Raw genomic sequence first — 72089 nt, 5'->3', positions numbered from 1 at the left:
AAAGTAACTTTTTTCCTCATCAATCTACACACAATACTCCATAATAAAGCGAAAACAGGTTTAGACATTTTAGCAAATTTATTACAAATAAAAAACAAATACCCTATTTACATAAGTGTTCAGACCCTTTGCTATGAGACTAGAAATTGAGCTCAGGTGCATCCTGTTTCCATTGATCATCCTTGAGATGTTTCTACAATTTGATTGGAGTCCACCTGTTGTAAATTCAATTGATTGGACATTATTTGTAAAAGGCACACACCTGTCTATATAAGGTCACACAGTTGACAGTGCATTTCAGAGCAAAAAGAAAGCCATGAGGTCGAAGGAATTGTCCGTAGAGCCCTGAGAAAGGATTGTGTCGAGGGACAGGGGTACCAACACATTTCTACAGCATTGAAGGTCCCCAAGAACACAGTTGCCTTCATCATTCTTAAATTGAAGAAGTTTGGAACCACCAAGACTCTTCCTAGAGCTGGCCGCCCGGCCAAACTGAGCAATCGGGGAAGAAGGGCCTTGGTCAGGGAGGTGACCAAGAACCCGATGGTCACTCTGAGAGAGCTCCAGAGTTCCTCTGTGGAGGTGGGAGAACCTTCCAGAAGGGCAACTATCTCAGCAGCACTCCACCAATCAGGCCTTTATGGTAGAGTGGCCAGACGAAAGCCACTCCTCAGTAAAAGGCACATGACAGCCTGCTTGGAGTTTGCCAAAAGGCACCTAAAGGACTCAAACCATGAGAAACAGGATTCTCTGGTCTGATGAAACCAAGATTGAGCTCTTTGGCCTGAATGCCAAGCGTCATGTCCCTACGGTGAAGCATGCTGTGGGGATGTTTTTCAGCAGCAGGGACTGGGAGACAAGTCCGGATCGAGGGAAAGATGAATGGAGCAAAGTACAGCGAGATCCTTGGTGAAAACCTGCTCCAGAGCGCTCAGGACCTCAGACTGGGGTGAAGGTTCACCTTCCAACAGGACAACAACCCTAAACACACAGCCAAGACAACACAGGAGTGGCTTCTGGACAAGTCTCTGAATGTCCTTGAGTGGCCCAGCCAGAGCCCGGACTTGAACTCGATCAAACATCTCTGGAGAGACCTGAAAATAGCTGTGCAGCGACGCTCCCCATCCAACCTGACAGAGCTTGAGAGGATATGCAGAGAAGAATGGGAGAAACTCCCCAAATACAGGTGTGCCAAGCTTCATACCCAAGAAGACTCAAGGCTGTAACCACTGCCAAAGGTGCTTCAACAAAGTACTGAGTAAAGGGTATGAATACTTCTGTAAATGTGATATCCATTCTTTATTTTGAATACATTAGCAACATTTTCTAAAAACCTGTTTTTGCCTTGTCATTATGGGGTATTGTGTGTAGATTGAGGAGAAAAAATAACAATTTAATCAATTTTAGAATAAGGCTGTAACGTAACAAAATGTGGAAAAAGTGAAGGGTCTGAATATTTTCCGAATGCACTGTACACACACACTCCTCACCTTAGTCCCAGGCTTCAGGCCCTCCAGCTGCCATGGCTTGAGGTGGGTCTTGTGATACTGCACCTTGTGCTCCGCCCGGTCCTTGGCAAAGAGGAACTGCAGCCGGCACCGGTCGCATTGAAACACTGTTTTTTTCTGCACACAAACACATAGGAATAAAAACACAAGGAGGCAAATGGGTTTCTGAAAGAAAATGGAGTGGAATAGACTGGCTGACAATGGCCGAAGATGTAGCCTCATTGGGTTTACCTGGTGGCGGCTGTAGTGGTTCTGGTAGTTGCTGCTGGAGCGGAACACCTTGAGGCAGTAGGGGCACAGCAGATTGGCCGTGCCGTTGTGGACCTCACGGAAGTGGGCGAAAACGTCCACATACAGGGACGAACGGTAGTCGCACACCTTCACAAAGAGGAAGAGGAGGGGGGTGCAATGGAGCAATTGAAACCATTTTAAGGGTGAATTGCATTAGGAGACATGTTGATATAGTGAGCTTTCCCCCAGGACAGGACAGGACATTGCGTCTGAATATATGGACTTGGTTTGGACATTTAGGCTTAGCCTTGAAGTTCACACTGAAGTTAAATTGTGTAATAAAACAGCTCTCTCAAGTGATTAACGGAGAGTGAAAGTAAAAGAGAAAAGGGTGCAGAGAGATTCGGTGTGTGAAAGGAGGGTGAGTGGAAGAGACGGTATTAGTAATGACCAAGTGGGCAACGTTTACCTGGCAAATGTAGGGCATCTCTCCCGGTTTGTGGGTGCTCTTCATGTGCTGCAGGAAGACAGGCTCGCTCTCGTATGCCCACTCGCAGATCTTACACTTAGCTGTGATGAACACAGAAAAAAAGCCAGTGTGTCACATAAGTCCTCTTGCTGTATGCACTTACTGAACGTTACGCTGGATAAGAGTGACTGTTTCCTAGAGTGGCAACGAAATGTCTGTATCCCTCTTAAATTCACCCAATTCCCAACAAGGTAATATTTCAGCACCCAGTGCTGATTCAATGTGATTTGACTGTGTGGGTGCGTGGTAGAATGTTGTTGGGATGGCAAGTGCTGATAGATTCACTTTCTTTTAGCGACTATGTGGTATGACACTGACTTGTTGGTGGGCGAGTGGGGAGCGAGCTAGTACTCACCGGTGGACTCCAACTGGCTGTGGACGCTCTCCACGTGGCACTGCAGGCGGAAGGGCGTGGCCAAGTTGCGGAAGCAGTGCTGGCAGGCGGTGTGCGTGTCCACCTCACCGTTCTGCTGCGCCGTCATCTCCACGTGGTGACGCATGTGGTTCATCAGCCTGGAAGAGAGGAGGAGAGGTGGAAGATGAAGGACAAAGAGTGTGAGGGGAAGATTTCAGTCAATTCAACAAAACATAAATCGTTTAAAAACAACATGAATTCCTGTTTCCCACACTCCACCACTCACTTGATGTTAGTCTTCAGTGTCTTTTCGCAGTGGATGCACTTGAAGATGCCCGGCGGCTTCTCCACTGGTGCACCACTCAGGTTGCGGCCCTTGTCCACGCCGTAGTAGAAGTCCTCCACCAGCATAATGAGCTTGCCCTGCTGGTCGGCCTCCAGGATGGGGCTGCCTTCCTCCTCCACATACACCGGTCGCACCGGCGTGGTGAGTGGCTCCTTGGAGGCCTCCTTGGAGGTCTTGGAGAAGGACGAAGAGGAGGAGGGAGAGGAGGCGGTGGCTTTGGATGACTTGGACTTGGATTTGGAAGATCTGGTGGGTTTGGAGGAGAGCTTGGCAACGGCATTGATGGCATCCAGGCTCAGGGCGATCTGCTTGCTGCAGAGCTAGAAGGTAAGAAGGACCAGTTGGGTAAAGATCAATATTCATACATCTATTACCATTATAAGAGTGTAAAATACTTCACAGGAAGCTTTTAGGGTAGATGTCATAATAGCAGAGGATTTTGCCATATCAGGAGAAGCTTTTAACAACAGTCCTTCACGGTCAGGCCTGGGCTAATAATATGAATATGTCACCCAAAAATCCACTAAATAAGTTATATACATTTCCCAAAGAGAGTATAAAGTACACCTAAGGCACACTTACACACATGAAGCCCCGGAGGGCGTTGACCAATTTGTACTCAGATCCACAGCGCTTGCACATCTTAGGCTTGGCGGGGGCTGGTGCAATCACTGCAAAGGGAACACAACAGTACTCTGGATAAGAAAACGATTTAATGTGCCAAATCAAAGAACACAACAGGGGACTTGGTCAGTGGTAAATTACCTTTGACTTCAATAGGATATTCTATTAGTATGGATCATTTCTTGTTTGGAGTGGTGAGAAAAACTACAGGCTACACAGTAGTAATATCTGAAAGATGAATGCAGTACCAACCTATTTCTGTTAGCTATTACAGGAAAGAAAGACTACTAACCTCTGAGGGGTGCACTAGGAGAGGGAGCAGTGCTCGGACCACTGGTAGCAGGGGACCTGGTAATGCTGGGAGCTGGTTGCAGGGTCGGCTGCTGCTGTATTTTGGGTGAGACGGTAAGGGGTGCAGTGCTCACAACATGGCTTCCTGCTGCACCTGAAGAACTGGCTGACACAATCCCTACACACACAAGAAAGTGGGATTAGTGTCCCAAGACAAAGCAATGATTCATCACAGATAACACAAATCAGAAGGTGGGTTTTTTAACAATAAATATGGCCTTTACTCTACGAGACTAGACTTAAATTCATACTGACAATTATTTGCTGAGACTGCAATTTAACTTATAATCCCTGTGTTCAACTTTTGGAGAGACTGATGGCCCACAAGGACTAGAGCCTTCCTTACCTGTGACAGATGGGATGGTGGTGGGGAGGGCCGCGGGGAAGGATGAGAGGGTGACCCCGCCGGAGGCCACAGTGCTGATGGTCTGGACTCCGTTGGTGGTGCGGATGGTGAGGGTGACGGGTATCCGCACTGTGGTGAAGCCGCTGGCGGCCGACCTGCCCCTGGGCTGAGACAGCACCTGCTGGGGCGGTAGCTGCAGCTGGGTTCCCTGGCCTGGAGGAGAGACAGTAGTTAAGAGCCGCTCACAATAGGCAGGTTTTCATTGACAGGTTTATTCGACAAAAGCAACGTTGCAAAAAAATTGCTAAGAGTGTAATGGAAACGGCACCTATAGGAGAAACGTTCTAAAGATCGACAACATTTATCTGTTCGACAGGGGTGGATTTTTCTTTTGTCAAACTGTCTATTTCTACAAATGATGATGGAAACCGGTTTCCCAAATACATTTGTATTGCTGAATAATTTTGATCGTATGTGGGGCACGTGATATCATCACGAAGGCCTATCTATAAAGCTCCACTCCACATTTAAATTCTAAATGCCTACAACTTGCTAAATCTATTTTTTCAACTATAAAAATAATGTTTCTTTGCAGGACAAGGATTGTCCTGACTTTCAAGAATGCCTAAAATTGCTAAGCCTTGCTTTTCTGGTTGGCTGGATGCAAGTTTCACCATCCAATGATTTCAGCTCTACAGGAGTGCAAGTTCCACCATGGCACGGACTGTGGCGATATGTTGGCACATGACAATTACTAGAATATAGCAAATATTCTATTCAACAACAAAAAAATCACTGGAATAATAATGGAATCATACAGTAGCTATTGTCTATTTGCATTTTACAAAACACTTCCCACCGGATAAAATATAAGTTTCCGTTCTATTATGACCCAAAGTTTGCATGACAATTATAGAAAAACACTGTCACATTTCTCTGGATCCCACTAAAGGTGGTTACTTCTAGGTTTTGAGGTGGGCTGTGAAATACTTCATTAGCTATCAGGACATCGATACGATAACAATAGACATGTCTAATGCAGTGGAGGCTGCTGAGGGGAGGACGGCTCATAATAATGGCTGGAACGGCGCGAATGGAATGGCATCAAACACATGGAAACCATGTGTTTGATCTATTTGATATCATTCCACCTATTCCGATCTAGCCATTACCACAAGCCTGTCCTCCCCAATTAAGGTGCCACCAACCTCCAGTGGTCTAATGTTAGCTACTTACCACCAGGCAGCACGGTGATGGGCTGGCCACTCAGGATATATCCTACCGGTTTGGCACTTATAGTCTGTGTCGCCCCTTGAATGTTCTGCACCACAAAAAGAGAAAGATCACAGCAATGACTTGAGGCTCATTATTCCTCTAGAAAAACTCAAGTCCATGAAGCACTGCCTTGTCCACTGTTGTCAACCTAAACGTTCGCTGCTCAGCAGCAATCTAATGACAACAATCAGGGGAGGGTTCAGATAGAAATATATGATGAAGAACAAACATGTCTCTCTCTCGTCTGCGTACCTGTGTGGTGAATATGATGTTCTGGCCAGTGGTGCTGCCTGTGCTAGGCAGCATAGTGGTTGGCATATGCAGCATCTGAGGCATGGCGGTCTGAAGAGGCTGCAGCACTTGAGTCATAGCCTGCGTCAAGACCATTGCTTTGGGTAGTAACGGTGCTGCAGAGATCGGCAAAAGTCAATATCCTCCCTATGAGGCTTACACCGATTGGTTACATGTGTCCATTGAACCATGTTTTATTCTACGGTGACTACACGTCAGTAAGTAAAAAAATAAGCGAAGTCAAAACTGTTGCCAAAAGTATACGTGTAACTGCCAAAATAATGGAAGCACTTGAGTAAATGAGGGATACAAAGTATATTGAAAGCAGGTGCTTCCACACAGGTGTGGTTCCTGGATTAATTAAGCTATTAATATTGCTTCATGCTTAGGGTCATGTATACAAATGCTTGGATGGCCATTATTTAGGCTACCATGGCTATGTCCTCATAGGATGAAAATAGACCCATCCACAGGGCACGAGCATGAAAATGATGTAAACCATATGCCATGGCCGTCTCAGTCACCAGATCCCAACCCAATGTAACACTTATGGGAGATTCTGGAGCGGCTCCTGAGACAACATGTTCCACCACCATCAACAAAACACCAAATTATGGAATTTCTCGTGGAATAATGGTGTCACATCCCTCCAATAGAGTTCCAGACACTTGTAGAATCTATGCCAAGGCGCATTGAAGCGGTTCTGGCTTGTGATGGCCCAACGCCCTATTAAGACATTTTATGTTGGCATTTCCTTTATTTTGGCAGTTACCTCCTATTCCTATATTTGTTTTAATACACTACATGACCAAAGGTATGTGGACACCTGCACGTCGGACATCTCATTCCAAAATCATGGGCATTAATATGGAGTTGGTCCCCCCTTTGCTGCTATAACAGCCTCCACTCTTCTGGGAAGGCTTTCCACTAGATGTTGGAACATCACTGCAGGGACTTGCTTTCATTCAGCCACAAGAGCATTAGTGAGGTCGGGCACTTATGTTGGGCGATTAGGTCTGGCTCGCAGTCTGCGTTCTAATTAATCCCAAAGGTGTTCAACTGGGTTGAGGTCAGGGCTCTGTGCAAGCCAGTCAAGTTCTTCCATACCAATCAACAAACCATTTCTGTATGGACCTCGCTTTGTGCACGGGGGCATTGTCATGCTGAAACAGGAAAGGCCCTTCCCCAAACTTTTGCCACAAAGTTGGAAGCACAGAATAGTCTAGAATGTCATTGTATGCTGTAGCGTTAACATTTCCCTTCACTGGAACTAAGGGACCAAGCCTGAACCGTGAAAAACAGCCCCATACCATTATTCCTCCTCCACCAAACTTTACAGTTGGCACTATGCATTGGGGCAGGTAGCGTTCTCCTGGCATCTGCCAAACCCAGATTAATCTGTCGGACTGCCAGATGGCGAAGCGTGATTCATCACTCCAGAGAACACGTTTCGACCGCTCCGGAGTCCAATGGCGGCGAGCTTTACACCACTCCAGCCGACGCTTGGCATTGGCAATGGTGATCTTAGGCTTGTGTGCGGCTGCTCGGCCATGGAAACCCATTTAATGAAGCTCCCGACGAACAGTTATTGTGCTGACGTTGCTTTCAGAGGCAGTTTGGAACTCGGTAGTGAGTGTTGCAACCAAGGATAGACGATTTTTACATGCTACGCACTTCAGCACTCGGCGGTCCCGTTCTGTGAGCATGTGTGGCCTACCACTTCGCGGCTCAGCTGTTGTTGCTACTAGACTTTTCCACTTCACAATAACAGCACTTACAGTTGACCAGGGCAGCTCTAGTAGGGCAGACATTTGATGGACTGACTTGTTGGAAAGGTTGCATCATCCTATGATGGTGCCACATTGAAAGTCACTGAGCTCTTTAGTAAGGCCATTCTACTGCCAGTGTTTGTCTATGGAGATTGTATGGCTGTGTGCTTGATTTTATACACTTGTCAGCAACGGCTTTGGCTGAAATAGCCAAATCCACTAATTTGAAAGGGTGTCCACATACTTTGATATATATAGTGTACCATGCCAGAGCACTCACCAAGGGCAGGCATGGGTTTGGTTGTGATGCTACTGCCATCGTTGAGGGGTATCACTGAAGTGTTATCTTGAGGTGCTGGTACTGGGAAGGCGATTTAAAGAACCATGAACTGACGATAGAATATGACAATGATACTGATAATACAGACTCACAATTTACAGTTGTCTATTTTGAAACTGTTGCATACGAGAATTGAGTCCCAAAACATACAGAATGACATGACCCAGGGAGGCAGGTTACATTGAGTCTGCACACAGCACACTCACCTTTACTGGGACCCTTGCTTGTTTCTTCCATTTCCTCTTCTGGTTGCTGTTGCCATGGCGTCAGATCCTCCTCCACACACTCCATGTGGAGCTCTGAGTCAGTCACATTGACCTCAGAGTCTGTCATATTGACATCTGAGTCCGCCATGCTCATAACTGTGAAAGTGGAGGATCAACTCTCGCTCCTTGTGTATGTTATTCACTGTTTATGTGTTGTCCAGTTTTAAATGGAAAGCCATTGTGGTTGTAGTTAGAGTGGAAGAGAAAATAAAAGTTATTTGTATTGTCTTTACCAAATTGTATGCATGAACCGTGTATAAATTCCATTAATATAATAATTAAAATATATTAAAACTACAAACATACTAATGATAACAAATAGTGAGGCATTCCACTGAACAGTTTTTATTTATTTAAACATGCCAATTAAATAATAGAATAATGTTTAACAAAATGTACAGTATATTGTAAAATCTGTTATTTGTAATGTCTCATTTAACATTATTATCAAAATGTAATCTCATTAGCATGACGCCACCATGTTCTCTGTAGAGGGCAAACAGCACAGCGTTGATACTTCAACTTGAATTATTCATAAGCAACGATCAAGCTTCAGTTATTAGTCGGCTACATTCGTTGGAAATAAAACATAGCCAGATTTTGAGTTAGCTAAATTTAGCTAGCTGGCTACCAGTAACTCATGCACGCTGGTCTAAGATCAGCTTCCTGTCTTCTAATCTTCACATTCCCTACAACAAGTACTTCAAACTAAATTGTCCTGGATCAGTAGCTTGTGACGTTCGGATTGATTCCTGCAGCCCACTCCGCAACATGACTCCATGCAAGCAGCAAGACGTGAGCTTGAGCTAGCACCACTGCTAGCTAACTAGTTAGCAAGCAAGCTAACTGAGTTCAACAACTAGCAACATCTAAATCTATTAACGAAGCGTGCCATGACTCTTACCTTGTTCACTCTATTGCCAAAGTTAAATAAAACGGATTAAGTACAACAACGTGGAGATATGTTACGTACCTCACCATGAAGTGAAAAACAAAGATCTAGTGGCTGCTACCGTTTTTCCCTTTTCGGCTCGCTTAGGACAGCGCAAGCAAATGGCTACGTCACTTCCAGTTTTTGATGTAGACGCTCTGATTCGCTACGATCTTAAAAACAGGGGCGGGGTGCCCATCTCCATCATGAAAAGCAGACGATTATAACTTTGTTGCCATCTTCCAAAAATCTACTTTGTTCAAATTGGATTTGCAACTCCTAATACACCCGCAGATATATATTTTGATAAATTGGTGTAAGTTGTATGATTATCTCCACATTATGCATATTCAAATTCGATGCGTTTCTTAGTACAAGTTGTCAGACATTTTGTTACAATGTTACAGCCAATGTAAAAGTCTCACCACTTTCGCTTTCAAATAGTCGCACAAACTGCGATTACCAGAAGCAATAGTAGTATGCCAATCTACCTTCTAACTAACGTTAATTTAGTAAATATTGTATTTCTACATGTTTTTAAGAATTATCTGTAAACTATTAAGTTACTTGCACGACCATGTTAACACCAGCACTGCTCTCAAACGCCAACCCGCAATATAGTTAAGGCCCCACAACCAAACTAACGTTTAGCTAGTTTATACTTCTGAATGTCTTTCTTAAAATGTTGGGGGATTTGTGTGTATTGTTAAGTATTACTGCACAGTTGCAGTAAGAAACATAAGCATTTCACTGCACCTGGGATAACATCTGCAAAATATGTGTATGCGACCGATAACGTTTGATTTGAGCTAGGCCAAACCAGAAATTTGACGGAACAATTCGGACAAAAAGTAGCTAGTTCGTGCTTGTCCGTGGGTGCATTGAAATAGACGATGACGTGTCACTAGCTATCATTCGACTGCCCGAACTCTCCCCCTCACGTTTCCAATCTGCATATCTTGCTAGCTAACTAACTTTAGGTACATTTACGTCATTTAGCAGACGCTCTTATCCAGAGCGACTTACAAATAGGTGCATTCACCTTATAGCCAGTGGGATCACCACTTCACAAGGTATCTGGTGTTAGCTAATTTAGCTAGCTAACAATCTGTATGTAGCCTCGCGCACCAGTCCATCTACCCGATAAGACCAGGGTCGAGTGACACCTGGAGGTATTAGCAGTGGCTAGTTAGCTAACAAACTGACAAAGCTGTTTAGCAAACGGATAGCTAGCTAACATCATTGCTAACAATTCACGTATCGAACAGGCTGGATAACGACGGTATAACTAACGTTAGCTAGCTGAGCTATTTATCTAATATTGTTCTGCCTGTGAACATGAACCGTAGCTAGCGATATAGGCAACCGCCTAAAACAAATATAATTTTCCCTGGCTAGGCAAAGCGAAAGCTAGCTAGTAGCTATGTACCTGTAAGCATAGCCTTCCGCAGTAACGTTACGTGGCGGCGCCCGTATACGTACAGGAGCGCCCCCTCTGGTAGACGATGGGTTTAGCTCAGCTAGCTATCTAAACTAAATTACGAAATTCAGTGATTCAATCAAACAATGCTTACGCATATTTCATCAATGTTGCATTTGATTAGATTCTTTCCAAATTCACCACTAGCTCAATATCGATATGAGTGTAGCCTGCCAATCAAACGTCAACAGTACGATTACCAGATTTTTACTTATAGTAAAATAACTTACATTAATAACGAATAATTAGCCAATGCAAAATCTAGCTATAGCTTTTTGTCCTATTTGCCTTGACTATCGCTCTTTTAAAATGGTAGCCCTACAATAGGCCAGTAGGTGGCACACTAGATCCTACCCAAACCTCAGTGGGTCCTACCCATAGACTTGGTCCTACCATGTGTCATCATAGCAAAAGTTGAAGTAGTAGTACACTCAAAAAAAGGGAGAGCATGCTGTTCCCCTGAGAGACAGGGACTATGCCACTACTGCTACCAATGTAGAAATTGAGGGGGAGCAGCTGGACCAGGGTTTAGACAATCTCACGGGACCAGAGCTAGACAAGCTCTGTCATTAAGGTGCCCTCTTGACAAATATAAAGACACCACACCCACTGCAATTAATTTTCAAGGAGGAAAACCATACTGGTGTCATACTAGTGGTGCACCATTGACCACGTTTACATGTGCACAGTATTCCGGATAGTAACTCATATCCCGCTTAAGGTCTTATTCAGGATAAGCTGTTTAAATGCACCTTTGATATCCCGTTCACGAGTATCTCTATATCTGTGAATAAACAGAATCAAATCAAATTGTATTTGCCACATGCGACAAATACAACAGGTGTAGACATTACAGTGAAATGCTTACAAGCTCTTAACCAAAAATGCAGTTTAAAAAAAAGAAAAAGTAAAATAAAAAAGTGTTAAGTAAAAAAATAAAAGCAAATAACTAAAGAGCAGCAGTAGCCATGATTAGCTGTTCATGAGTCTTATGGCTTGGGGGTAGAAGAATATTCCTAATTGAAGTTCATATGGGTTAAATGGTATAGTAACTGAAATATGGAAACTGACTATAGGCCTATAACCTCTCACATGTAGTGTAATATAATATTAACTCCTGCAGAATTATGATTTTTTTTTGCAGTAAAATGATACAACAAATATTAATTTTGTCTCGGGAACAGCAGTGAAGAAATATATTTTTTTTATTTCAGCATCTCTTGAGAAAATGCTAAGGGCGTGTAAATGTGTGTCTTTGACACTGTTATGCAGACAGTGTTTTAAATAATAGTGCCCAAGACGAACTGAAGTCTAATCAGAAACGTGTTTCATTGTTTTCTCAGCTTTTAATTTCCTTAAAACTGGTCAAACTGATTACATTGGACATTTTGCACAGGATCTTTCCACTGTTTTGGAGTTATTGCGTTTTCTCGCAGTCCCTAAATGAAACAGACAACTTTACCGGTGTTAACTAGATTATTCCATTCATTCTATCGATGTAAGACATTATTCTGGTGAGCACTACTTTATTTAGTCTTCTAGGGCAACAAGTAATGACAGAAGTCCTCTGTAGCTCAGCTGGTAGAGCACGGCGCTTGTAACGCCAGGGTAGTGGGTTCGATCCCCGGGACCACTCATACCCAAAAATGTATGCACGCATGACTGTAAGTTGCTTTGGATAAAAGCGTCTGCTAAATGGCATATTATGTTTATTATTATTAGAAGAGAAGCTGCATGTATCTATACTGAACAAAAATATAAACGCAACATGTAAAGTGTTGGTCCCATGTTTCATGAGCTGAAATAAAAGATCCCAGAAACTTTCCATATGCACAAAAAGCTTTTTTCTCTCAAATGTTCTGCACAAATTTGTTTACATCTCTGTTAGTGAGCATTTCTCCCTTGCCACGATAATCCATCCACCAGACAGGTGTGGTATATCAAGAAGCTGATTAAAGGGCATGATCATTGTCCCCTGTAGCTCAGTTGGTAGAGCATGGCGCTTGCAACGCCAGGGTTGTGGGTTTGTTTCCCACGGGGGGCAGTATGAAAATGTATGCCCTCACTAACTGTAAGTCGCTCTGGATAAGAGCGTCTGCTAAATGACTAAAAATGTAAATCATTACACAGGTGTACCTTGTGCTGGGGACAATAAAAGGCCACTCTAAAATGTGCAGTTTTGTCACAACACAATGTCATAGATGTCTCAAGTGTTGAGCGAGCGTGCAATTGGCATGCTGACTGCAGGAATGTCCACCAGAGCTGTTGCTAGAGAATTGAATGTTCATTTCTCTACCATAAGCAGCCTCCAATGTCGTTTTAGAGAATTTGGCAGTACGTCCAGCTGGCCTCACAACCGCAGACCATGTGTAACCACGCCAGCCCAGGACCTCTACATCTGGCTTCTTCACCTACGGGATCGTCTGAGGGATCGTCTGAGACCAGCCACCCAGACAGCTGATGAAACTGAGGAATATTTCTGTCTGTAATAAAGCCCTTTTGTGGGGAAAAACTCATTCTGATTGTCTGGGCCTGGCTACTCCGTGGGTGGGCCTGGCTCCCAAGTGGGTGGACCTATGCCCTCCCAGGCCCACCCATGGCTGCGCCCCTGCCCAGTCATGTGAAGTCCATTGATTAGGGCCTAATGAATTTATTTCAATTGACTGATTTCCTTATATGTACTGTAACTCAGTAAAATCGTTGATATTGTTGCATGTTACGTTTATAATTTTGTTCAGTATAAGTATAGTTGACAAACAAATGGCCTTCAAATGTCGGAAATTATAAGCAGAAACTGGAAAGTAGCCAGTATGCTATATGGTCCAAAATGGAGTATCAGCAAAATAAATGGTTATGGTGGACCAAACTGCGCAGGTAGCTTACTTTTTGGAGTGATTTGTTTGACAATCAGATGAAAACATCATCACACAACACCATAGACTGCACAACACCCATGATATGCGCAACTGAGCCTGCGCAGACCGCGAAAAACAACATTAAACGGGATAAGATGTTTACATGCCACAGTATCCCATCTAACATCAGCGTATCCCAGGCATCTTATCCTGGTTGCACATAACCGGGAAAAAAGCTTTTTCGGGTTATTGTAAACGGGATATGATGTTTATATGCATCAACTCAAAAACAGAATACTTGAGTATTCTGAATAATAACGGGATATTGGTGTGCATGTACACGTGGTCGCTGACTGGTCAAGGGAGTAGTCCTGGTTTAATCTGTCTATAAGACTTTAAACCTCGTATGTAAGATACTTAGACCTATTCATAGCTACTCGATCTGTATCACTGCTTGTGCTATAACAACATTCAAAACAACACAGTTCAAGAAGAAGAGCCAGACTTGATAAGCTCATGATTTACTAGGCTTGTCTGGGATGATCAAATTGTTCTGGCAACAACAGCTGATAAAATGTGGAAAGAGTTGAAGAAAAACCAGCTAGTCAAGTACGGCGCTGTGACCACAGTGTCAACCATCAGTAAGTCACAGCTCTACTGCTTTGCAAGTTATCTTGATCTATTGTAGGTCTCAGACCTCCTTTCAATTACTTTTACAGTTTTCTGTAATGGTAAGATCGTTTCTAACATTTCTACATGGACATATAGTCTAGGGAAATAGTAGCCTAATTTCAACAAAACCAGGTTAACACTACTAAACCACCCGCAGAGAGTATTGTATATCAAAACTGACTGCATGTTGTGACATATGGGATGTAAAATTCTTCAGATTGTATTGTACATTTTTCTTGATTTACATGAAAATCAACAGAATCACTGAAGGATGACTGACCGTGGTATGTGGTAATGCTGTATTGTAGTGTCTATTTAAGGTTTGTGATTTTAAACGTGTTTATTCCCTGTAGCGCTAAGATCCTGATATATACTATTATGTGTGTAAATACTTTACAATTGCACATACAGTATATGCTACCTTTACCATGAAGTATGTTAACAATTCCTACTCCCACAACAAAGGGTCTATTGAATAGACTTGAAAAATGTTAAACCAGGATTAAATCTCATTTGGTTGAGAGATTTTAATTGTGATAGATTAGGGCTTGTGAAATTCCTCCCATGTGGAACCAGTGTCACTGTCTTTTGAACTGTTGTCTCAATAGCACTTATTTAGACATTGTCCCATATCGGCCCTATACTTTTTTACACAATGCCAATAACAAAGGTTATGCCCTCAGTTGCTCTTATCCAGAGCGACTTACAGGAGCAATTAGGGTTAAGTGCCTTGCTCAAGGGCACATCGACAGATTTTTCACCTAGTCGGCTCAGGGATTAGAACCAGCGACCTTTCGGTTACTGGCACAACGCTCTTACCCACTAAGCTACCTGCCGCCCTTCCCTGTCCATGGATCGATCACATTGGTGCGCCAAAATAAGGACGTTTACTTTTCCACATATAGTCCCAGGATTGAAAGTGACGAGTACCAAAAGCATTGTGGGCCAATGTGACCAATGACCATGCTTTCTATTCCCATGAGTGAGGCGGCCGACCTTTCAGTTCTTACACACCCAATCAACAGGCAGGGTGCCTCTAGTGCAAGGTTCATAGGTCAACATAAGAAGAAGTAAGAGTGATATTTTGGCTCAGTGCCGTTTGTCTCCAAACCAGGCTATGTTTTACTGCGAAAGTGGATCGCCGGTGGGATATGCCGCAGTCGTGCCAAGCTGCATGGAAGGACTGTGGTGATCACTGGTGCCAACACTGGTATCGGCAAGGAGACGGCCTGGGATATGGCCATGAGAGGTACAGTAGGCCTATGCCACTTCTCTATTGGACTGTAACTGTGTTGTGATTTACATTACCTTTCATGGGATGTCCCTTTTGAACACAAACAAGTTACAATGCAATCTGAGGAAAATTGGGGTTTAAGGGCAACTGTGGGGGCTTTTCAATGGAAGGCATGAGGATAGGGGTGTGGTAGATTTGTGGATGTTGTTCAGCTGATGATAGGGCTGATCCTATATATTCTATTGGAATGGAAAGTGATGAGGGTGTTCTCAAACAGACCGTACTGTGTGTTCTCAGGAGCCCGGGTGATCATGGCTTGCCGAGACCTCAGCAGGGGAGAGGCAGCTGCAACAGAGATCCGCAGTTCCACAGGAAATACTAACGTGGTGGTGCAACAACTAGACCTGGCCTCCCTCGGGTCAGTACGACAGTTTGCCAGGGAATTCATTGCCACAGAGACCCGTCTGGACATACTTATCAACAACGCAGGTGAGACTGATGGTTTTACCCAACATGCTTTGAGAGCCTGAATTGTGTTGGTGTTGTCATCAAAGATCCTCCTTACTCTGGGTATGCTTCGAACTATAGCATGTTTTTCATTGTCAACGTTGTGGGCTTGATCTTTTTGAACCATCCCTTAAATACTCTCCCTCTACTCCTCACAGGTATAATGCTGTGTCCCAAAAGCTTCACAGTGGACGGTTTTGAGAGTCAATTTGCTGTCAATCACCTAGGACACTTCCTATTGACCAATCTGCTCCTGGACATGCTGAAAGCCTCCACCCCCAGCCGCGTCGTCAATGTGTCTAGCATCGCTCATCAAGGCGGTAAGCCCATCCTGACCAGATATTTTTGTAATAAAACAAATATAATCAATTGAGTTATAGCTTTATCTGGCTCTACCTCATTCTCTTTCAGGGAAAATCCACTTTGATGACCTTAACTTTGATAAGAAGGGGTACAACTCAGTAATCGCCTACAAGCAGAGCAAACTGGCCAACCTCCTCTTCTCCAGGGAGCTGGCACGAAGGACCAAAGGTGATGGGTTGCCTTATTACAGCTGTATTACGTATTACTACTCATAAATACACTACCAGTCAAAAGTTTGGACACACCTACACATTCAAGGGTTTTTCTTTATTTTTACTATTTTTTACATTGTAGAATAATAGTGAAGACATCAAAATTATGAAATAACACATATGGAATCATGTAGTAAACTAAAAAGTGTTAAACAAATCAAAATATATTTTATATTTGATAGTCTTCAAATAGCCACCCTTTGCCTTGATGACAGCTTTGCACACTCTTGGCATTCTTTCAACCAGCTTCATGAGGTAGTCACCTGGAATGCATTTCAATTAACAGGTTAATTTGTTGAATTTCTTTCCTTCTTAATGCGTTTGAGCCAATCAGTTGTGACAAGGTAGGGGGTTATACAGAAGATAGCCCTATTTGGTAAAAGACCAAGTCCATATTATGGCAAGAACAGCTCAAATAAGCAAAGAGAAATGACAGTCCATCATTACTTTAAGACATGAAGGTCAGTCAACACGGAACATCTCAAGAACTTTGAACGTTTCTTCAAGTGCAGTCACAAAAACCATCAAGCGCTCTCATGAGGACCGCCACAGGAATGGAAGACCCAGAGTTACCTCTGCTGCAGAAGATACGTTCATTAGAGTTACCAGCCTCAGAAATTGCAGCCCAAATAAATGCTTCACAGTGTTCAAGTCACAGACACATCTCAGCATCAACTGTTCAGAGGGGACTGTGTGAATCAGGCCTTCATGGTCGAATTGCTGAAAAGAAACCACTAATAAAGGACACCAATAAGAAGAAGAGACCTACTTGGGCCAAGAAACACGAGCAATGGACATTAGACCGGTGGAAATTGTCCTTTGGTCTGGAGTCCAAATTGGAGATTTTTGGTTCCAACCGGCGTGTCTTTGTGAGACGCGGTGTGGGTGAACGGATGATCTCCGCATGTGTAGTTCCCACCGTAAAGCATGGAGGAGGAGGTGTTATGGTGTGGGGATGCTTTGCTGGTGACACTGTCTGTGATTTATTTAGAATTCAAGGCGCACTTAACCATCATGGCTACCACAGTATTCTGCAGTGATACGCCATCCCATCTGGTTTGGGCTTAGTGGGACTATCATTTGTTTTTCAACAGGACAATGACCCAACACACCTCCAGGCTGTGTAAGGGCTATTTTACCAAGAAGAAGAGTGATGGAGTGTTGCATCAGATGACCTGGCCTCCACAATCCCCCGACCTCAACCCAATTGAGATGGTTTGGGATGAGTCAGATGGCAGAGTGAAGGAAAAGCAGCCAACAAGTGCTCAGCATATGTGGGAACTCCTTCAAGACTGTTGGAAAAGCATTCCAGGTGAAGCTGGTTGAGAGATTTGTTTAACACTTTTTTGGTTATTTTATAGTTTTGATGTCTTCACTTATATTCTACAATGTAAAAAATAGTAAAAATAAAGAAAAACCCTTGAATGAGTAGGTGTATCCAAACTTTTGACTGGTACTGTATGTAGTTAGAAATTAGACACATTCAAATGAATTAACCTAGATATGTGTAGGAAATTAGGTAATGTAACTAGGAGGTTTTTCCATTTCCACTGCATATCCTGTTCAATGGCTAAATGTACTGTAATGGTAATGGACCCCAGCTCTTTAAATGGAAATACATTAACAATGGGCCATAACTTTGTGCGCATAAATGCTCCAACACATACACTGTAGTTCTACATTTATTGGTTAACAATCAAGTTGGATTTTAGCGTAGTTATGGATGGATTTTACTATAGTTTATGGTGGTTTAGCAATGCATGGCTAAAGATAAGGTAACTAATGTTTATTAGTGGATTCAAGTCCATACCAGCTGGCTGAGATGGGTGGTGTCAAGGCTTATCTTTTGTTTTTGTAATGTGCATTGGGGTGCACAGTGATTTGAGGCCTTTGTTACAGAGTATTCATCAAGTATCTTGGAGTTAACCGTAAAAATAATCTGACCTTTTCAATTACTGTATTTCACGGTTCTTTACCTATTAATGCTGTTTTCCCCCATTCTCCCCCATCAGTAGCAGTCTTAGTATGTACAGTGAGGGAAAAAAGTATTTGATCCCCTGTTGATTTTGTACGTTTGCCCACTGACAAAGAAATGATCAGTCTATAATTTTAATGGTAGGTTTATTTGAACAGTGAGAGACAGAATAACAACAAAACAATCCAGAAAAACGCATGTCAAAAATGTTATAAATTGATTTGCATTTTAATGAAGGAAATAAGTATTTGACCCCCTCTCAATCAGAAAGATTTCTGGCTCCCAGGTGTCTTTTATACAGGTAACGAGCTGAGATTAGGAGCACACTCTTAAAGGGAGTGCTCCTAATCTCAGTTTGTTACCTGTATAAAAGACACCTGTCCACAGAAGCAATCAATCAATCAGATTCCAAACTCTCCACCATGGCCAAGACCAAAGAGCTCTCCAAGGATGTCAGGGACAAGATTGTAGACCTACACAAGGCTGGAATGGGCTACAAGACCATCGCCAAGCAGCTTGGTGAGAAGGTGACAACAGTGGAAGAAACACAAAATAACTGTCAATCTCCCTCGGCCTGGGGCTCCATGCAAGATCTCACCTCGTGGAGTTGCAATGATCATGAGAACGGTAAGGAATCAGCCCAGAACTACACGGGAGGATCTTGTCAATGATCTCAAGGCAGCTGGGACCATAGTCACCAAGAAAACAATAGGTAACACACTACGCCGTGAAGGACTGAAATCCTGCAGCGCCCGCAAGGTCCCCATGCTCAAGAAAGTACATATACAGGGTCGTCTGAAGTTTGCCAATGAACATCTGAATGATTCAGAGGAGAACTGGGTGAAAGTGTTGTGGTCAGATGAGACCAAAATCGAGCTCTTTGGCATCAACTCAACTCGCTGTGTTTGGAGGAGGAGGAATGCTGCCTATGACCCCAAGAACACCATCCCCACCGTCAAACATGGAGGTGGAAACATTATGCTTTGGGGATGTTTTTCTGCTAAGGGGACAGGACAACTTCACCGCATCAAAGGGACGATGGACGGGGCCATGTACCGTCAAATCTTGGGTGAGAACCTCCTTCCCTCAACCAGGGCATTGAAAATGGGTTCGTGGATGGGTATTCCAGCATGACAATGACCCAAAACACACGGCCAAGGCAACAAAGGAGTGGCTCAAGAAGAAGCACATTAAGGTCCTGGAGTGGCCTAGCCAGTCTCCAGACCTTAATCCCATAGAAAATCTGTGGAGGGAGCTGAAGGTTCGAGTTGCCAAACGTCAGGCTCGAAACCTTAATGACTTGGAAAAGATCTGCAAAGAGCAGTGGGACAAAATCCCTCCTGAGATGTGTGCAAACCTGGTGGCCAACTACAAGAAATGTCTGACCTCTGTGATTGCCAACAAGGGTTTTGCCACCAAGTACTAAGTCATGTTTTGCAGAGGGGTCAAATACTTATTTCCCTCATTAACATGCAAATCAATTTATAACATTTTTGACATGCATTTTTCTGGATTTTGTTGTTGTTATTCTGTCTCTCACTGTTCAAATAAACTTACCATTCAAATTATAGACTGATCATGTCTTTGTCAGTGGGCAAACGTACAAAATCAGCAGGGGATCAAATACTTTTCCCCTCACTGTACAACAAACATTATACAAACAAATAATGTTGCTTCAAAATCAGGTTATAACTGGTGTACAGTGCACTGCTCCCTGCCACATGATGTCTCTGAATGTCCACATTCTAAGTTTAGTGGCCCTATCCCTACACTCACCCTATCAGGTACTGGAGTGACGTCGTATTCCCTGCACCCCGGGGTTATTCGGACAGAGCTGTGGCGCCACTCGCAGTCAAAGTACCCCACACTGAGTTCCATGCTGTCAGCCCCCGCCTGGCTCCTGATGAAGACCCCCAGGGAGGGGGCCCAGACCACCATCTACTGTGCCGTCACTGAGGGGCTGGAGGAGAAGAGTGGCTGCTACTTCAGGTACCACTTTGAGTTTAGCATCCCTGTGTGTAGAGTGAATTAGTCTAAATCAATCTCTCTCTGTGTGTGTCTGTTTGTGTGTTAATTGGAGGGGGATGATTTTAATTTGTGTATGTGATGGTTAAGTATCCCATCAAGAGTATGTGTGTACAATGCGGTATACAGTGGGGAGAACAAGTATTTGATACACTGCAGATTTTGCAGGTTTTCCTACTTACAAAGCATGTAGAGGTCTTCAACTGTGAGAGACGTAATCTAAAACAAAAATCCAGAAAATCACATTGTATGATTTTTAAGTAATTAATTTGCATTTTATTGCATGACATAAGTATTTGATCACCTACCAACCAGTAAGAATTCCGGCTCTCACAGACCTGTTAGTTTTTCTTTAAGAAGCCCTCCTGTTCTCCACTCATTACCTGTATTAACTGCACCTGTTTGAACTCATTACCTGTATAAAAGACACCTGTCCACACACTCAATCAAACAGACTCCAACCTCTCCACAATGGCCAAGACCAGAGAGCTGTGTAAGGACATCAGGGATAGAATTGTAGACCTGCACAAGGCTGGGATGGGCTACAGGACAATAGGCAAGCAGCTTGGTGAGGAGGCAACAACTGTTGGCGCAATTATTAGAAAATGGAAGAAGTTCAAGATGAAGGTCAATCACCCTCGGTCTGAGGCTCCATGCAAGATCTCACCTCGTGGGGCATCAATGATCATGAGGAAGGTGAGAGATCAGCCCAGAACTACACGGCAGGACCTGGTCAATGACCTGAAGAGAACTGGGACCACAGTCTCAAAGAAAACCATTAGTAACACACTACTCCGTCATGGATTAAAATCCTGCAGCGCACGCAAGGTCCCCCTGCTCAAGTCAGCGCATGTCCAGGCCTGTCTGAAGTTTGCCAATGACCATCTGGATGATCCAGAGGAGGAATGGGAGAAGGTCATGTGGTCTGATTAGACAAAAATATAGCTTTTTGGTCTGGAGGAAGAAGAAGGATGTGTACAACCCCAAGAACACCATCCCAACCGTGAAGCATAGAGGTGGAAACATCATTCTTTGGGGATGCTTTTCTGCAAAGGGGACAGGACGACTGCACCGTATTGAGGGGAGGATGGATGGGGCCATGTATCGCGAGATCTTGTCCAACAACCTCCTTCCCTCAGTAAGAGCATTGAAGATGGGTCGTGGCTGGGTCTTCCAGCATGACAACGACCCGAAACACACAGCCAGGGCAACTAAGGAGTGGCTCCGTAAGAAGCATCTCAAGGTCCTGGAGTGGCCTAGCCAGTCTCCAGACCTGAACCCAATAGAAAATCTTTGGAGGGAGCTAAAAGTCTGTATTGCCCAGCGAAACCTGAAGGATCTGGAGAAGGTCTGTATGGAGGAGTGGGCCAAAATCCCTGCTGCAGTGCGTGCAAACCTGGTCAAGACCTACAGGAAACGTATGATCTCTGTAATTGCAAACAAAGGTTTCTGTACCAAATATTAAGTTCTGCTTTTCTGATGTATCAAATACTTATGTCATGCAATAAAATGCAAATTAATTACTTAAAAATCATACAATGTGATTTTCTGGATTTTTGTTTTAGATTCCGTCTCTCACAGTTGAAGTGTACCTATGATAAAAATTACAGACTTCTACATGCTTTGTAAGTAGGAAAACCTGCAAAATCGGCAGTGTATCAAATACTTGTTCTCCCCATTGTATATTCTGAGTGTAGACAATATACACTGAACAAAAATATAAACACAACATTTAAAGTGTTGGTCCCATATCATGAGCTGAAATAAAAGATCCCAGAAATGTTCCGTATGTACAAAAAGCGTATTTCTCTCAAATTTTGTGCAAACATTTCTTTACATCCTTGTTAGTGAGCATTTCTCCTTTGCCAAGATAACCCACCCACCTGTCAAGTGCTGATTAAACCGTGACGAGATCCTGAGGCCCATTGTTGTGCCATTCATCCGCCGCCATCACCGTATGTTTCAGCAAAATGTCCCAGTTCTTCCATGGCCACACTCACCAGACATGTCACCCATTGAGCATGTTTGGGATGCTCTGGATCGACGTGTACCAGTTCCCGCCAATATCCAGCAACTTCGCACAGCCATTGAAGAGGAGTGGGACAACATTCCACAGGCCACAATCAACAACCTCATCAACTCTATGCGAAGGAGATGTATCGCGCTGCATGAGGCAAATGGTGGTCACACCAGATACTGACTGGTTTTCTGATCCACGCCCCTACTTTTCTGTGACCAACAGATGCATATCTGTATTCCCAGTCATGTGAAATCCATAGATTATGGCCTAATACATTTATTTAAATTGACTGATTTTCTTATATGAACTGAAACTCAGTAAAATCTTTGAAATTGTTGCATGTTGTGTTTATATTTTTGTTCAGTGTAAATAGCTATGTGTTTAGGTGAGGTTTAAGTTAGAATGTGTTTGTTTCTCAGTGACTGTCAGGTTAAGGAGCCAGCTCCTGAGGGGAGAGATGATCTTGCAGCACTGAGACTATGGGGCGTTAGCGCCGGGCTAGTGGGACTTAATAAGAACAACTGAACAACTCGCCTTGCAACACAGTGACACTCCCAACCCCACCTGCCAGAGACCCCCGGATACTGCCATATTTTTTTTTACGTTGGCTCTTAACTTTCATATCAGAAGAAATCCAGTATTCTATACATTTTCTATATTCTATCTTTTTGGATGTTGTATTATAATACAGTATGTTCTGATCACAAAAAACAATTATGTATTGTATTGTATTGAAGTTTATTCTCGTTACAATGGTCTTCATGCTGTTGAATAGATTGACGAATCTAATAAATTCTGTATTTTTCATGTTTTCATAAATAAATAAAATGTGTTGTTGTTTTGCTTTAGAAGTCTTTGCGTGAGTAATAGTGTCATTTTATGAATAGTAATTTTACACCCCAGTTATTTTATCAATGTTTAGCTAAACTTCCTTTGAAAAGTGTTACTTATTTTAAAGACTTAATAAATGATATGCTATTTGTACATCTCAATATTTAGCAATGTTTTCAGAAGTTGCTTGCATGCATGACATATTTCTCAAAATAACAAAATATCTGTTTCATTTGAATGGTCTGCCCTTACCAGAATGGCGTCCTCGTCGTGCAACTATTAGTGGTGCATTGTGGGATATAACAAACACATGCTGACTTCGGATCAGTGAAATGCATGCTCAGTTTATGCTTTTTCCTGTTCTTTGCTCTACAAACTGGTCGTAGATCATTCGTTACACTCTGCAGTTGACCAATTCTTCACCCGGAAATGTAACTCGAGTTCATTTCGAAGGTGAGCTGAATATTTGTCAACAATAGACTAATTTGACATAAAACGAATTGAAGCGTTGCCTGGTGCAAGAGATCTTTAGTTAATAGAAATCGGCCTTTGGGTATTTTTCAAGCTGTCATCATTAGAATTTCACGACGTTGTCAAAATGAATGTGACACTTGCTGTCAAGCAGTATATCTCCAAAATGATAGAAAACAGCGGGCCAGGGATGAAGGTTCTGCTCATGGATAAAGAGACGGTAAGTCATGTAGCTAGGATGGTTACAATGTAGTGGTTCTAACGATGCACAGTGGTTACAATGTATCAGGTTACTTTTGTAAGTATGTGGACACCTGCTCGTCGGACATCTCATTCAAAAATCATGGGCATTAATATGGAGTTGGTCCCCCCTTTGCTGCTATAACAGCCTCCATGCTGCGGGGGCTTGCTTCCATTCAGCCACAAGTGCATTAGTGAGGTCGGGCAATTAGGCCTGGCTCGTAGTCGGCGTTCAAATTCATCCCAAAGATGTTTGATGGGGTTAAGGTCAGGGCTCTGTGCAGGCCAGTCAAGTTCTTCCACACCGATCTCGACATACCATTTTTGTATGGACCTCACTTTGTGCACAGGGGCATTGTCATGCTGAAACAGGAAAGGGACTTCCCCAAACTGTTGCCACAAAGTTGGAAGCATAGAATCGTCTAGAATGTCATTGTATGCTGTAGCGTTAACATTTCCATTCACTGGAACTAAGGAGCCTGAACCATGAAAAACAGCCCCATACCATTATTCTTCCTCCACCGAACTTTACAGTTAGCACTATTCATTCGGGCAGGTATCATTCTCCTGGCATCCGCCAAAGCCAGATTCATCCGTCGGACTGCCAGATGGTGAAGCATGATTCATTACTCCAGAGAACGCATTTCCACTGCTCCAGAGTCCAATGGCGGCGAGCTTTACACCACTCCAGCTGACGCTTGGCATTGCGCATGGTGATCTTAGGCTTGTGTGCGGCTGCTCAGCCATGGAAACCCATTTCATGAAGCTCCTGACGAACAGATCTTGTGCTGATGTTGCTTCCAGAGGCAGTTTGGAACTCGGTAGTGAGTGTTGCAATCGAGGACAGACCATTTTTACGCACTACAGCACTCGGCGGTCCCGTTCTGTGAGCTTGTGTGGCCTACCACTTCGCTGCTGAGCTGTTGTTGCTCCTAGATGTTTCCACTTCACAATAACAGCACTTACAGTTGACCGGGGAAGCTCTAGCAGGGCAGGAATTTGACGAACAGACTTGCTGGAAAGGTGGCATCCTATGACGGTGCCACGTTGAAAGTCACTGAGCTCTTCAGTACTGGCCATTCTACTGCAAATGTTTGTCTATGGAGATTGCATGGCTGTGTGCTCGATTTTATACACCTGTCAGCAACGGGTGTGGCTGAATTAGCCAAATCCACTCATTTGAATTGGTGTCCACATACTTTTGGCCATTTAGTGTATGTGTTGCCTATCTGAGACAGACACATTGAAGGACAGAACCTTGAATTATTCAACAAATCCTGATTTTATAAAAACATGTGAAATCACAAAAAAAGTGTCTGGACCTGTCTAAAATGCCATTTATATCAAAAATAGAGATTTGGTTGTAAAAAAGGAAACTTATCCTTTAATTATATAGATAGGAGAACCAAGCTTTTGATAATGTCATACTGTCAGCAGCTACTCAGAGAGGTATTCTGATGAGGAGGATACAAAAATGTGCATAGGCCTGAATCATTTGGACTCAATACCATATTCAGGACTGTAACCTTTCAGCTGTAACAAACAGTAATGGAAGCAAAATAATGAATCTCATTCATCTCTCTGCAAAATCTCTGGCTCATGTAGAAACGAATTTACTGCATTACAGTTACGTTTGGTCATCATGCCTATTTGTTTGTGCTTGTCCCATCAGACCAGCATCGTCAGTGTGGTCTACACTCAATCCGAGATCCTACAGAAGGAGGTCTACTTGTTCGAAAGAATCGACTCACAGAATCGAGACAACATGAAGCACCTCAAAGCCATCTGCTTCCTCAGGCCAACCAAGGTGCCCCAGTCACTGTATGCACATTGTAGCCAGCCTTTGCTCTGCATTAAAGGTCCAATGCAGACATTTTTATCTCCATATCAAATCATTTCTGGGTAACAACTGACTACCTTACTGTGATTGTTTTCAATTAAAATAGTCAAAAATAAACAAAATAGCTTCTTAGCAATTTCTAAAGCAGGGCAATTTCTCAAGCATGAATTTTGCTAGGACTGTCTCGGATTGATCTGAATGGAGAGGAGAAAACAACTGAAAATGTGCTGTTATTGGCAGAGAGGTTTGGAACTCTTTCTTATTGGTCTATTAACACATTTACTGCATGGTGATGTCACCATGGAAGGCCAAAACTCCATTCCACCAAAACAGACTGAAATTTCAGGCTGTCTTTTCAAACAGCTGTTACACTAAAAAGGATTATCATTATGTTCACAATTTCACAGTATTATTCCAACCTCATAGTGTGGAAATATAAATAAAACACAGGAAAATCACGTTTTTGACTGCACTGGGCCTTTAAGACTTTGTAGCCTACATGCTCTGTATCTACTGGATTGTGTCCATCCACAACTGTATGAATGCATATGTCAACTTCTTCATTGTACCTATACTGAATGTACACTGCATATTGCATTGCATCCATACACTATGCGCTATTTGGAGGCAAAGTACTTTAGTCGTGCTCAGTTTTGGATTTGCATGACACCCCCGACTTTCTCTCTGCCCTCTTTACAGGAGAATGTGGAAAATCTGATACAGGAGCTCAGGCGACCAAAGTACAGTGTCTACTTCATCTGTAAGGACTTCTGCACTGTTGTTCAAATCATATGGTTCTCTGTTCTGATTCTTGTGCAGGTTTTTAGATAGATCGGATCTACCAAATACAGATAAAGAGGACTAAGATTTTATGTCCCTGGCTCGTTTATATGGTTTAGACCTAAAGACTCAACATTTATTGACATTGCGATTGACCATGCATCAACATTTCATGGTGGCGGCAATTGCCCATACGGAAAAATGATATATTTACATATATTTTAACAACATGTATGTCAATTACAGATATCTAAATATTTAAATATATGGACATATTCCAACATTTTCCGTTTTCAAATACACTCAGTGGTCAGTTCATTAGGTACACCACCCCGTTCACGAGTTTTCTCCTACAGACAGTGAGTCATGTGGCCGTGGCTTGCTATATAAAGCAGGCAGACAGGCATCGAGGCATTCAGTTACGGTTCGATTTATCATTAGAATGGGCAAAACTATTGACCTTTGAGCGTGGTATGATCATCGGTGCCAGGTGCGCCAATTTCACTATCTCAGAAGCGGCCGGCCTCCTGGGCTTTTCACGCATTACAGTGTCTAGGGCAGGGGTCTCCAACCTTTTCTAGCATTAGAGCTACTTTTTAAAAATTAAACATGTCGTGAGCTACACATTTTTTCTAGCTTTCAAATAGGCACATTCTTCTCTTCTTCTCTCCCCTGCAACTCTTCCCCAGGTCCTTAGTGTACAAGAGAAAGTAGTATGTTTTCTGTCATTATATATACCTCATAAAATAAGGGGGGCCTTATAAAATGTTTTTTTTTCTTCTCCAAATTAGGTTCACAGTTACATTTTTCCTGGTTTTAGATTTGTTTAGTTTTTCACTCTTAAAATTACAATTTATCCTAGAGAAAAAGTGAAATTGGATGTTATGAGTCCATGTCAATGCTTAAATCACATCAGAAGACACATTTTATTTAGGTCTGAAAGAAAACATTTCGATTTGAGTGTAATTCCCCTTTAATTGCGCATCTGGCCCTTTAATTGCGCATATAGCGAGTGAGGAATGTGCGTCTAATGTGCCGGTCTAGCGATGGTTCTGTACTGCTGCTGCTCATTTCATGGCAAAGTTAGCAAATAATAGATACAAATTATATACTTACTCATAAGATAAGGTGTCACTAGTAGAGATAGCCTGCAGAGCTCTATCATACTATCCAGGTCTGTGCCCAAACAGTTTGAGCTTCTACTTCTAAAAATCCACCTTTCCAGAAATAAGTCTCTCACTGATGCTGCTTGCTACAGACCCCCCTCAGCCCCCAGTTGTGCCCTGGACACCATATGTGAATTGCTTGCCCCCCATCTATCCTCAGAGTTCGTACTGCTTGGTGACCTAAACTGGGATATGCTTAACACCCCGGCCGTCCTACAATCTAAACTAGATGCCCTCAATCTCACACAAATTATCAAGGAACCTGCCAGGTACAACCCTAAATCCGTAAAAAATGGCCACCCTCATAGATATCATCCTGACTAATTTACCCTCTAAATACACCTCCGCTGTCTTCAACCAGGATCTCAGCGATCACTGCCTCATTGCCTGCGTCCATAATGGGTCCGCGGTCAAACGACCACCCCTCATCACTGTCAAACGCTCCCTAAAACACTTCAGCGAGCAGGCCTTTCTAATTGACCTGGCCCGGATATCCTGGATGGATATTGACTTCATTCCATCAGTAGAGGATGCCTGGATGTTCTTCAAAAGTGCTTTCCTCTCCATCTTAAATAAGCATGCCCCATAAAAAAAAAATGCTGAAATAAGAACAGATATAGCCCCTGGTTCACCCCAGACTTGACTGCCCTTGACCAGCACAAAAACCTCCTGTGATGTACTGCATTAGCATCGAACAGCCCCCGCAATATGCAACTTTTCAGGGAAGTCAGGAACCAATATACACAATCAGTTAGGAAAGCAAAGGCTAGCTTTTTCAAACAGAAATTTGCATCCTGTAGCACTAACTCCAAAAAGTTTTGGGACACTGTAAAGTCCATGGAGAATAAGAGCAGCTACCCACTGCACTGAGGCTAGGAAGCACTGTCACCACCGATAAATCTAAGATAAAAGAGAATTTCAATAAGCATTTTGCTACGGCTGGCCATGCTTTCCACCTGGCTACCCCTACCCCGGCCACCAGCTCTGCACCCTCCGCTGCAACTTGCCCATGCCCCCTCCGCTTCTTCTTCACCCAAATTCAGATAGCTGATGTCCTGAAAGAGCTGCTAAATCTGGACCCCTACAAATCAGCTGGGCTAGACAATCTGGACCCTTTCTTTCTAAACCTAGCCGCCGAAATTGTCACAACCCCTATTACTAGCCAATCACTCTTTCGTATCGTCTGAGATCCCCAGAGATTGGAAAGCTGCCGCGGTCATCCCCCTCTTCAAAGGGGGTGACACTCTAGATCCAAACTGTTACAGACCTATATCCATCCTGCCCTGCCTTTCGAAAGTTTTTGAAAGCCAAGTTAACAAACAGATCACCGACCATTTCGAATCCCACCGTACCTTCTCCGCTATGCAATCTGGTTTCCGAGCTGGTCATGGGTGCACCTCAGCCACGCTCAAGGTCCTAAACGATATAATATCCGCGATCGATAAAAGACAGTACTGTACAGCCGTCTTCATCGACCTGGCCAAGGCTTTTGACTCTGTCAATCACTGCATTCTTATTGGCAGACTAAATAGCCTTGGTTTCTCAAATGACTGCCTCGCCTGGTTCACCAACTACTTCTCAGATAGAGTTCAATGTGTCAAATCGAAGGGCCTGTTGTCTGGACCTCTGGCAGTCTCTATGGGGGTGTCACAGGGTTCAATTCTCGGGCCGACTCTATTCTCTGTGTATATCAATGATGTCGCTCTTGCTGCTGGTGACTCTCAGATCCACCTCTACGCAGACGACACCATTTTGTATACATCTGGCCCTTCATTGGACACTGTGTTAACAAACCTCCAAACGAGTTTCAATGCCATACAACACTCCTTCTGTGGCCTCCAACTGCTCTTAAACGCTAGTAAAACTAAATGCATGCTCTTCAATCGAACGCTGCTTGCACCTGCCCGCCCGACTAGAATCACGACTCTTGGCGGGTTTGGCTTAGAATATGTGGACAACTACAAATACCTAGGTGTCTGGTTAGACCGTAAACTCTCCTTCCAGACTCACATTAAGCATCTCCAATCCAGTTAAATCTAGAATCGGCTTCCTATTTCGCAACAAAGCCTCCTTCACTCATGCTGCTAAACATGCCCTCGTAAAACTGACTATCCTACCGATCCTTGACTTCGGATGTAGTCTCACCCCCATATTGTTATTTACATTGTTATTTACTTTGCTAATTTGCACCCCAGTATCTCTATTTGCACATAATCTTCTGCACATCTATCACTCCAGTGTTAATACTAAATTGTAATTATTTTTGCACTATGGCCTATTTATTGCCTTACCTCCATAACTTACTACATTTGCACACACTGTATATAGATTTTCTATTGTGTTATTGACTGTACGTTTTGTTTATTCCATATGTAATTCTGTGTTGTTGTTTTTATCGCACTGCTTTGCTTTATCTTGGCCAGGTCGCAGTTGTAAATGAGAACTTGTTCTCAACTGGCTTACCTGGTTAAATAAAGGTTAAATAAAAAAATAAAAAAACTAGCTAGCTAGGAGGCGGGGGCGACCAGTAGACTGTGTCCTTAGCCCCCCGCCTGTCGCGCACTGTTTTCCAGCAGTTTTGTTAACAACGGTGAGAGCAGGTGGGAGCGAAAGACACCGTCTACCGCTAGCTAGCAAGGAGGAGTCCTGTAGGCAGGGGCGAAAAAACTAAGTTAATACTTTAAACTAACCTCAGTCTTCAAGTATTGTGGTGGCAGCATCATGTTATGGGTATGCTTGTCATCAGCAGGGACTGATGAGTTTGTCAGGATCCAAATAAATATGAAAGGAGCAAAGCCCAGGAAAAAAGTTAGAGGAAAACCCACCTCAGTCTTCTGAAAACCTTTATTTTTCAGAGAGACAATTCCAAACAATTTAATACCAAATACACACCAGAATGGCTTTCCAAGAGGTGTTGAGTGTTCCTAAATGGTCTAGTCTCAGTCCTGACTTAAATCTGCTTAAAAAATCAGAGACACGGTTTAAATATCACTGTCCATAAATGATCCCCAACCAAATTTACTAAGCCTGAGCAATTTTTACAAAAATGATGGAACATGACAAATTGTGATTGAAAATATATTTGAATTTATTTTCAAATATATTTACAGATATGTTCTACATTCAAGTGTCTTTTCGAAATAAACACCTCATTTATTTTTTACTATGTTTCATAACTGGCAGGTAGGCTATACCTCAATAGCTGGAGAATTTATTTTCAATTACAACTCAATGATCCATCTTTTGCATGCCAAAAAACTATTTTGGAACCTAATGCTCCCGAGTGGCGCAGTGGTCTAAGGCCACTAGAGATCCTGGTTTGAATCCAGGCTCTGTCGTAGCCGGCTGGGACTGGGAGACCCATGGGGCGGCGCACAATTGGCCCAGCATCGTCCAGGGTAGGGGAGGGAATGGCCGGCAGGGATGTAGCAATGCCAGGGTTGTGGGTTCGATTCCCACGGGGGGCCAGTATGAAAAATTTTAAAAATAATGTATGCACTCACTAACTGTAAGTCGCTCTGGATAAGAGCGTCTGCTAAATGACTAAAATGTAAATGTAAAAATGTTCCAGGGGTCAATAGAGACTCAACATTGGGGTAGAGAAGGTTGTGAGGTGTGAGCGTGTATTTATTTATTTATCTATTTATATATTAGAAAAATACATTTCCCCAATATATTTAAATTTTATTTAAATATATTCCAATATATTATTTTTCCCATTTGGGTGACATCCTCCTCATAATCCTTTCTAGACTTCAGCAACGTCATCAGTAAGAGTGAGATAAAAGCCCTGGCCGAGGCGGATGAACAGGAGGTGGTTGCAGAAGTGCAGGTAAGTTAACGCTAAGGGCAGTACTGTAGGACAGTATTCATCAGTTAGGTACCCAACTATTAATATTTGTATTAATTGTTTTACTATTCTGGGATTTTCTTTTTATTGTTGTTTTTGGTGGAATGATGGTCCACCGGTTTTTCCTACTAGTCCTGATTCCACATGTTTATCATTTCTGTTTCTAGTTATAACCACTTTATAGTACACGTAGTCTTGTAATAGCCAGGTAATCCTTTGACATTTAAACTGGAAACGAATAATTCAATTTCTCTCTTATATGACTGCAGGAGTTCTATGGAGACTTCATTGCTGTAAACCCACACCTTTTCTCCCTCAACCTCAGTGGTGTGGCAAGGGTAAGACATGCAAATATGCCATGACGCTTTGGATATGTGACAATTTATATTGTGGTTTATTATTCATCTGCATTGATTTTAGTTTAATGTTTAATATTTGTCTCTGCATATGTCATATTCCCTCTGTATTTTGGATCTATTTACAGAGTGCATTCCCATCTCATACTGTGTGTGTATTGCAGGGTCGAAGCTGGGAGCCCACTCTCCTGCCACGTACCACCCAGGGTCTGACCTCGGTGCTGTTGGCCTTGAAGAAATGTCCCATGATCCGCTACCAGCTGTCCTCAGACATGGCCAAGAGACTGGGAGAGAGCGTGAAGGTGAGTAATATCACATGCACACCTATCACATGCACGCGCGTACACGCCAATCTCACTACCCCTCTCCTCCCCCAGCAAATCATCACCAAGGAGTATGAGCTGTTTGACTTCAGGAAGACAGAAGTGCCTCCTCTCCTGCTCATCCTGGACCGCAGCGATGATGCTATCACCCCACTACTCAACCAGGTCAGAACTAAGAGTCAGGGTGATGACGCCATCACCCCTCTACTCAACCAGGTCAGAACTAAGAGTCAGGGTGATGATGCCATCACCACACTACTCAACCAGGTCAGAACTAAGAGTCAGGGTGATGACGCCATCACCCCTCTACTCAACCAGGTCAGAACTAAGAGTCAGGGTGATGACGCCATCACCTCACTACTCAACCAGGTCAGAACTAAGAGTCAGGGTGATGACGCCATCACCCCACTACTCAACCAGGTCAGAACTAAGAGTCAGGGTGATGACGCCATCACCCCACTACTCAACCGGGTCAGAACTAAGAGTCAGGGTGACGACGCCATCACCCCACTACTCAACCAGGTCAGAACTAAGAGTCAGGGTGATGATGCCATCACCACACTACTCAACCAGGTCAGAACTAAGAGTCAGGGTGATGACGCCATCACCCCTCTACTCAACCAGGTCAGAACTAAGAGTCAGGGTGATGATGCCATCACTCCACTACTCAACCAGGTCAGAACTAAGAGTCAGGGTGATGACGCCATCACCTCACTACTCAACCAGGTCAGAACTAAGAGTCAGGGTGATGACGCCATCACCCCTCTACTCAACCAGGTCAGAACTAAGAGTCAGGGTGATGACGCCATCACCCCACTACTCAACCGGGTCAGAACTAAGAGTCAGGGTGACGACGCCATCACCCCACTACTCAACCAGGTCAGAACTAAGTGTCAGGGTGATGATGCCATCACTCCACTACTCAACCAGGTCAGAACTAAGAGTCAGGGTCGTGTTCAGTATGCACAACAGAAGAAAACTAAGTGTTGTCTGAATATTTCCAATAACAAATGTCCGTTGGAACTAATAGTCAGAAGATACATTTCAAAGATAATCTACCTGTTTTCTAGCTTGGTACCAGACTGAGCATTTTATCAGTCGGAACCCAGGCTACATTTTTACAAAAAGGTAGGCAATGACCAAGTCATATATACTACGTACTTGCAGTATATTCACATCATTCTGATGTGTACTGCAGCCTCTGATCACTTGGGGGCAGCAGAGTCTTATACATACATTTACCAAGCCTGCAACCTGCACAGTGAACTAGCTCATGTACTCAAGGCCCTTTGTGTCACACATAATGTACCAATCTTTAGCGTACATTAGAAAAGCTAATCAACTGGCGAAAACCTCATACACCCTTCATCGCTGAATGGAATTAGTAGAGATTAAGTTAACTTTATTTGAATTGTAGGTTTCATTGTTTTGGTTTCATTGTTTGTTGCCCTGCTTTCTCTAGTGGACGTACCAGGCCATGGTGCATGAGTTGCTTGGCCTCAACAACAACCGTATTGACTTGTCCCGAGTCCCAGGGATCAGCAAGGAGCTGAAGGAGGTGGTGCTGTCTGCAGAGAACGATGAGTTCTATGCCAACGTGAGTCCCAGTCTCTAGGCCTGGTTCCAATTCTACACAAATGTTCCTTTTTGCATTGAAACGGTCCCATTTGGGCAGGCTGGCAGGTAGCCTAGAGCAGGGTTCCCCAACGGGCTGAATTTCAGCGCCAAGTGATTACAATTTTGGAAATCTGTTCCAAAGTATACCCACGCGTAATAGAGAGATGTGATCGTATACAAATGTAAGCAAGATTTGAAATGATTATGTTTGAATCAAATGTTATATCTATTTGGGCTTCTTGCGGTCAATTTGCAGTCTACAAATTATTTGTAATTATGTTCCGGCCCCCTGACCATCCGCTCAAGAAAGGAATCGGCCCGCGGCTGAATCTAGATGATGATCCCTGGCCTAGAGGTTAGGAAGGCAGTTCAGCAACCCTCTGTAAGAAGACTCTGAAGGAAAATATCTGGCGGAATGTGTAGCAGTTGGTCAGTGAGGGAAGGTTAAAGAATTCCGACAGGGCCAGACGTTGGCTGACAACTTCCAATTCACTCACACATTCTCTTATTCAGAATCTGTACCTGAACTTTGGAGAGATCGGCACAAACATCAAGAACCTGATGGAGGACTTTCAGAAGAAGAAGCCCAAGGAGCAACAAAAGCTGGAATCCATCTCTGATATGAAGGTGAGAGCTGGGCACTGTAGTCCCACAGGAACTCAATTTCCCAGCATGTCCTGTAGCAGTTGCTCATTTAGGACCACTAACACATCTCAGCCTCATTAGTTAATAACCAATCGCAATTAGATTAATTATCTCTTAATTACAATAATGATACAAACTTTAAATAATTGCTGCACGTTTGTTTTCTTTCTACTTTTTAATCTTTCCCTCTGTTTTTCTCTGCAGGCGTTTGTGGACAACTACCCCCAGTTCAAAAAGATGTCAGGCACAGTGTCGAAGCATGTGACTGTGGTGGGCGAGCTGTCTCGCATGGTGAGCGAGAGGCACCTGATGGAGGTGTCAGAGGTGGAACAGGAGCTGGCCTGCCAGAATGACCACTCAAGCGCATCACAGGTAAGGGATACTTTGGGATTATGTTAACGAGGCCCTTTATCTACTTCCCCAGAGTCAGATGAACTAGTGGATACCATTTTTATGTCTCGGTGTCCAGTATGTAGGAAGTTAGAGTTAGGTCTGCAAACCAATGCTAACTAGCTTTATTTTTTAATTTACCGGTAGGAAACACATTTCTATTATTCCCAATAGAATTTCCTGAAATTAATCAACACTCCAATCCTGCTCTGCATTGACTTGATGCCAGAGACTGACTAGAAATACACTACTATATATATAGATGTAAACACAAGTCAAATATGAACCAGACAGAGGCTAGACACTGACCAGACACAGTACTGAAATAGACATGACATGTGGTAGACAAAGAGCAGACACTGCCCAATATGTAAATGTAGGGGGTCCTATCACTGTCATGTGACATTACATTTTAGTCATTTAGCAGACGCTCTTATCCAGAGCGACTTACAGGAGCAATTAGGGTTAAGTGCCTTGCTCAAGGGCACATCGACAGATTTTTTACCTAGTTGGCTCGGGGATTAGAACCAGCGACCTTTCGGTTACTGGCACAATGCTCTTAACCACTAAGCTACCTGCCGCCCCCCTAACATCACATGGTTTTTTTTCTGGGGGGGGCCTACAGCTCAATGTTTTATTATACAATAACACCAATAGTTCACATGAAAGCATTCAGAAAGACACACAATATTCTCTGTACTTTGTGTTGGTTGAAGAAGAGGACAGCCCACTGCTGTATCGTGTGTATAGACTTGGCCAATTATAATAGTGACTATCAGAATACACTTAAACACTGCACATAGAAACCATAGTGAAGTATAATTACAAAATAAAGATTTTATTAAACGCTATGTAAAATGTACTCCCTGTTTCTCCACAGAATGTGCGTCGGCTGCTGCAGAACCCGCGGGTGAGTGAGCTGGACGCGGTGCGCCTGGTGATGCTGTACGCACTGCGCTACGAGAGACACAGCAGCAGCATCCTGCCGGGCCTCATGGAGGAGCTCAACAGGAAGGGCGTGTCAGAGAGGCATCGCAGGGTAAGGGATCATTCTATACTGTCCCACTACCTGGCCCTTGGGCCAACATGAGGACTGTACACTGTTGTTGTACTTGTCTTATATTATGTAGAATATGTTATTAATTTGGGAGTTTTCAATGCCCCTGTGGGGATAAATAAATATACATTCAACTCAACAATGTACATACAGTATGTTGGTATGTTTACATTTGACATTTTAGTCATTTAGCAGATGCTCTTATCCAGAGCGACTTACAGTTAGTGAGTGCATACATTTTATTTATTTATTTTTTATTTTTTCATACTGGCCCCCCGTGGGAATCGAAGCCACAACCTTGACGTTGCAAGTGCCATGCTCTACCAACTGAGCTACACAGATGTTTGATGCATCTGTCTTATTAATCTAGACAGGGTTAGAATAATCAAATTATGCCTTTTTATCCTGTTTAACCGGCATCTTTTACCTCAGATGGTAACGTCCATGGTGGAGTATGGAGGGAAGAGGGTGAGAGGAAGTGACCTCATCAACCCCCAAGACGCAGTCGCCATCACCAAACAGTTCTTCAAGGGGCTGAAGGTACACCATTCTCCCCATAATTTAGACAGATACTAGCTGTAGTTTTGTGTCCATCTAGCCATTTTCAACCAGATTCTAATAAAACACCTTTTGTTTTGTGTGCGTGCGTGTCTCCAGGGAGTTGAGAATGTGTACACACAGCATGCACCGTTACTGCAGGAGACCTTGGACCAGCTGATCAAGGGGCGGCTGAAGGACAGTCAGTTCCCCTACTTAGGACCCAGCTCCCTTAGAGACAGGTAGGGTGATACACACACACACACTTACTTAGACACACTTAAAGACACAACCTCAGACCCTACACCTGTATAGCCAAACACACGCAATTCTACACACTATCAATGATACGTAAAAACACACATTCTGTGTGTATGAGCACATAAGCCTACAGTTCATCACCATAATTGGATGACCCCAACCGGATGCTAGCCTATCAGTGATTACCATGTATTTCCTCTTCAGGCCACAGGATATCATAGTGTTCGTCATCGGAGGGGCCACCTATGAGGAGGCGCTGGCGGTCTACAACCTGAACCGCACCATGCCAGGGGTTCGGATCGTACTGGGCGGCACCACCATCCACAACACCAAGAGGTCAGAATCATCAAACACTCCTCGTGACCTAGTCGCCTCAGTCAAATTACATCCAAACATAGCCATTAGACATCCATTATTTTTTACCAGGTCAATACATATGATCAAAATGGCTTAACCCCCTAGAGTCGATGTCCACGCCCCCGCGGAAATCTAATTAGCATAATACAAAAATCCCCATCAAAATCTGTCTGTTTAATCTAGAGATATCTGTTTTTGCATGGGCTACGTCTCAATCCATTGCATACGCCAATGGCGGCCTTCCGCATCTGCGGTGGAAGGTGGCTGAGCTACAGCGGTGTTTGTCAGACCATGAGTCATCCCGAAAATCGGTCTTCTCACGAATATGTCTGTAGCGTCCGAACGGTTTGGCCTAACTAATATGACCACTCCATGGAAAGATGAGACTCTCCCGAACACGATGGTGTTCTCCGTTTTGCTATTCATCTCATTGTACACACGCTCACTCACCAAAGCTCTTCCATTCTTTCCCATGCTTACTATGATAAGGCCATTTCCGAGAGACAAATCTGAATGACATCATCGTTCATTAGTGGTGATACTGTCAGGTCCATGCACATGTTAATATGGCCAAGCTTCTCCAGGACATTTAGGCCTAATACAATGTGCTATGACATAGCCTACTGAAGCTCACAACATGTCAATTTGTCTTGCATTACAAATAGTCCCAGCCATAGCTTCGGGAAGATATTTTGAGGGGGGTGCTGGAGGTGAGGAAGAATGTTTTAGGCCTACCAGATTTAATCTAACGATATAATGCTTATCTTTATTTAAAAAATATTCTTATAGAAAAATTACGAATTAGCCTCTTTCTGTATGCCTATATCTGTAACAGCAGAGGCAGTAGCCTATCTGACAAGCATAAAGAAGTACATGTTGGTGTCGTAGCATGCCACTGGCATATCTCTCTCTCTCTCTGGGGCTAGGCCTAAGCTTCTCTTCCTTTTATTATATTAATTGTTTTAATATTCATATCATACAGCCTATAGGCCTATGTATGCAATGCCCTGGTGCATTTAGTGCTCAAATCTCTGACAGCTAAACCGTGAGGTGGACAATTATTGTTTTAGGAAAGTAAAATCCAATAAAACAATAAGCTATACAATTTTGCAAGGAATAGTGTTTTTGTAATTTGTTATAGGCTGTTTTTAAGGAAATGTAAATGTCTCATTTGGCCAATATCCTTAGTTTATTGATGATGCTGTCTGTGTGGGTGGACGCTCTAATGGGTTATGCACCCAATGCATGGATGACCAGTACATTTCTCAAATGTCCGATGAATTAAAATCTTCCTCAGTCACTTGTCCGGCGCTGAATTTTCCTGACGGAAACTCTTTATATACAGTGTATATATAATATAGGCTACAGTAGGCTAGAAAATAAACTTTCCAGTGACACTATTGGTGGTAGATGGGTAAATAAAAAAAGGCAGACATTGAATATCCCTTTGAGCATGGTGAAGTTACTAATTACACTGGATGGTGTATCAATACACCCAATCACTACAAAAGATACAGGCGTCCTTCCTAACAGTTGCCGGAGAGGAAGGCAACCGCTCAGGGATTTCGCCATGAAGCCAATGGTGACTTTAAAACAGTTACAGAGTTTAATGGCTGTGATAGGAGAACTGAGAATGGATCAACAACATTGTAGTTACTCCACAATACTAACCTAATTGACAGAGTGAAAAGAAGGAAACATGTACAGAAAATATTCCAAAAGATGCATCCTGTTTACCTGCAAAACACCAGTCTCAACGTCAACAGTGAAGAGGTGACTCTGGGATGCTGACCGTCTAGGCAGAGTTGCAAAGAAAAAGTCATATCTCAGACTGCCCATCTTAATCTTTTCTTTTTATTGGCCAGTCTGAGATATGGCTTTTCCTTTGCAACTCTGCCTAGAAGGTCAGCATCCCGGAGTCGCCTCTTTACTGCAGACATTGAGACTGGTGTTTTGCGGGTACTATTTAATGAAGCTGCCAGTTGAGGACCTGTGAGGCGTCTGTTTCTCGAACTAGACACTCTAATGTATTTGTCCTCTTGCTCAGTTGTGCACCGGGGCCTCCCACTCCTCTTTCTATTCTGGTTAGAGACAGTTTGCGCTGTTCTTTGAAGGGAGTTGTACACAGCGTTGTACGAGACCTTCAGTTTCTTGGCAATTTCTCACATGGAATAGCCATAATTTCTCAGAACAAGAATAGACTGACGAGTTTCAGAAGAAAGTTCTTTGTTTCTGGCCATTTTGAGCCTGTAATCGAACCCACAATTGCTGATGCTGCAGATACTCAACTAGTCTCAAGAAGGCCAGTTTTATTGCTTCTTTAATCAGCACAACAGTTTTCAGCTGTGCTAACATAATTGCAAAAGGGTTTTATAATGATCAATTAGGCTTTTAAAATGATAAACTTGGATTAGCAAACACAACGTGCCATTGGAACACAGGACTGATGTTTTCTGATAATGGGCCTCTGTACGCCTAGGTAGATATTCCATTAAAACTTTTGAATGGTAGTGTAAATCAGCATGTAAATCTATGGCAAGACCTGAAAAATGGTTGTCTAGCAATGATCAACAACTTGAGAGCTTGAAGAATTTTGAAAATAATAATGTTGCACAATCCAGGTGTGGAAAGCTCTCGGAGACTTACCCAGAAAGACTCGCAGCTGTAATCGCTGCCAAAGGTGCTTCTACAAAGTATTGACTCAGGGGTGTGAATAATTATGTACATTTGTAAACATTTCAAAAAACATGTTTTCACATTGTCATTATGGGGTATTGTGTGTAGATGGGTGTGAACAATATATTTAATCCATTTTGAATTCAGGCTGTAAACACAACAAAATGTGGAATAAGTCAAGGGGTATGAATACCTTCTGAAGGCACTGTAGCTACCGACAGGAACATTAAGCAAGCCAAGACTAACAACACAAACAAACTGACTATACAGCTACAAATAGTGAGTGAAGTTACAAACTGCCTATATTAAACAAGTTAAATGTCTTAACTGTGAACAAATGTTTTCCACACACATAGCTAAGTGTAGCCTACTTGGACACTTCCCACTCTCCCACGCCAAATAGCCTGAAGCCACAGGGCTCTTCTCGCAGGCTTTATTTCCCTACGTGGGAGCACTGCGAACCGTAGGTCGGGCTTTCTGACCTGGTTACAGGTACATTGAACAACACAGTAGCTTTTTGACATGTTTGTTATTTCTGTATAACAAGAAATTGACAACGAAGTTGGGAAAGAATGTTTGTTTTCCCCAATTTGTTGGCATGGTCGAGGGGAATTCCTTCTTATGACGTGAACATCGACTCAGTCACCTGGGAGTCAGTGTTCTGTTCTGTACATAAAGTTTTTGTTCAATTTACTGAGATGACTTCACTAATTTTAAAGGGGAATTTTACTCGATAACCATTTCACTCATTAAAATCTTTTTTGTTGTTGTTGTAAAATGTCCCTTTGATATGTAACTTTTCTACTCATGGGGGTTCACTGTTCAGGTGATGACTAAGGATATTAGTTGTCTTCGGTATGGTTTACATTTAAGACATTTAGCGTTTACTATGTCCATGTTATCCCTTGCTTGAATGGAGTCGCCTAAAGAGTAATTCAGCTTGCATACCTTCGTCTTTTGAACCTTTAGTTGTTCTTTGTGTTGCATGAAAATGTGGAATCAAGGCCCTTCCTCGGAAAAGCAGTTCTTGCTTGACCAGGCATTTACCGAATCGCGACTCCTCTCTCTTGTTCTCTCTCTCTCTTTCTCTCTGACTGTGTTTGCTGAATGAAGATTCTCTCTACTCACGGCCTCTCTCAGCCTCTCCCCCTCTCCCTCTCTCTTTCCCTCTATTGCTCTCTCTCTTTCTTTCTCTATCTCTCTCTCAGGCTGAGCTGAGCTGAATAGAACATTGTGTGATCACGTAACACAGGGGTGCTCAGGAGATGCGTCAGCGCTCTTTTTGCAGTGCCCCTTCTGACACTCCTGTGTGGGATCGCCACTGTTCTCTTTCATCATGGGGTCTGGAAACACAGAAACACACCCACACACAGACGTCAAACACAGACGTCAAACCAAACATTTATTTCCCGGTTATATGACAACTTAATGCTCCTCATCAACCTTTTATGAGATTCCAACCTGAGCAGGTTGAGATTGACCAGGTCTTACACGAGAAGTGATTTAGGCAAGAGAGACCAACGGTTCCGGTTTGCAGTGCTATTACATTACCTGGGTTGCTAAGCAGCACTTATGTGCTGAGTGATGATGCTCCTTGGCCGTGCCTTTGACATTTTATAGCGGAGCGCTTGCTGATGCAGCTCAAGTGAAGTGTCTCTCGCTCTGGGCTATGCAACACCATCTAACAATTTCTACCTCTTGGAATTGAACTTGCAACCTTGCTCTGATCCTGAGGAGTTTCGTGTTGTACTGCAGCACTCTCTCTTGTGCTGCCAAAGATGATAGGTGCACCTGTGTGTGTTGTGAGGTTTATTTTTAACGTGCCATTGCTGTCCCATGCTAGCGAAATGCTGATGCTCGCTATATATGGCTTGTTTACATTTTTTGTGTCTTGATGTTGTCTCTGTTGTGTCTGTCACAGGCTTGTTTATATAAGCTGACGTTGACATACTGCCACGTTCATATTTCAGTTCTCTGATGCTAGCTGTATTTTAATTGTTACGTTTTCCTTGATTCTAAATTCCGACTGTTTATATTTTAGCTCTTAGGGCAGATTCTAGTGACCCTAGATAGATGCCATCTAGATGCTGTCTCCTGCTGTTGTGACATTGAGTAAGGCACTTAACCCGTAGGTTGCAGAGGGGGGCAGGGCAAGGTGTTGGCTGACCCTGGCTTCCAACTCTTTCAGGGTTTGTGTGTGTTGGTTGGGTTAAAAGCTAAAAAAGCCTATGATCGGAAAATTACAATGCACATTGAAGTACTCTTCTAACATCTACTTGCCCATTATTTATCCTTTTAATGTTGGCTGTGACGGCACGTCCCATGCTTTTTTTTAGCTCATAGCGCAGCGTGGTGCATTTGGACCATGATCTACCCCCTCACCCACAGACGCACTGTAAGCCAATATGAATGGGGCTCTTTAATGCGTCTTTAAGCTTCTCCTCTGTGTCTTTCCACCCTTTTGTACTGCATGAGTCGCTCGCTGCCCATAGGTACTTACTCACAAGTTGTTTTGTGATAATGCTCCCTGCAACCAGCCACACAAAGACACAGTAAACCGCTTTGGGGGATTTGTCCAGGCCACCCTTTACTACTGTGTACCGCCTCAGTGGACCAAAAGCTGCAGATACAGTGCCTTCAGAAAGTATTCATACCCCTTGACTTATTCCACATTTTGTTGTTACAGCCTGAATTCAAAATTGATTAAATATTCTTTATTTTTTACCAATCTACACACAATACCCCATAATGGCAAAGTGAAAACCAGAATTTTTTGCACATTTATTAAAAATGAAATACAGAAATATCTAATATATAAGTATTCACACCCCTGAGTCAATACATGTTATAAGCACCTTTGGCAGCGATTACAGCTTTGAGTCTTTCTGGGTAAGTCTCTTAACAGCTTTGCACACCTGGATTGTACAATATTTTAACATTATTATTTCTGAAGTTCTTCAGGCTCTGTCAAGTTGGTTGTTGATCATTGCTGGACAGCCATGTTCAAATTTTGCCATAGATGTTCAAGCTGATTTAAGTCAAAACTGTAACTCGGCCACTCAGGAACATTCAATGTCGTCTTGGTAAGTGTATATTTGGCCTTGTGTTTTAGGTTATTGTCCTGTTGAAAGGTGAATTTCCCAGTGTCTGTTTGAAAGCAGACTGAACCAGGTTTTCCTCTAAGATTTTGCCTGTGCTTAGCTCTGTTACGTTTCTTTTTATCCCCAAAAAAACTCCCTAGTCGTTGCCGATGACAAGCATACCCATAACATGATGCAGCCACCACAATGCTTGAAAATATGAAGAGTGGTACTCAGTGATGTGTTGTGTTGGATTTGTCCCAATAATAATGCTTTGTATTCAGGACATAAAGTTAATTATTTTGCCACATTTTTTGCAGTTTTACTTATCGCAAACAGGGTGCATGTTTTGGAGTATTTTTTTATTGTATACCGGCTTCCTTCTTTACACTCTGTCATTTAGGTTACTATTGTGGAGTAACCATCCTCAGTTTGGGGGATACTACTAAGCTATATGGAATTGTTTTAAGAAGGTCATCCCAACAATCATTTTGCTATTTGATTTAGAATTTTAAGACCCCTTGAAGTATACATTTATATTTGTAATTTCTTTAGCTGCATTTGTTTTTGGTGGGCCTTACTGCTATTAACCCATTAAAACGCATTGAATAACAGATTCTATAGTCCCCCCAAAAAAATCTAAAGGAAGTTTGTTCTGAAGTGTCTGTCCTATATCTGAGAGATATAAGAAAGATCAGGAAACATTTTTTTATTATTACATTTTTACATGTATTTAACCCCTTCTTTTTGGCACTAAACAGTCTCCATATATACTGTACTTCCATAAATTTTTTCAACTGGTACCGAGGGGACCTTCAGATGAGTCTTGTGAGGCCTATGTGCGTCCTAGAGCAAAACACCAACATATACGTGTTCGTGAGAGTCACCTTTACTCATATTAGTGTGTAGCCCAAACTGTTCGGACACTACAGACAGAAGTTGGCAGATCGGCTGTACCGACTTTAGACGAGTCCCAAGACGCTTGTGGGGGTCGTAGAGCATAACAGAGAATGCCATAGTGTTTGTGAGAGTCTCATCTTCGTTTCTAGGCCAAACCGTTCGGTAGCTACAGACGATTTTATGAGAAGACCAATTTTCGGGATATCTCATGGTCTGACAAACACTGCTCTAGCTCTGTCCCCTTTCACCGATAGATTGAGACGCATCCAATGCTAATGCTAATTCTATTTCCGCAGGGGCGTGGCCATCGACCTTAGGGAGTTTTAAAGTCACCATTGGCCTCATGGTGAAATCCCTAAGCGGTTTCCTTCCTCTCCGGCAACTGAGTTAGGAAGGACGCCTGTATCTTTGTAGTGACTGGGTGTATTGATACACCATCCAAAGTGTAATTAATAACTTCACCATGCTCAAAGGGATATTCAGTGTCTGCTTTTTTTTTTTTACCCATCTACCAATAGGTGCCCTTCTTTGCGAGGCATTGGAAAACCTCCCTGGTCTTTGTGGTTGAATCTGTGTTTGAAATTCACTGCTCGGCTGAGAGACCTTACAAATAATTGTATGTGTGGGGTACAGAGATGAGGTAGTCATAAAAAAATCATGTTAAACACTATTATTGCACACAGAATGAGTCCATGCAACTTATGTGACTTGTTAAGCGAAGTTTTACTCCTGAACTTATTTAGGCTTGCCTTAACAAAGGGCTCGAATACTTATTGAGCTTTTCAAATTTCCACTTTGACATTATGGGGTATTCTGTGTAGGCCAGTGACACAAAATCTCTCAATTTTAATTTTTTTTGATTCAGGCTGTAACACAACAAAATGTGGAAAAAGTCAAGGGGTGTGAATACTTTCTGAATGAACTGTAAATGCCTACCAATACAGTAAATGCCTACCACTACCATCGTCACCGCAGGGGTCGGAATCTGCCTTTTGATAACCAGGACTGATATTGAACTCTGGTTGAATGAGACCCTATCTAGGCAGCTTTGTTTCGAAATAGCCAGGGCATATTTATGACCTCAAGGTTGTAGGTTCAATACCATGTTGCTCACTTGTGCCCTTTGAACTTTAACCTCAGGATTTAAAAAAACTCTGATTACAACACTAGATCACAGGGTTGGTTAATGCTGGAGACTCCACGTGTATCCACAGAGTTGGGTAAATCTGCCTTTTCCTACCAGGCCCCTATCATGTGGAATAATCTCCAAGTAACGTTTCATTTGGATGTGTTGCTGTCTCAGGGTCAGTTTAGGAGAAAGGGATTTTTACATTGATAAATGTGTTTGTTTTGTTTGATTTGTTTATTGTGTGTATAATATTTGCTATTTATTTAATTTTGTGTTTTAAATTGTGTATAATTTTCTTTTCTGTATTGTTCCCAGGGCACATTTGCAAATGAGACCTAGGTCTCAATGTGTTTTCCCCTGGTTAAATAAAAGTTAAATTTTTAAAATGTAAAAATACGAACATGGCAAATTAATTAAAAAGGTGTACAGCAAATGTCCAATTAGAGGATCTGGCCCGCCTTCCTTGTCTCAATTTTATTCTTCTAGATTGGTCTTTTGATTTGCCCGTTAATATTTATTCCACCCAGGAACTTTAACTTGGATATTCTTGATGGACCTTTGGTTTCCAATGTAGCTTGAGACAGACTTGAAAAATATGAAATGGAATAATTGTATAATGTCACTGTACTGTGTAGTGATTTGGCTTCTTTAACCAACACATTTCCAGCTATAACTGGAATATCCTGCATGCAGATTGATACATGTTCCACCACCATGGGATTTTCAACTCAGTGCATTTATATTAGCCGGTTGCCAGTGATGCATCTCCAGCCCAATCCTGGCTGGTTTGAGGGTAATGATGAGAAGCTTGTTGTTTCTGCCCATCTCTACCGCACCGTTCTGGGATGCCATGCTGCTCTGAGCTCCTGATGTGTCATATTAGTCAGGACAATCGTTATTAAGCACATTTCAGGCTCAATTACCAGACAAATGCACAGCCATCAAGGCTCCACCAGATCCCAACAGATGGCTACTGTTTTTTTAGTACTTGGGTGGATGGTAGGCTATCTGACCTAGGTCCCAGACCATGTGTTTAGTCACTCATTGATATAGGCTAGTCACCCAGAGCAGGCTGCATGAATGGAAACCCACTGCGAACAGATGAGCATTAACATCGGCAAATGTCACACTGGTATCGCTGATATATCACTATAGTACTCTGTAATTACTGCTCTATCATAAGTCAAAATTACATTTTTATAAATGAGCGTCTTTCATTGGCAGAGGTCTGTAAGAGAGACAAGATGGCTGCTCTTTAGAACCTTGCCTTTCAGTGACAGGAAGCCTAAATCTCTCGTGTCGTTTGCAATGACACCTTGAAATGTCTTGGGTTGAACAGCTAACAGAAATAGGTATTTTGACATTTCTCTAGAGGGTCTCTTGTTTTTTTTGCCTTGTCTCAGCCCTATCCTTGCTTTACAGACCGAAACCCTAGTGACACACACTGACACAATAATTGTGTGTGTAACACAGGGCTAGGACTGAGGTATTCATGTCTGCATGTATACCACTGTATATGGGCTTCTGTTTTTAGATGAAAACATATTTTGTGAGTCACAGAGATGATGTTGATGTACCGGCAGTACTGCTCATGCTTCTCTCAGCCTCATGAGGAACTAACGGAATGATATCATAATGTCCCTTTTCTACCCTCTCTCACAGCTTCCTGGAGGAAGTGACATTGATGGCGGGTGCGAGCCACGGCGGCGAGAGGGTACAGAGGGCGGGTGGTCATCCCAACAGACGTTGAATGTTTGTTGACACACACACTCTCACTAAATGTTGTGTCTGTTCCTTATTGTTATCACTAGCCCATGCTTTAATTCATGGATGTGTCCCACTAAAAACATTCCAGTGCTCTCAGCTGTCACTGCCACACAGCTGGACTCTTTATCGACCCCTTAAAAACTTCTTGTAACTGGGCCAATTAACTCCAACCAAATGAACATGTGACCCAATTAGACAGCCAGGTTACCTAACCCTGGGTACCAAAGCAATCTGTTCCCCACGTAACTGACTTGTGACTGAACAGAGCACAACACTCTCAATGTTAGTGTCCAATATTTGAACAAATTGCAGTGTAACATTTCCCCTTAAATTGGAGTTAAGTGGAAAACTCCAGTCTATTAGACCTTTATTTAATTCCTGAAAACAGAAGTGGCGCGAAGACTTTAGAGTCTTGTTTATCTTAAAAGTTCATATTTGGGCCCAGAATATTTAAAAATATATATCTCTAAGACAACATTATGTACAGTGTATGTTTTCCTTCCTTGCCTATGTACATTTCCCCATGCTATATACATGTCGTCCAAACCTACTGATTTTGAAATGACTGAATATTTTGTGGAAAATACCAATAAATGTAAAGAGTGAAATGTTGTGTGTTCCTTGTTTATCTTGTACACGTTTCCTGTTATGGTGTAATTATTTCCCATAACCCATTTCTTGTGGCAGTTCATGGAAGTAGCCCTCACTGTTTTGATTTCATTCATGTTATTGTGCACAACTTTCCCCCTTAGATCAATAATGATAACATAATCATCTTCCTCCGTTCAAGTCCATTATGCTAAGCCACACTCTCTCCGAATATCTTTGAGAAATTCCCCTCTGTTGTACTTTCGTTTGGACAGTATTTCCTGCACCATGTTTCTGCTATGACTTGAAAGTACAGTTCGTAAACTGTATCTACTGCTGGCTGTGTTTGGTCTTTGTTTGTGGGCTAGTGTGATTGCTCTGGTTCCACTCAGTGATTTCATGTTTGGGTAAGGAATTGAATGCAGAAAGTCTTTGGGTTTTCCCCCTCACACAACAAACAACCAAAATGTTTGGCAGCCCATGTTTGGCAGTTGATTGATTCTTTGCCAAGTGCCTACCCCCATTGCCAGCCACATGGACCACAGATATTCAGCTTGCCTCTCTATAAAACCTCTCCATACCACCACCCCCAAATCAGATCCTCTAATCCTCCGCAACAACAACATTGCCTGGGTTATGTTCATAAGGAATACAACAAAGTGTTTTCAACAGGAAATGAAAATGAGTGTTTCTTAATGTAGTCTCTCCATGTTTAAGTACATTTTCTTCCGTTTGCTGCCTAAGGAACAAGATGCTGTTCACCATAACACAGCAGCAACTCCACAGTCAGAGTGCATTCCCTGGAGATTCTGGGTGTGTGTTCTGAGAGATCTAGGGATCAGGAAAAGGCTCAGAGTTTGTGCTCTGAGCAGCTTAATGCCGAATACTTACACAACACTGCTTTTTCTTATTTGAGGTCCAAAAAGCGGGGTTCAGTTGTTTCCGTTTATTTAGAGGATAAGGAGATGGGAATATGAGTACTAGGTAAGTTGCCCCAGGATGTCTCTAATTTGCCAACAACCTCCATCTGAACCCAAGAGACATGAGTCATATGACAGGATAATTTGCCCAATTTGTGTTTGTTTGAATGACCAAGGTCAGTCTGACTCTGAGCAGTCATATGTACAGCATTTGTGTCTTCTCACTTGTGGATCTGTATGTTGAGGAGAGGAGAGGGAATCGGCACAGCTGAAAATAGAGTACAAAAATAGATGACGAAAACTACTAGCCTACTGTCTGGGGTTCATGTAACAGTAATTTAAAGATCTCCAACATGAGACAACGTTGTGGTCTCCTAGAAATATCAATTGTGGATTTTAGTTTATAGCCCCCATATGGGCAGGTTATGGATTTTGAGTTTGATTCCTCTCAACTGACCCTTGCTCTTCTATTTCCCTAACATACTGTAAGAGCGCTTTGACTTCCTCCGTATTGGTGACATCACGGCAACAGCGCAATAGATGGAGCTGTCGAGCGCTTTATTAACAGGAATACCCTTTTAGCCCGCTTGTTTGAGATCAGTGTAGCCTACCTACCGAGGTGGAGGGACGATGCCACCGTCTCATAATAACAGACAGTGCACGAACTGACCGCATCATCGAAATTAAGAATATAAACCGTTATTAAGACAGATTGGGGCAATAGAACAGGGGAGAAAAGAAAGGGAAAGACAGTTTATGCAGTTTAAAACATCTCTTCTCCGAAAGAAAGGAAAATACTTGGAACTGTAGGAACTCCCTGGCTCACATCCACAAAAGTGATTCTGTCATTATGAAGAAGAGCAATTTAGCCAAACGGGTAAGATATTGCTTTTCTTTTCAAGTATTGGGTGCAAGTTTTTTGCCATGCATCTTTGCATTAGGCTATACATTTTCTAGGATATACCTGGTAATATGCCCAGAATCGGGCATTACGCGCGCTTTGACACCACAGCACACATTGGCGGCTATATCACACACATTATCTATATCACACATTTGATAGCCTACAATTCCTAAACAATGGTCGTTTGGCACCTCCTTATGCGCGCCACATTCAATGTGTAGCCTATCAGTTTCCTTGTGTGCCATTACACGGATTTCCTCAACATTCCGATTCAATCTTCCAGTGAAGAGTACAAAGTGTTTTATTTACATTAGTGTGCCATTGTTAGATGCCCCTTGCGCTGTATCAGTTGGTAGCTTTCAGATATTTTATTTGCCACACCCTGGATGTTATAAGACCTGCAATTAAATTTTAAGCACAGAAGAGCGCACCATTATCATTTTGGGGAAAAGACGCTTGGAGACTCATAGTTGCCAGAGTGGACTTACTGGGGCTGAGATGGAAAAGGCATTTGCCTTTGAAAGAGCTATTATTCTCTCTGTACTCTCACGAACATCTTGTTACCCAAGATAAACTAGGTTTTAACGGATTTATTCCACTTTAAACATGCAGGGTCCTCAAGATGTCAACCAGCTGTCGTCGCAGCCAGACAAAGTAGGCTGGATCCGCAAGTTCTGTGGCAAAGGGATTTTCAGGGAAATATGGAAAAACCGTTTCGTGATACTGAGAGGAGACCATCTGTACATCTCTGAGAAAGAGGTATGGACTTCTCTTTTACCTCCACAGTGGAGGCTGCTGAGGGGAGGACGGTTCATAATAATGGCTGGAATGGAGCAAATGGAATGGCATCAAACCATGTGTTTGATGTATTTGATACATTTTACATTTATGTCATTTAGCAGAAGCTCTTATCCAGAGCGACTTACAGAGTGCATTTTTTTTTTCATGATACCATTCCACTAATTCTGCTCCAGCCATTACCACGAGCCCGTCCTCCCCAATTAAGGTGTCACCAACCTCCTGTGCTCCAATATTATGTGGAGGCCAGTGGAGGCTGCTGAGGATAGGACGGCTCATAATAATGGCTGGAATAGAGACAATAGAATGGCATCAAACACATCAAATACGTGGTTTCCATGTGGTTGATACCACTCCATTGACTCCATTCCAGCCATTATTATGAGTCGTCCTCTCCTCAGCAGCCTCCACTGGTGTAGGCTATAATTGTGTCTACATTGAGCGCACCTGTACTTGAAATTGTTAAACGGCCAACCTGGCTGCCTTTGTTTGTGTGTGTGTGCATGACTGACTGTGCTCTTGTGTGTGTGTGTGTGTGTGTATGTGTGTGTACTTATGAACATTTGATTTAGTTTGCCTGTACTGCCATAGACATTTCAGGTTTCCTTTGTTGCAGGCTCGCTCCCCTTGCTCAGTAGAGATGTTTGTGTGTGTGTCTGTGTATGTGGCTGACTGTGCACTACACAGTTGAAAACCAGTTAACCACAAATACCACACAGCCTGTTAAAGATGCACCATTAAGATTACAGCATTGACGGCAAACATGGATGTCACTTTTTGGCCTGTGGAAGGACATCTTGGGTTTCTCTGAGGAACTTGTTTTGTGAAAATATCCTTTAATGTAAGCTACACATGAGCTCTCAGCTCTTGGTCTGTTGTTTCCAGCAGATGTTGTTAGAAGTCTAGAAATCAAGGCTAGGGTCGCCATGGAAAGGGCACTGTTGAAAATAAATAGGCTAAATTGTCAAATCTAAGCACAAATCACCATGCAAGCGCAAAAAAAATGATGTGCTGAATTCGGATTACTTTCACTGACGCAAACGTGCCCAACTTCTGAGGTCAATAAAATACCCACTGGGCACAGACATCAATTCAACGTCTATTCCACATTGGTTCAACATAATTGAAATGTGCCTAGTGGGTACTACTATGGGCATTGGTGGCAGATGGTGACTCAGTATCATTGTTGGGCAAATTTAGAACACTGTCCATTACAATACAACAGGTTTTGGCCATGGCATAGAGACATAGCTATTTTGTTTGACTGAAAGTAATGGCTTATGTCCAAGTGCTTTTATCACATGAAAGGTTCTAGTGAACAGCTTCATTATCAGTACAAGTTTCGAGATCATATGGCCTAGGTGTTAAACCTTTAGCTGTAGCGAATTCATTCTGTCGAAAGGCACTGAAGCATCATATCTGGGGAGTAGCACTGGTATCTATTTTTGTTGATAACGACCACACTATAGGGCATGGACAGAATCAGCCATCCATCTCTGTATTCTTTATTATTTTCTGTGTTCTTTGTTTTTGAGGTCAGATTCTGTTTAATATCACTGTTTCAATACTCCCCCCCCCCTCCCCCCAGCAGTAACCATGGAGATAAACGCTACTGACAACTGAGAGGGCACAGGTCTTTCTGAAAGCAGAATAATGCCCTTTAAATTATTCCTATAAGGGATTCTCAGAACAGCAAATTAAAGTTCCACAAAAGGGTCTGCATCGCTCTATTGCTCTAATGAAAGACAAACATTTGAAGATAATAACTCGTAGACATGCACTGGGTTCAGTTCAGGTTCAGTTAAGGCTAACCTTGTTAGTCATTTATCTCTGGTTCAGTTGTGGATGTAGGTGTTACGCTTGCTAATGAAACAAACAAACCTATGACAACATTACTGGTTCACTTGATGATTCAGTCACATGCAATGCCTCTCTTGCCTTATCTTCAAGCCCCAAAGGCCTGACTGAGTTTTGAGTGCTTCGCTGTCCGTTTCTGAACCCTGAACAAGACCCTGAACAAGGCTCCAACAGGGTACCCACAGGCTTCCCTTGAAGGGAGAGAGTGGGACTGAGGGCTCCAGCTGCATGCAATGCCAGTTTCCCCAATAATTTTAGAACCAAAGTTTAAAAAGTGTTTTTTCTTCTGTGCCCTGCTCCCTTACAGCTTGCTGGATGAGCAACAAACACGTGTCAGAAACTCATAAGACCATGGCTGACGCAGCTGCGCCTCTCACTGCCTGAGGATCCCTAAGCACCCAATGCCCCCACCCCTCAACCCTACCCCACACACACACACACACACACACTCAGCTGAGGTTCAGTTGCTTTGTAATGCCATTACCATCCTCACCTGTGGTACAGAACGCATCAATTCAGCATAGTTAACTTTAGTTCTCTTTCTTTCTCTCACACATGCTCTTTAATTTCTTGGATGTTATAGTTCTGTTATGTAATGCACCTATGGCTCCTTTCACACTTAATACAATTCTATTTTTGTTAAGGAGATATTTTCATATTATGTATATTGGTATGTGGCATGCTAGCTATTTGTCAGGTGAAGGTAACTGCTCCCCCAGTGCTGTTTGACCAGCGTGTCATGTGCTCCGCTGCAACTTCTTAACCACGATTAATGGGGGTGCATTATTCAAATGTGAACTTTGAAAAGACAAGCACGCTGTTCATGAAGTAGGCCAGAAGGCTAAGATGAACACTGAGGCTTTTGTAACTCCAACGCTCAGCGTAACTACAGCTGAACGGCCTCTTGGGGCCCGGGATAATCTTTTCATTTTCCTATAGAGTGCCCTCTTTGAGTTTGATTTAATGGCTTATAGACCTTGAGTGCTATCATGTCGTTAGTGAGTTACAGCACAATTTACGCTTTTGAACCATATTCACTGAATTAATTGCCTCTATCATTTCTATTAATCACAGGCGAAGGACAATCATAATGTGGGTTTACTCCAACATTTTATACTGTATTTCAAGGCAGGTGTGGTTTTGAATCAACATAATCAAGCATCCGCAAAATATACAACCTGCGGGAGTATTTGTTTAAATGTGTTAAACACTTGCGTTAAAACGTGACCAACATTGCGCTTGAACTTTATCTGCAATTGATTGAATTGTGGCATGAGTGTGCAAGCTGGACAATTGCCTGCTGCCTCATAAGATTAGCTACATAAGCTCGGGGATGCACAGTAAGCAGGTATACTGTTCTATTACCTCGAAGCATCCTCACATGGGGCACCAGTTCGATGTGTGAGAGATTCTCATAAGAGGATTTGCAACCATGCAACTGGGACTCTGAGACGTTAACTGCTGGTGACGTTACTCTGTACTACCCCAGATTCAAACTTACTTCATAATTTGACCACTAATAAGAGTGCAAATATCTATCTATCTATCTGTTCTCCTGTCTTTTATGTTTGATTGTGAAGGAGAAAAGGGGGGTGATACTGTATTTAGAGGAAAATTCACAAAGAGAAGTAAGGCGTAAACTGGGATGAACTCCTGCCGCAGGAGGGCATATAGTCTGGAGGTCAGCAACTCTACCACCAGACCCGACCCCGGCACAGAACACAAATATACACTGAGTGTACAAAACATTAGGAACACGACATGAAATAGACTGACCAGGTGAATCCAGTTGAAAGCATTATCCCTTATTGATGTCACTTGTTAATTCCAGTTCAATCAGTGTTGATGAAGGGGAGGAGACAGGTTAAAGAAGGATGTTTAAACCTTGAGACAATTGAGACATGGATTGTGCCATTCAGAGGGTGAATGGACAAGACAAAAGATTTAAGTGCTTTTGAATGGGGTATGGTAGTAGGTACCAGGCGCACCGGTTTGTGTATGTCAAGAACTGGGTTTTTCACGCTTAACAGTTTCCCGTGTGTATCAAGAATGGTCCACCACCCAAAGGACATCCAGCCAACTTGACACAACTGTGGGAAGCGTTGGAGTCAACATGTGCCAGCATCCCTATGGAACGCTTTTCGACACCTTGTAGAGTCCATGTCCAGACGAATTGAGGCTGTTCTGAGGGAAAAATGGGGTGTAACTCAATATTAGGAAGGTGTTTCTAATGTTTTGTACACTCAGTGTATTTTAAGACTATTGAATTTCATCACCTCCCAGTTACTTTGCAGTGTCAGGGGAAACTATTCAGGGAACAGCTCCAGTATTCTAGTGTTGAACATTTCAAGATATCGTTAAAGATTTCATCATCTCAAAGAGCCTGTTAACTGCGGTGTATTTTTCATATTATGCCCGCTCAGCTACTGCTCAATGCAAGATTTTGAATTATTTTTTATCATCCTCAGCTCAAGCTTCCCATAATAGGCTACAGAGCCATAGCTCTGAGAGCCTCAATTTGCCAGACAGGCATGATGCTACAAGAACGTGGATTACACAACACAGGAACTGCATAGATGCGTGTGTTACAGTGAGGTCTGTTCGTCCATAAAAGGCTGTTGTTGTGTGTGAAGTGTACACTAACGTATGTTGTCATAGTTGAGAATAAGATGTGTGTCTGTGTGCTGAGAGTGTATGTTATGGAGGTGTGTGCTCCTGTCTCTGCTCCCACAATATCAACCCTGTATATTGCTCTGCTCTTATCTTATAGCTGTGCTATTGACTGCAGGTTACGCACATCATACAACTTTCATAAGAGCACTCTCTGTTCTCTTCTCTAGTCTTTACACGTGCAGACAGAGATGCTCCTGTAGAATGCTCAAAGTGCTTCCACTGAAGCACTCAATCTTTGATCTATGTGAATAATTTATTGGATTTCCGCCTATGTTTCTGTACTGTGTATATATAGAGTCTTTATGGTTTTCAATGGTGACGTGCATGGCATATGAAAGAGGACACTAAAACAAAACAGGATTTAGCGCGAGAGAGTGAGGGAAGCTTGTTTTCATCAGATACTGTATGACCTAGGCCAGGAGGTTCTTGAGGGAAGATTTTAGGCCATGCATTGAAGAAATGTGGTGACGCAGTTGGACAAGTGTTTTGTAGTTGGTCAAGATCTTTGTGATTGATGTAGCTTACAGATACTGTTGCAATGTGATTGACTCAACATCTGTGACAGAAAGCGAATGTGTGACAAAGTTTTGTGGTTGATAGAGAAACCCTGTGACTGGAGGAGCTTAGCATAAAATTGGACTAACACACCTCTGAAATTGGTCAAGGACCACACAAGTGTTGTTACTGGTCCAACAGATCAGTGGAGTTATTGGTGAAAACTGTATGTAATTGGAAATAGTGCAAGATGACTGGTCATTAAGCATATCATATGGTCAATGTAACAAAGCTATATGATTGGTGCAGGAAGGCCATGGTGGTTTAGCTTTCCATTCTTGTTATGCTAGTTATTTCAGGAAAGCCTACTGAAATATAGTATTACATTATAAATAAACCAGCCTCTTTAAACTCCCCAGCTCTAAACTGCATTACATTTTCCGCAGTGATTGAAAAGATGCTTTTAATCCATTTCACCTCTTAATTCCAACCTGGTTTATATAAAAATCAAATCCTCTAGGGCTTGATTACAGGGTATTACCGGCATGTCGACCAGATTTTGGAGTGTGACCAATCGGACATCGCCTTTCCATTCACTCTAGGGTTTCCCCCTGCATTTTACTGTTGGATGGGCTGCCACCGGCTAGTATAGACTTTATGTATCTTTGCGTTACAGGGCTGTATGTTACTGGGTCATTCTCAGTGGTGGGCATTTAACCCCCACTACCACCCCCCAACTCTGCTTTTCCATATACGTAGCAGGAGGGGAGTGAAATATTGATGGGATGGTGAGGTTCCAGAATGGGTCCTCAGGGCTTCTTTTGCCCCATATTAGAGTTGCGAGCCTCTCTCTCTCTCACACACCCACACACACACATACAGCTCATGCTTATCTTTTACATTTTAAATGCAGTTTGGGTGGCTAACGAAGAGGTAGCAGCATGCGGTGGGACACAGTTTGGATCTGTGTTTTATCAGGAAGAAATTGGACTACACTTTTGACGTATTTATTGTCCTCATACAGTATACTGTATATCGCTAGGCATAATAAAGTTCCTCACTGAAATTAAAAGACACAAATGGTCAAATGTAGCCCTAACAAGTGCATTTCAGGCTGCTAGTGGTTTAATAGTGGTTGATACTAGGCTGCAACACATTATTAAATGATACCGTATGTGGTGGTTTCTTTGATCACAGAAACTCTCAGAGTTGCACCGCGTCTCGTTCTAACGTTGGCAGATTCCTCTGATGCAGGGCTCTGTTGCTGTGGAAAATCTCTATGCATCAAGATGAAAGTGTAACACCCTTCCCAACACACACTCACATCCACCCACATTGCTATGTGTACCAATGATGTTCAACCTTATCTCTCTGCGTCTCCTTAGGTTCTCACAACAGACCTACACATAGGCTTGTACCCATGTCAATAACCAACCCCCAACACCTCCAAATACACACACACCGCACCATGACCCCCATTGACCCCGTTGATGTGTAGAATCTAATGGGGCCCTCTGGGAGGTCCCACCACCCTTGAGGTTGTATGTAATCACCTGTCAGTCAGGCTGAATGAAGGGGTCGATGTCTCTGCCCCAGCGCTGTTGATTACAATTGATCTGCGATTAAATGAGACACTTTGCTGCGGGGCCACGAGACCAATAATGGGAGGCAGGGGAGTAATACAGGAACACCCGCTCCAAGACTAAATTTCTCAACCAATTTGTCTGGCTATTGCTTTTGGGCGGCATTGGGAAGCAGGTTTTGAAAATAAACACATATTTCAATGCTCTGTGTAAAAGTATGATCATAACTTGGTAACATTCTGATGTCAGGCCTGTAATGGAATTTTTAAAGACATTTGGACTTGTCCTAAAAAGGCAGTCAGTACACCTACAGAAGTGCTTCTGTATGGGCATTTAAGGCCTGATATTCCAGAGAATTTCATTTGAAACCTCAATAACATAATGGATGATACGAATGTGAGAAACTGATGATTTTTACCCAGGCACTGTGGTGTGTCTCTGTGCTGTTGAAAGCTGCTGGATAACAGAGAGTGGTAATTAAGCAATAATTACCACTCTCTGTTACCACGGCTAAGGGCTGTTCTTAGGCACGACGCATCGCGGAGGGCCTGGATACAGCCATTAGTCGTGGTATATTGGCCATATACCACAAACCCCTGAGGTGCTTTATTGCTATTATAAACTGGTTACCAACGTAGTTAGAACAGTAAAAATAAATGTTTTGTCATACCCATCGTATACGAGCTTATATACCACGGCTGTCAGCCAATCAGCATTCAGGACTGGAACCACCCAGTTTATAATTAGTATTTTCCCTTTGGTTAAACTCAAGATGACTTGCTGTAATGCACAGTAGGTTGTTCTGTGTGTGTGTGTGTGTGTGAGGGAGTTTGAGCGTGTGAGTGTGTGTATGTGTGTGTGTGTGTGTGTGTGTGCATATGTGTGTTTTTGTGGTAGACAGATAGTTTAAGGTTCAAAACAAATTGACAAAGCTCATTTGCCAGTGCCATCTTGCACATCTGTATAGACCTGAGTTGTAACTACTTCCTGTTTTCTCTGTGTGTTTCCAGGTGAAGGATGAGAGGAAAGTCCAGGAGTTGTTTGACCTGGCTGACTATGAACGATCTGAGGAGCTGCGCAAGGCCAAAAGCCGCAGTAAGAAGAACCACAGCAGGTTCACCCTGCTTTGCTGCAAGCAGCCTGGGAATACGGTGAGTCCTTCTGCCCAGGGAGAGTGAAGGAGTCAGGCAGGGAGGCTGCGCATGGCCTGGGGTGTGTTGCCCTCAGTGGGAAGCCCTTACTGCAGGTGTCGATTTTAGCTGAAAATGCACTTAGAAGTTTTATTTTGCTGAAAACTTAAACTTGAGGGAAGTTTATCCTCAGACATAGTTTGTGGTTTTCTGTAAAGAGAGAGTATGAGATATAGAGTACATGTTCAAATCAAATCAATCATATTGTATTTGTCACATGCTTCGTATACAAGAGGTATAGACTAACAGTGAAATGCTTCCTTACGGGTCCTTTTCCAACAATGCAGAGTTAAAGATAACGGAGTACACAGAGTTTTTGTATCTCAATAGAGAGAAATATAATGGCGTCTTTTTGTAGGAACACTGCCATGGTTCATTGGACAAAGCCTATGGGGAAGTGAATGGCGTTTTGGGATAAACGCTGAAAATAAGGTATATGGTAAACACAGGCTTAGGAGATCTTGAAGCATTTAAGTCATTTTTTAAAAGCACATAAAGGCTTCATAATTCATAAAGGTCATGTTAACTGACATATTATCTCATAAAACAAAACGTATAAGATCTCCTAAGCCTGTATTAACCTCAGACCTTGTTTTCTGCTGTGCCCACTCCGCTACCTACGTAGTTGCTGTGCTTACTGCTTCGCTGCCGGTCCCCCTCCTTGATCGCCTTTGTCTGGTCACTGGTGTAGCCTACAAACTTCATGTTGTACACAAAACTGTTTGCACTATTGCATTCCCTCAGCAGGCTATTAAAGCATAAGCGCAATTTCCTACAAATTTAATGTTGTACACAAAACTGTTCGAACTACTGCATTTCATGCCTCAGTAAGCATAAGTGGGGTTTCATGTTATTTTTTGAGGGGAGTAGGCTACATGTAGCTATTTAAATGTTTTACACAAAATACATTATCGACATGTACAAACTTTGTTGTCAGTATTGCAAACATAAGCACGACAACCTTAAGAAAGAGGTTTCCGGCAGGGTGGGCGGGGGCGGGGCGTGGGCTCTGTATCCATAGCCACGGCCTAAAGATAAAAACATAAAAAATAGTGACACGAGGAATAAATACACAGTGAATAACAATAAAAAGTAAAAATAACATGGCTAAATACAGGGAGTACCAGTACCGAGTCGATGTGCATGGGTACAAGGTAATTGAGGTAGCTATGTACATATACAGTGGGGAGAACAAGTATTTGATACACTGCCGATTTTGCAGGTTTTCCTACTTACAAACCATGTAGAGGTCTGTAATTTTTATCATAGGTACACTTCAACTGTGAGAGACGGAATCTAAAACAAAAATCCAGAAAATCACATTATATGATTTTTAAGTAATTAATTTGCATGTTATTGCATGACATAAGTATTTGATACATCAGAAAAGCAGAACTTAATATTTGGTACAGAAACCTTTGTTTGCAATTACAGAGATCATACGTTTCCTGTAGGTCTTGACCAGGTTTGCACACACTGCAGCAGGGATTTTGGCCCACTCCTCCATACAGACCTTCTCCAGATCCTTCAGGTTTCGGGGCTGTCGCTGGGCAATACGGACTTTCAGCTCCCTCCAAAGATTTTCTATTGGGTTCAGGTCTGGAGACTGGCTAGGCCACTCCAGGACCTTGAGATGCTTCTTACGGAGCCACTCCTTAGTTGCCCTGGCTGTGTGTTTCGGGTCGTTGTCATGCTGGAAGACCCAACCACGACCCATCTTCAATGCTCTTACTGAGGGAAGGAGGTTGTTGGCCAAGATCTCGCGATACATGGCCCCATCCATCCTCCCCTCAATACGGTGCAGTCGTCCTGTCCCCTTTGCAGAAAAGCATCCCCAAAGAATGATGTTTCCACCTCCATGCTTCATGGTTGGGATGGTGTTCTTGGGGTTGTATTCATCCTTTTTCTTCCTCCAAACACGGCGAGTGGAGTTTAGACCAAAAAGCTCTATTTTTGTCTCATCAGACCACATGACCTTCTCCCATTCCTCCTCTGGATCATCCAGATGGTCATTGGCAAACTTCAGACGGGCCTGGAAATGCGCTGGCTTGAGCAGGGGGACCTTGCGTGCTCTGCAGGATTTTAATCCATGACGGCGTAGTGTGTTACTAATGGTTTTCTTTGCGACTGTGGTCCCAGCTCTCTTCAGGTCATTGACCAGGTCCTGCCGTGTAGTTCTGGGCTGATCCCTCACCTTCCTCATGATCATTGATGCCCCACGAGGTGAGATCTTGCATGGAGCCCCAGACCGAGGGTGATTGACCGTCATCTTGAACTTCTTCCATTTTCTAATAATTGAGCCAACAGTTGTTGCCTTCTGACCAAGCTGCTTGCCTATTGTCCTGTAGCCCATCCCAGCCTTGTGCAGGTCTACAATTTTATCCCTGATGTCCTTACACAGCTCTCTGGTCTTGGCCATTGTGGAGAGGTTGGAGTCTGTTTGATTGAGTGTGTGGACAGGTGTCTTTTATACAGGTAACGAGTTCAAACAGGTGCAGTTAATACAGGTAATGAGTGGAGAACAGGAGGGCTTGTTAAAGAAAAACTAACAGGTCTGTGAGAGCCGGAATTCTTACTGGTTGGTAGGTGATCAAATACTTATGTCATGCACTAAAATGCAAATTAATTACTTAAAAGTCATACAATGTGATTTTCTGGATTTTTGTTTTAGATTCTGTCTCTCACAGTTGAAGTGTACCTATGATAAAAAATTACAGACCTCTACATGCTTTGTAAGTAGGAAAACCTGCAAAATCGGCAGTGTATCAAATACTTGTTCTCCCCACTGTAGGTAGGGGTAAAGTGACTAGGCAACAGGATAGATAATAGACAGTAGCAGCAGCGTACACTCAGTGGCCAGTTTATTAGATACATAACCCCGTTCACGAAAATGGTTAGCTCCTACAGACAGTGAGTCACGTGGCCGTGGCTTGCTATATAAAGCAGGCAGACAGGCATCGAGGCATTCAGTTACTGTTCGATTGAACGTTAGAATGGGCAAAACAAGTAACCTAAGCAACTTTGAGCGTGTTTATGATTGTCGGTGCCAGGCATGCCGGTTCCAGTATCTCAGAAATGGCCAGCCTCCTGGGCTTTTCATGCACGACAGTGTCTAGAGTGTACCGAGAATGGTGCAGCAAACAAAAAACATCCAGTCAGCGGCAGTCCTGTGGGTGAAAACAGCTCGTTGATGAGAGGTCGAAGGAGAAAGGCAAGAATCGTGCAAGCTAACAGGCGGGCCACAAACAGGCAAATAATGGCGCAGTACAACAGTGGGGTGCAGAACAGCATCTCGGAAAGCACAACTCGCCGGTCCTTGTCACGGATGGCCTATTGCCGCAGACGACCACACCGAGTTCCACTCCTATCAGCTAAATACAAGAAGAAGCGCCTCCAGTGGGCACGCAATTCTACCAGCTCTCACATTATCACGTTAGAATTAGACATTCATCCATGTTTCTCAAATGTCAAATTTCGAAGTGTTTAAGGTTAAGTTTAGGCATTAACTCCGAATTTTAAAGGTTAGGGTTAAGTTCAGGCATTAACTCCAAATTCTTAAGGTTAGGCATTAACTCCGAATGGTAAAGGTTAAGGTTTGGGATAGGCTTAAAACAAAAATATCAAAAACAATTGCTGATTTCGAACTTGCAACCTTTAGAATCAGAGGCAGGTGCTTACACCCATCTGCCATCCCCCATACCCCATACCCGCCCACAATGCCCTAGCAAAACTGAAACCTACTTGAAGGTAACAGCACTCACTGTTGCCCCTTGTGGCCGGTTTCCACGTCATCTCCCGACGTCCTCAGACATGAATGGACGTTGAATACTGACTTGTATCATAGGTCACCAACACTGGACAATTGTGTGGAAAAACATCGCCGGGTCTGACGAATCCCGGTCCCTGTTGCGTCATGCTGATGAATTTTGCGTAAGCAGCATGAGTCCATGGCTCCATCCTAGTTGGTGTCAACGGTACAGGCTAGTGGCAGTGGTGTAATGGTGTGGTGTATGTTTTCCTGGCACACGTTAGGTTCCTTGATACCAATTGAGCAACCTTTCCATGCCCTGAAGAATTCCGGCTGTTCTGGAGGCAAAGGGGGGTCCGACCCGGTACTAGATAGGTGTACCTAATAAAGTGTGTGTGTATGTGTGTGTTTGGGTGTCAGTGTGTGGGTAGAGTCCAGTGTGTGTGCATAGAGTCAGTGCAAGAGAGTTAGTGCAAAAAATGTGTCTAGCTGATTATTTATTTTTCTCTCTGGGAGATTATATGGTTGTGTTGCCACATTGGATTGGACAGTAACACACTCCCACCACAGACCGGGATTGGTGGATTTCTCCAGAAAGACATAATCCATAGAATCCCATTAACACTGAAGAGGCATTCTCTGTAACGCACAAATCCTATAGAGATTCCACCCACAGTTGTCGCTTCTGACCCACTGCAGTTCCTTTAGATCTCGGCACCAGCTGCTGGTTCATTTTACATAATTGTTCACTGTCTTAGTGTGATATTCTATAATTACGTTTCAGGAATGGAAGGGGGAAGTGTGTGTTTGAGAGAAGATTGCAATTATATACAAGAAGATGTAACTGGATTAAGGGCAGATGCTCAATTTACCTGTTTTTGTCAAGCTTTGCAGAGATTCTTCCTCCAGCTTACAGCTTAGACCCTGCTCTAGATAAGAACCATCTTTAACATTTACTGAGGCGCAATCTCCTTTTCTTGGCGATTTAGGCAAAGCCGCCCCATTAAGCTTTCTGTCCCCCTCTCCATCTCTCACACATTGGCTACATTCTGACTCTCCCTCCAGCCAATGCTTACACTACATTCTAACTCTCCCTCCAGCCAATGCTTACACTAATGTATTGCTTTTAAATCCATGATTAGAGTATGCAAGTACACACTTAGGAAGAAGGGTGAATATTGGGAGTATCCCTTTCTCATCTTCTTTCAACCAATCAATCGATTCTTTCCTTTCCTCAGGTGCCCAATCTTGTGTTTTTGGCCGTTAGCCCCGAGGAGAAGGAGTCATGGGTCAATGCCCTCAATACAGCCATCATCAAAGCCAAGAACCGCATTTTTGATGAGGTAGGTCAGTCACTCTCCTCCTCTCCATCCCTGTCCCTATGTCGCTAGCTCTCACTTCTCCTCAGATTTCTACAGCTTTCCTTCTTTTTCTCTCTCTTTAGCATGTCTCTCATGCAACATTTATTATTTTAAATGAAACCACCACCACTCAAAACGCCCCCACAGCCAGCCATAAAAAGTTTCCAGACAAATGTAACCTTGCCGTTACTAAGCACACTATGTACAGTTGAAGTCGGAAGTTTACATACACTTAGGTTGGAGTCATTAAAACTCGTTTTTTCAACCACTCCACAAATTTCTTTTTAACAAACTATAGTTTTGGCAAGTCGGTTAGGACATCTACTTTGTGCATGACACAAGTAATATTTCCAACAATTGTTTACAGAAAGATTATTTCACTTATAATTCACTGTATCACAATTCCAGTGGGTCAGAAGTTTACATACACTATGTTCACTGTGCCTTTAAACAGCTTGGAAAATTCCAGAAAAGGAGCTTCTGATAGGCTAATTGACATAATTTGAGTCAATTGGAGGTGTACCTGTGGATGTATTTCAAGGCCTACCGTCAAACTCGGTGCCTCTTTGCTTGACATCATGGGAAAATCAAAATAAATCAGCCAAGACCTCAGAAAAAAATTGTAGACCTCCACAAGTCTGGTTCATCCTTGGGAGCAATTTCCAAATGCCTGAAGGTACCACGTTCATCTGTACAAACAATAGTACGCAAGTATAAACACCATGGGACCACACAGCCATCATACCGCTCAGGAAGGAGACGCATTCTGTCTCCTAGAGATGAACATACTTTGGTGCGAAAAGTGCAAATTAATCCCAGAACAACAGCAAAGGACCTTGTGAAGATGCTGGAGGAAACAGGTACAAAAGTATCTATATCCACAGTAAAACGAGTCCTATATCGACATAACCTGAAATGCCACTCAGCAAGGAAGAAGCCACTGCTCCAAAACCACCATAAAAAAGCCAGACTACGGTTTCCAACTGCACATGCGGACAAAGATCGTACTTTCTGGAGAAATGTCTTCTGGTCTGATGAAACAAAAATAGAACTGTTTGGCCAAAATGACCATCGTTATGTTTGGAGGAAAAAGGGGGTTGCTTGCAAGCCGAAGAACACCAACCCAACCGTGAAGCACGGGGGTGGCAGCATCATGCTATGGGGGTGCTTTGCTGCAGGAGGGACTGGTACCCTTCACAAAATAGATGGCATCATGAGGAAGGAAAATGATGTGGATATATTGAAGCAACATCTCAAGACATCAGTCAGGAAGTTAAAGCTTGGTCGCAAATGGGACTTCCAAATGGACAATGACCCAAAGCATACTTCCAAAGTTGTGGCAAAATGGCTTAAGGACAACAAAGTCAAGGTATTGGAGTGGCCATCACAAAGCCCTGACCTCAATCCTATAGAAAATGTGTGGGCAGAACTGAAAAGGCGTGTGCGAGCAAGGAGGCCTACAATCCTGACTCAGTTACACCAGCTCACCCAACTTATTGTGGGAAGCTTGTGGAAGGCTACCCGAAACATTTGACCCAAGTTAAACAATTTAAAGGCAACGCTACCAAATACTAATTGAGTGTATGTAAACTTCTGACCCACTGGGAATGTGATGAAATAAATAAAAGCTGAAATAAATCATTCTGTCTACTATTATTCTGACATTTCACATTCTTAAAATGAAGTGGTGAGCCTAACTGACCTAAGACAGGGAATGTTTACTAGGATTAAATGTCAGGAATTGTGAAAAACTGAGTTTAAATGTATTTGGCTAAGGTGACTTCAACTGTACAATTTGTGAATTTAGACAAAAGCACAGTCTACATCTTTCAATACGGGAAACACGTAAGTGGTATCTCCCCAGGCAAGGATGAGAGATCAAAGAGTTTCCTCGCTGACTCATCCATCTCCGTCGGGAACAGAGTCCTCGTTAATGCTCCGTCCCTGCCGACGCCCACCTGTTTTCCTCGTGCCTCTCGATCAAACAGTGGCTCCCTCCCCATCACACACTATAGGGTGAAAATCCATCTTCCGTAGTTAGAGATCGTCGGGAAGTGAGAATGAACTCTGCAGCATGTCTGCCACCCCGATAGTGAGAATGCTCTCGAGTATCAAGCAAAAGGTGTGAAGTGCCTGCTTTAGCACAGCAGGTTGAATTCCAACACACAACAATATACTGTACTCTAATGTACTCTACTGTTCTCTACATTACATCTTTAGCTCATGCTAAGGGGAAGTTACTTGTTGCACTTACAACCTCCTACTCTTTCATCCATTCCCATAACTCTCCCTCCACAAATATACATTTATGTTATTCTGCATGTAAAAATAAATATCTTTCCATAGGTCACAATTGAAGAGGACAGTGTCCTGGTGCACCCTACACGTGATCGTGCCAAGATTCCCCATGCACGGCGCTTGCCCACCCGGGGACACCTCATGGCTGTGGTGGGTGTTGCTAACTTGGCTAACACTGACATTTCAGTTCCAAGTCAATATTATATTTGTGGAAGGCAAATAAGGAATTGTACTGTTTGTATTGTAAGGATTAACCTGGTCTGTTGCATTGAATGCTAAACTCTCTTGTGCTCTCCCTAGGCATCCACCTCTTCAGACGGAATGTTGACCCTTGACCTTGTCCACGAGGAAGATGACTCCACCCCAGAAGATGAGGAAGAACGCTTCTGGGAAAATAACTTCCGGGTTGACCTAGACAAACGGACCACAGGTCGTCAGCGTTCTGGCACAGACGTCTCCAAACTCTGTGTCACAACAAGGGACCCAAGGGTACCCAAGACGGGCAGCCTGCCTCGCGGGAGCGAGCTCTCCTGGGGCCGTGCGCACCATCTTGAGGCTCAATCCCGCACCCCTCAACCAGGGAAGAGGTTCAGTGCCCAGGGTAGGAGCCGCTGCGCCTCCATGGACGAGGTCCTTTCCTCACGGCCAGCCAGGGGTGTCCTTCGCCCTCGCCCCACAGATGAACCTGTCCAGCCTGTTGGACAACTGCAGAGTCTTATCGCCCAGAAAATGCAGAGGGCTCAGGAACTGCTGGAAGAAATGCGATTGGAGGAACTGCAACATGCAAAGGGCTTTGACTCGCCCTATCTGAAGGGCATTGACTCGCCCCGCTTGCACCATCTGAGAGGGTCTGAGTCTCCTCACTCCAGGGCCTCAGGCTCACCTCGCAGTAAGAGTAGTGACTCCCCTCGTTTGAGGGTAAAAGACTCACCTCGTTTGAGGGGGAAAGACTCACCTCGTACGAAGGGCAAGAAGTCCCGCTCAAAAGGTACAGACTCACCCCATTCAAAGAGTGATGACTCTCCTAATTTGAGGGGTAATGACTCCCCCCGTCTCAGGGTTACTGACTCTCCCCGTCTCAGGGTTGCTGATTCTTCCCGTTTCAAGGAAACAGACTCGCCAAGTCTGAAGGGTTCTGACTCTCCACATCTCAAGAACATTGGTTCACCCTTTTCAAAAAGTTTTGACTCATCTAGTCTGAAGGGTTCTGACTCGCCTCGCATCAAGGATACTAATTATCCTGTTCTGAGGGGTAAGGACTCACTAAATATCATTGGTAAGAATTCTCAGAGTCTGAAGAGTATCGTCTCACCTTGTCTGAAGGGTGCTGACTCGCCCCATCTGAAGGGTAATGACTCGCTCCATAGTAAGAGTGCACACTCACTTCTCAGTGACTGTGATTTGGAGAGTAGACGGGCGGAGGCGGAGCGTCTTCTGCAGGAAGCCGTCTCCTCCTGGCGTCAGGCTAAGGAGGTGCTGGAGGAGGTGAAGGAGCTGCAGACGCAGTCACTAAACCGCCGCTCCGAAAAGAAAACAATAGACAGGCCCCCAACACCGCCACAGGACTATAGGCTGGAGGACCAATGACTCTGTCGCACCACAGCTGAAAAGCATGCTGGCTTCTCTCCAAACAAAGACAATAAAAAGAGCACTAGGGGCATGGAGTACATACAGTACATTTTCTGTCACGTTTTTGTTGTCATTACTTGCCAGTGTTGAAGCACAAAGCTTTTAGGCTTTACTGCTCCCGTTGCACTTTCCTATCTTGATCTTTGTTTATATACTGTATACTAGTCAAATTAAGCTGAGAAAGTAATGACAGAATAATTTTATTACCACTGCTGTTTGCTTGCTGGTGTGAATAGGTTAGATGGACCTTGACCCCATAATATGATTCTGTGCATTAGATTTTGTTCCCTTTGTCAAAGGCTCTGTGTTCCATTCTGTTGATGGAGGGATGAGCTTCTGGGTTGTAGGAGCAGATCATGGTTTATGGCTTAATCCTGGTTCGTGGATGGGGGGTGACTCAGACTGAGAGGCATAAACAGGGCTAGAGCGGAGGTGCTGTGCCTCGGTGACACTGACACACCCAGGGAAAGTCATATTTTTACATTTATTATCCACCAGAGGTGGGTTAGGTTTCATTGCAAAATGCTTTGTACTTTAAATATAAACATGAAATGCTTTTTTATAATGGACGAATGGAATGAGAATGTTTGCGTGGAAACATTGTCTGAGGAGCATTATTTCAGTGTGAAATGCATATATGGAGAAGATGCTCTCTTTCGGTTAGCTTCAGTTATTGACAACTTGCAGTCAAGTCCAATGACCTTGAAACATCAAGGATTTCCCCAGTTTCTCTGTGTCAGAAACCTAGTATTGTAGTTGTTGGTCTTCTCAGAGACCGAATACAAAGGCAATGTTCCTCTTACTGTGAGCTTGTTATTTCCTCTTCCCCTCTGTGTCCTAAACTGAGCAATAGTATTCCACGGACAGATTCAAGATGCCTGTTAACATTATGCAATCAAACTGATTTAAACTCACTAGTTGGATTCCCAACATTTATAGCTAAAACTCATAGACCACAAGGCCACTTTGATTGCAAGGATATCAAGTAACACCACTTTGTTTTATTAAATGTACTTTTATTTTCGGGTCATGTAACGTGGTCTCTTGCTTGTACTCAGAATTCCTCTATTGTTTTGGTTAATTGGGGTTCTGTGATCTACAAAAGCCTGCATGTGAGTGATTCAGCGGAAGCGAGCAAGAGAACATGCTCATTAACTCTGATCAGCTTTTGAGGAGATATGCTATTATGGGATTATAATTGCAGGCGTCATGTTGAGTCTCTGTAGTGTTTGTTGCACTTCTAATCAGGTGGGCAGATGATTTCAACAGTTCTTCTGTCTCTCTTCCAAAAGGTGCACAGGGTAATCTCACAACAAGAGGATACATTATTTGATGAGAGAGAGATGATTAAAGCTTCTGAAAGGTTTTCAGGGCACAAAGATATTACATTTGGAGATTTGAAGATGGGTTGGTTGCACTGCACTATTTCATACCAAAATAGGGTGGAAATCAATGTTCTTAGTATCATGTCCTGGTTTAGTCACATGGTCAGTATTTCCTGCCATGTCATTGGCTGACTGCCAAAATATGACTCATAGGTCACTGAGTTGATATTAACATGCACAGTGCATCTAGGACAGGACAAACATCGCTCCATTACACCAGGCTCACCTCACATATGGTTACAATCACTCATGTATGGTTGCAGTTTATCGGTTTATTTGATTATGTGTATGTGTGTGTCCCTTCAGCAGTAATTATATGCCTTTGGTGCACATGACAACATGCAATACAGTAGGCCTAATGTTGATAACGAAAGAGATATCCACCACCGCTTTGTAATCTGAGCTAAGCCAAAGACCAGTGTAAAGCAACTCTGCCAGAAATAAGTGAAAAGTGGTTAGAATGTCTCAAGCAATCTCAGAAATTGATTTTATTAACAGCAATTGTGAAATGACTAGTGTATGCATAAGTTAAATAAATAATTTACACTGAATTCCCTTTGTCTTTCATCACTTTCCTTTTAACTACTGATTTGCGTCTCTAGGGGCAGAATTGCATTTTTATCATATTACCCAATAGGACTGAATTAAGTATTCAAATTTAATTATACATCATTACGAATGTGAAGCACGGCTCCATCTTTACTGCTGTGCAATCGCAATGAGGATTCCATTCCTTTTACACCCCATCCATTTTGTATTAGAGGAGTGTTACTGTATGTTCTTGCCAGTAGCCCTGTTTAAGCAGAGGGATTAACAGTTTAAAGGTTATATGGTTGAGCAGATGTGACTGTGTGGAAGATTCCTATCACCTGATTCCTCTGTTAGAGGGGAGGGAGAGAGAGAGAGTAGAGGAGTATGGGTTGTGGGGGGAGGGGCTGCTCCGTGCTCCATTGTGACTCAATAGCCTTGCAGCATCTGGCTATAGCGTGGCCCCACTGAATCAAACGGATTAATAAGGACGCTCCAGTGATGGCATTAGTAATACTGGAGCCTGGAGCAAGAATGCTACTGCCTGGCCCCCGTTTTCAGCGGTTTCTTTTATAGGAGAGGACTTCATAATGATAATAGCTAAATATGACCCAAATACATGTGAATGGATGTAAGATGACAAGAGTACAGTAAGAGTAAACATAACAACATCAGACAGGTAGTTATTGTACACTACTGGAGCCATCAAGAGTGGGAATACTGAAGCACAACATCAGGTCCTAGCATGTATAAAAGAACCCAACAACAACATTGGGATGCAGGAGAGAGAAAAATAATTTCCTCACGCACTGCTCCACGTTGCCATGCTTGCCTCAGAGGAGGAGAACTTGTTTGTTTGGAGGAGGGAGGTTGCAACTTGCTCCTTGTCATGGCCCAGCGAGGGACGTTAGCAACAGCACTAAAAATACATCCTGCTTATTACAACCACAACACAACAAACCAACGGCATGTTCAGAAGCTGTATAGGAGGAACCAAAGCTCAGAAGCGAATGTGTCTTTCCTTTGCAGATGAACGCACAGCGCACATGGTTGCTTATAAAAATAACATGACAACGAAAGGCTTTTAGGGACACGAGGGACTTAATATTTCAGAGGCAGTAACGTGGGACTGCGGCGATAGGATTGCATGCTATCTCTGGTGTTATAAACCCCTTGATGTGGCTCAGATATGAGAATGCTCAGCTGGCCGGTCCACTCACTTCAGACGGGCTGGGCATGTTCTATTGTGCATTGGCTGACACTAGGCCAAAGGCATATTTCAATTGTGTCGTAGACCTACTGTCCTACTCTTATGTTGACACAGGTTAATTACACCATAGTCTTGTCCCAGCATCTACTTAATGACGGTTTAAAGTTATTTCTGCACAGTTAATTCAACTGCTATGGAGTCAAATGTAATACTATTTTGGGGTTTATATGTTCCTATCCCCATTTTGTGTTAAAACGACTCTGGTCATGGTGTTGATATTTTTGGAGTTAAAATGACACTAAATGGATTAAATATCCAACTCTCAGAGAGTTGCTTAAATGTAACTCCAATTGCCATTTTACTATTTTCAGTGTCATTTTTAACCAACTCCCTTGCCATTTCACTTTTCTGTGTTGTTTTACATTAACAATCAACTCCGGCAGAGTAAATTTATCTTTCAGTTTACTTCCTTTGAGTTACAAGGGTGTACAGCCTTATTATATTTCTTAATGTGTCACATTATGGTGGTTTGCAATGTGATATTCAATCTCTGATGAAAGCCAATTTACAGCAAGACATCCAGCCCTCACAACTTGCATTTAGAGTAGGGACTAATGCCTGTCAGAGTAGGGAAGAAAATACAGTACATGAAGACTACCTATAGGGCATTCGGAAAGTATTCAAACCCCTTTTTTAGCGTTACAGCCTTATTCTAAAATTGATAAAATAGTTTTTTCCCCTCATCAATCTACACACAATACCACATAATGACAAAGCAAAAACTGTTTTTTAGAAATTTTTGCAGAATGAAATAACAAAATAACTGAAATATCACATTTACATAAGTATTCAGACCCTTTACTCAGTACTTTGTTGAAGCACCTTTGGCAGCGATTACAGCTTCGAGTCTTCTTTGGTATGACGCTACAAGCTTAGCACACCTGTATTTGGGGAGTTTCTCCCATTCTTCTCTGCAGATCCTCTCAAGCTCTGTCAGGTTGGATGGGGAGCGTCGCTGCACAGCTATTTTCAGGTCTCTCCAGAGATGTTCGATCGGGTTCAATTCCGTGCTCTGGCTGGGCCACTCAAGGACATTCAGAGACTTGTCCCGAAGCCACTCCTGTGTTGTCTTGGCTGAAGTTATTTAGGCTTGGCATAACAAAATTATTGAATACTTATTGACTCAAGACATTTCAGCTTACATTTTTTAAAATTAATTTGTAAACATTCCCCCCACCCAAAAATCCACTTTGACATTATGTGGTATTGTGTGTAGATCAGTGACACACAATCTCAATTTAATCAATTTTAAATTCAGGCTGCAACACAACAAAATGTGGAAAAAGTCAAGGGGCGTGAATACTTTCTGAATGTACTGTACAGATTGGATTAGTGTAGAAAAATTGACGTTTCTTATCTTTGTGTAGCATATAATCAAAAACAATCAACGTAGTGTTCATGTGAAAACACAGATATTGAAACAAACAATGTAAAAAATCTACCTTCAACAGAGCATGCTGGGAAATATGACAATGAGGCCCCTCCCACATCTGTGGATAACTCCATAGATTTACCTCCCTGTCTCTGGTTAATCTTAATGGAATTAAAAGTACTCCGTCCCAATGAACTCCAGTTATCAACACTAACTCCAGGGAGCATGTTACTCTCTTGAGGGTTACGATAACTCCCAGTAGAGTCAATTTAACTCAAGAAAATGTATCACTGTGATTTCAACTATCCTTGATGTACTGTGTGTTTTAAAGTACTTTCTGACACGACTGGAGTGCTCAACTCCCTATCCACAAAGCTGTATTGTGGAGATAGATTGATGTACAGGAGCTGATTGTGGACTTCAGGAAACAGCAGAGGGAGCACGCCCCTATCCACATCAACGGGACCGCAGTGGAGAAGGTAGAAAGCTTCAAGTTCCTCGGCGTACACATCACTGACAATCTGAAATTATCCACCCACACAGACAGTGTGGTGAAGAAGGCGCAACAGTGCCTCTTCAACCTCAGGAGGCTGAAGAAATTTGGCTTGGCCCCTAAGACCCTCACAAACTTTTACAGACGCACAATTGAGAGCATCCTGTCAGGCTGTATCACCGCCTGGTACAGCAACTGCACCACCCACAACCGCAGCGT

At 43.0% G+C, this 72089-nt stretch overlaps 3 protein-coding genes across 3 annotated transcripts; all 3 read left to right on the top strand.

Annotated features, from left to right (window-relative positions):
• Positions 1-14071: 14071 nt before the first annotated feature.
• On the top strand, positions 14072-23030 carry LOC311115129 (retinol dehydrogenase 12-like; the record flags this gene model as incomplete). Its single annotated transcript, XM_084157273.1, has 7 exons — positions 14072-14138; positions 15263-15418; positions 15701-15892; positions 16069-16230; positions 16322-16441; positions 20245-20449; positions 22925-23030. 7 exons carry the CDS (start codon positions 14072-14074, stop codon positions 23028-23030), a joined length of 1008 nt encoding a protein of 335 aa, XP_084013399.1.
• Positions 23031-23774: 744 nt separating this feature from the next.
• LOC311122829 (vacuolar protein sorting-associated protein 45-like) lies at positions 23775-47383 on the top strand. Its single transcript, XM_084158108.1, has 15 exons — positions 23775-24027; positions 25720-25854; positions 26587-26647; positions 31586-31665; positions 31953-32021; positions 32204-32341; positions 32417-32527; positions 33825-33959; positions 34493-34606; positions 34829-34996; positions 35895-36053; positions 36504-36611; positions 36729-36850; positions 37074-37205; positions 46674-47383. Exons 1-15 carry the CDS (start codon positions 23935-23937, stop codon positions 46759-46761), a joined length of 1713 nt encoding a protein of 570 aa, XP_084014234.1. The 5' UTR covers positions 23775-23934; the 3' UTR covers positions 46762-47383.
• Positions 47384-49096: 1713 nt separating this feature from the next.
• On the top strand, positions 49097-68758 carry LOC311110568 (pleckstrin homology domain-containing family O member 1-like). The gene is made up of 6 exons (XM_084153075.1): positions 49097-49163; positions 49803-49949; positions 57607-57747; positions 62773-62877; positions 65242-65343; positions 65494-68758. The coding sequence occupies exons 1-6, from the start codon at positions 49137-49139 to the stop codon at positions 66778-66780; spliced, it is 1809 nt and encodes a 602-aa protein (XP_084009201.1). The 5' UTR covers positions 49097-49136; the 3' UTR covers positions 66781-68758.
• Positions 68759-72089: the final 3331 nt, after the last annotated feature.

This window comes from Coregonus lavaretus, assembly GCF_964263955.1.
Source record: "Coregonus lavaretus genome assembly, chromosome: 3".
Lineage (NCBI taxonomy): Eukaryota > Metazoa > Chordata > Actinopteri > Salmoniformes > Salmonidae > Coregonus > Coregonus lavaretus.
This window is presented reverse-complemented; position numbering and strand designations above follow the sequence as displayed.

Bases quoted from the DNA above. Each gene is read 5' to 3' on its own strand.
- LOC311122829 (XM_084158108.1), top strand. From the start codon at position 23,935: ATGAATGTGACACTTGCTGTCAAGCAGTATATCTCCAAAATGATAGAA. The intron at 24,028-25,719 runs GTAAGTCATGTA...TTGTCCCATCAG, and splicing joins TGCTCATGGATAAAGAGACG to ACCAGCATCGTCAGTGTGGT. The intron at 32,342-32,416 runs GTGAGTAATATC...CTCCTCCCCCAG, and splicing joins GACTGGGAGAGAGCGTGAAG to CAAATCATCACCAAGGAGTA.
- LOC311110568 (XM_084153075.1), top strand. From the start codon at position 49,137: ATGAAGAAGAGCAATTTAGCCAAACGG. The intron at 49,164-49,802 runs GTAAGATATTGC...TTAAACATGCAG, and splicing joins AGAGCAATTTAGCCAAACGG to GGTCCTCAAGATGTCAACCA. The intron at 65,344-65,493 runs GTGGGTGTTGCT...TGCTCTCCCTAG, and splicing joins GGGGACACCTCATGGCTGTG to GCATCCACCTCTTCAGACGG.